A 62,989-nucleotide genomic window follows, 5' to 3' on the forward strand; every position below is an offset into this window, starting at 1 on the left:
GCACACAGCCTCTCTGTCCCTCACCACTGCTGCTACTGAATCAGATGCCTCCAGAGGAAAAATACATCAAAATCTGGCCTGACTGCTGTGGCTCAGTGGATTGAGCACCAGCCTTCAAACCAAAAGGTCGCTGGTTTGATTCCCAGTCAGGTCACAAGCCTGGCTTGCGTGTCAGGTCCCCAGTTGGGGGCATATGAGAGGCAACCGATAGATTTATCTGTCACACATACATGTTCCTCTTCTTCTTTCTCCCTCCCTTCCCCTCTCTCTAAAAAATAAATATAAAATCTTAGAGGTAGGTGGGGATGGCTGGGGTGGGGGATAAATGGGACAACAGTACTTGAACAACAATAAAATAATTAAAAAAAAAAAAAGCTGGCTTCACTGGTCCTGCTCTGTGACCTCAGTTCCTTGCCCTTTTGCTAGCTTTGTGGTTCCTTTTTTATATAGGTTTTTTGGTCCAGATTTTCTTTGTCTCAGCAGAAGAATGGACCTGAAACCAGTCGGGTTGCCATTTCCAGGACCTCATTTCTCCACAGACCTTTCCTCAAGACCTCCTTTGCTCCCATGCACGTGCTCTTGCATTGCCTGGCTGGAGCACATCAGTCATGCCAGAAATTTAAAATATATGTTCTTTTTATACCTCATCTAGTGTTGTCCCAAGGGGCATTGGCCCCGTGTCATGTGTCTAGGAAACCCCGTTATACCCAGAAGCCCCCTGCCTCATGGCCTCTGCGCACACAAGAACCCACAGGGATGACAACATGGGCATGTGCCCCCTCCCAGGCTGGCAGAACCCCCCTCAGTCAAGTCTCTTCAGGATTCCCCACATGCACTCCCATTTAAGCTCCCAGCCAGTGTAGCAGTCATAGTCACCACTCAGTGCTGCCTGGACTGCCCCTGCATCTCCAAGGATTTACTGGTCAATAAATCCACAGTCCTGAAGGCACTGAAGGACTCTCACCCATCACTGGTTACAGCACTTAGCACAAGGATACCATTCTTTATGCTACTTTTAAAATTTTTTATTGTGTTCTATTACAGATGTCCCCCTTCATCACCCAAATCTCTCCCCTGCCCTGCCAACTGCCTCTCCTTTCAATCCTACCCCACCCCTGTTGTCCCTGTCCATGGGTCCTTTATACATGTTCCTTGACTTGACCTTTCCCTTTCTTTCCCCATTTATTCCCCTCCCTCCTTCCTTCTGGTCACTGTCAGTTTGTTCTTGATTTCCATGTCTCTGGTTCTATTTTTTTTTAATTTAAATATATTTATTGATTATGCTATTACAGTTGTCCCATTTCCCCCCCAACTCCACTCCATCCTGCCCACCCACTCCCTCCCACATTCCCCCCCTATAGTTCATGTCAATCGGTCATACTTATAAGTTCTTTGACATCCAAGATTACTGTATCCAGCAAAGCTATCATTTAGAATGGAAGGAAAGATAAAGTGCTTCTCAGATAAGGTCAAGTTAAAGAAGCTCATCATCACCAAGCCATTATTATATGAAATATTAAAGGGAGTTACCTAAGAAAAAGAAGATCAAAAATAGGAACAGTAAAAATGACAGCAAACTCACAGTTATTAACGGCCACACATAAAACAAAAACGAGAGCAAACTAGGCAAACAACTAGAACATGAGGGTTGTCAATAAGGGAGTGGGAGGAGGAGAGGGGGGTAAAGGTACAGAGAATAAGTATCATAAATGATAGATGGAAAATAGACAGGGGGAGGGTAAAAATAGTGTAGGAAATGTAGAAGTCTGGTTCTATTTTTTTTTATTTTATTGTTGTTCAATTACAGTTTTCTTCATTTTCTCTCCACCTCTCTACCCCACCCCAGCCAAACCCACATCCCTCCTCTGCTTCCACCCTCCCATTTGGTTTTGTCCATGTGTCCCTTATAGTAGTTTCTGAAATTCCTTCTCCCCACTATCCCTTCCCCCCTCCCCTCTGGCTATTGTTAGATTGTTCTTAACTTCAGTGTCTCTGGTTATATTTTGTTTACTTTTTTCTTTTGTTGATTATTTTCCAGCTAAAGGTAGATCATCTGGTTCTATTTTGCTCACTTGTTTGTTTTGTTGATTGGGTTCCAATTATAAGTGAGATTATATGGCATTTGTCTTTCACTGCTTGGCTTATTCCACTTAGCGTAATACTCCCCAGATTCATCCATGCTTTTGCAAAGGGTAGGAATTCTGTCTTTCTTTCTGCTGTGTAGTACTCCATTGTGTAAATGTACCACATTTTTTTGATCCACTCATTTACTGATAGGCACTTAGGTTGCTTCCAGCACTTGGCTGTTGTAAAATGTACTGCTATGAACATAGGAGTGCATAGGTTCTTTTGAATTGATGTTTCAGGGTTCTTAGGGTATAATCCAAGCAGGGAGATTACTGGATCAAAAGGCAGTTCCATTTTTAGTTTTCTGAGGAAATTCCATACTGTTTTCCACAGTGGCTGCACCAGTCTGCATTCCTACCAACAGTGTACTAGGCTTCTCTTTTCTCCACAACCTCACCAGCGCTTTTTTCTTGATTTGTATGTGATGCCCATTCTGACTGGTGTGAAGTGGTATCTCATTGTGATTTTAATTTGAATCTCTCTGATGGTTAATGATGCTGAGCATCCTTTCTATATCTCTGGGTCCTCTGCATGTCCTCCTTGGAGAAATGTCTGTTCAAGTCCTTAACCCTTTTTTTAATTGGATTCCTTGTCTTCTTGGTGTGGAGTCATGTGAGCTCTTTATATATTTTGGAGATTAAACCCTTGTCTGAGGTATCATTGGCCAATGCAATTTCCTATATGGTTGGTTCCCTTTTCATCTCGCTGTTTTCTTTAGTCATGAACAAGCTTTTTAATTTGATGTAGAACCACTTGTTTACTAATTCTTTTATGTCTCTTGTTCTCGAGGACATACTGATGAAAAATTGCTGTGTGGAATACCTGAGATTTTCCTGCCTATGTTCTCCTTTAGGACTTTTATGCTGTCATGACTTATATTTAAGCCTTTTATCCATCTTGAATTTATTTTTGTGTATGGTGTAAGTTGGTGATCTAGTTGCATTTTTTTTTGCATGTAACTGTCCAGGTCTCCCAATATCACTTGTTGAAGAGGCTATTTTTATTCCATTTTATGCTCCTGCTCCATTTATCAAATATTAATTAACCATAGAGACATGGGTTTATATCTGAGCCCTCTATTCTGTTCCATTGATCTATGTTTCTTATGCAAGTACCCGACTGTTTTGATTACACTGGCCAAGTACCATAGTTTCATATTAGTATTATGATCCTTCTTACTTTATTCTTCTTTCTCAAAATTGCTTAGGCTATTCAGGGTCATTTACGGTTCTGTATAAATTTTTGAAATATTTGTTCTATGTCTGTGAAATACATCATTGGCATTTTAATAGGAAGTGCAATGTATCTATAAATTGCTTTGTGTACTACGGACATCAGGATGAGGTTTATTCTTCTAATACATGAGCATGGTACATGCTTCCATTTATTTGTCTCTTCCTTAATTTCTTTCTTCAGTGTTCTGTATTTTTCTGAGTATAGGTCTTTACCTCATTGGATAGGCTTATTCCACGGTACTTTATTTTTCTTGTTGCTGTAGTAAATGGGATATTTTTCCTGATTTCTTCTTCTGATATTTCATTGTTGGTGTACAAAAATGCCTTTAATTTCTGAATATTTACTTTGTATCATGCTGTTTTGCCAAATTCTCTTCTTATGTTGAGTAGCTTTTTGTTGGAGTCTATGTGGTTTTCTTTTTTAATTATTATTTATTTTTAATATATTTTATGATTATGCTATTAACAGTTGACACACTTTTTGTTGACTTTATTACCCTCCACCCGGTACCCCCCCTCCCACCATCATTCCCCCACCTAACTTCATATACATGAGTCATACATATAAGTTCTTTGGCTTCTCCATTTCCCATTCTATTCTAACCTCCCTCTATTTTGTACCCACCATTTATGCTTTTTATTCCCTGTACCTTTTCCCTCATTCTCCTCCCTCACCCTCCCTGCTGATAACCTTCTATGTGACCTCTATTTCTGTGAATCTGTTCCTCTTTCACTTATTGGCTGAATTTGTTTTTGTTTTTGTTTTGTTTTTGTTTTTTTAGCTTTGGTTGTTGATAGTTGTGAGTTTGTTGCATTTTACCTTTCCTATTTCTGATCTTCTTTTTCTTAGAGAAGTCCCTTTAACATTTCATATAGAAAGGGCTTAGTGATGATGAACTGCTATAATTTGACCTTATTTGGGAAGCACTTTATCTGCCCTTTCATTCTAAATGATAACTTTGCTGGATAGAGCCATCTTGGATGTAGGTCCCTGCTTGTCATGACTTGGAATACTTCTTTCCAGCCCCTTCTTGCCTGCAAGTTTTCTTTTGAGAAATCAGCTGATAGTCTTAAAGGAACTCATTTCTAGGTAACTATCTCCTTTTCTCTTGCTGCTTTTGTTGTATCCCGAACGCGAGCAGAAAATCAAATGGAGACGTGTGGAGTGCACTTAGATGGTACTTTATTTTTACCTGCACAGGGGTGAACTCCCAGGGTGCCCGTTAAGGCTGCAAAGGGGAGTCGCCCCGAACGCTCACAGGCTAGCTCTTTTATATGTGCACGAAGCAAGCAAGCAAGCTACAAAAGCGGGAGTTGCGGTTATCTCTGCATAGCTCTGGGGTCGGGAAGAACTTTTGCCTGTCTCCTGTTGATAAGAACCATCTGTCTGTCTCCTGTTGATAAGCTTATTTCGGCTGACTTGTTTCTCTTCCTTATCCATTCTAGTGACCTTCAAGAGGTTTTCTGCTTAGCAATGCTCATAATTGTCTAACCCTCTTTCCTAGCTCTCAACACTTTTAAGATTCTTTCTTTATCTTTAATCTTGGGTAACTTAATTATGATGCATGTTGGTATGTTTCTTCTTGAGTCCAACTACTTTGGGACTCTCTGAGCTTCCTGGACTTCCTGGAAGTCTATTACCTTTATCAGATTATGGAAGTTCTTCATTATGTTTTCAAATAAGTTTTCCATTTCTTCATCTTCCTCATCTACTTCTGGCACCCCTATGATTCTGATGTTGGAACATTTAAATTTGTCCTGGAGGTTCCTAAGCCTCTCCTCATTTTTTCCAAATTCTTGTTTCTTCTGTTTCAGCTCTGTTGTGATTGAATGTTTATTTCTTCCTTCTGCTCCAAACCACTGATTTGAGTCCTAGTTTCCTTCCTTTCACTATTGCTCCCCTTCATTTCACTTTTCACTGCCATCACTTTTCCCTCTATTTTGTGACCATACTCAACCATTTCTGTGAGCATCCTGATTACCGGTGTTTTGAACTCTGCATCTGATAGGTTGGCTATCTCTTCACTGCTTAGTTGTATTTTTCCTGGAGCTTTGACCTGTTCTTTCATTTGGGCCACATTTTTTTGTTGTTGTTATGTAGTAAGAGGCAGAGCCTTAGGTATTCGCCAGGGTGGGGCAACCCACTTTGCTGCATTGTGGTGCTGTATGTGGGGGAACAGTCTGAGAGGGAACAATGCTGCTTGCTCAGCTCTTGGCTGGCTTCCAGTCACTTCTTCTGCTATTCACAAGCAAATTGGGCCCTTCTGGTGCTGATTCCTGGGTGAATGGTTTGTGTACATTCTAGGGCCCTATGGGTCTCTCCAAGAATCTCTCCTGTGAGGCTGGGAGTTTCTCTCACTGCCTCAACCCCCACAGGTCTTTTCAGTCAGAGGTTTTGGACTTTATTTCCCTGCACTGGAATCCTGGGTTGCTCTGTCTTGTTCCCCAGTTTTCCCTCCCAGTTTATCCACATGCAAATGTGGGACTGCCTGCTCCATCAGCCACCTGCCCGCCTGGTCCTCTAGCTGCTGCCTTGCCCCAAGTCCTCTATGCCATAGCTGCCTGTCTCCATCCCTCCTACCAGTCTTGATAAATGTTTATTCTTTTGCTCCTTGGTTGTCAGACTACTGTAAAGTTCAATTTTCTGTCAGTTCTGGTTGTTTTTAGATTTGTTGTTGTCCTTCTTCTGGTTGTGCAAGGAGGAAAAGTGTAGCTACCTACACCTCCATCTTGGCCAGAAGTCAGAGTCTATAGCATTTTCAATGTACACTATCATGTTATCCTCAAACAATGACAGTTTTACTTCCTCCCTTCCAATTTGGGTGCCTTTTATTTCTTTTTCTTGTCTGATTGATGTGGCAAGAATTCCAATAGCATATTGAATAGAAGTGGTGAAAGCAGACACCTTTGTCTTCTTCCTGATCTTAGTGGGAAAGGTTTTGTTTTTTGCCTGTTGCATATGATATTGGCTGTACATTTCTCCTATATGGCCTTTATTAGGTTGAGGAATGCTCCCTCTATTCCCACTTTGCTGAGTGTTTTTATCATAAATGGGTGCTGTACCTGATCAAATGCTTTTTCCACATCTATTGATATAATCATCTGAGTTTTGTCTTTCCTTTTGTTTATGTGATATATTACATTTATTGATTTGCAAATATCGTACCATCTTTGCATCCCTGGGATGAATCCCACTTGGTCATGGTGGATGACCTTTTTAATGTATTGCTGGATGTGGTTTACTAATATTTTGTTGAGGACTTTAGCATCTATGTTCATCAGAGATATTGGTCTATAGTTTTTCTTACTTTATTGTGTCTTTATCTGGTTTTGGAATTAGGATGATGCTGGCTTCATAAAAAGAGTTTAGGACTCTTCCATCTTCTTGGATTTTTTGGAATAGTTTGAGAAGAATCGGGGTTAACTCTGCCTTAAATGTTTTTTAAAATTCTCCTGTGAAACCATATGGTCCAGGACTTTTGTGGGCTGTGAGGGTTTTTTTTTTTTTTTTATGACTTCTTTGATTTCACCAACTGTTATTGGTCTATTCAGGCTTTCTGCTTCTTCATTCAGGTTTGGAAGATTATATTTTTTTAGAAATTTGTCCATTTCAGCAAGGTTTTCAAATTTCTTGGCAAATAGTTGTTCATAGTAATTTCTTACAATCTTTTGTATTTCTGTGATATCAGTTGTAACCTCTCCTCTTTTGATTGGAGCATTTCATCCATTCACATTTAAGGTTATTATTCATAGGTACATATTCATTGCCATTTTCCCCCTTTGTACCTGTGTTCCTTTCTCCGTCTTTTCCTTCATTCCTTAAAGCAGTACCTTTAGCATGTATTGAAATGCTGGTTTGGTGGAGGTGTATTCTTTGAGCCTTCTTTTGTCTGAAAATATTCTTATTTTGCCTTCCTTTTTTAATTGAGTTCCTTGCTGGGTAGAGTAGTCGTGGTTGCAGGGTTTTGTTTTTCAGTACTTGAACTATTTCTTCTCGCTCTGTTCTGGCTTGTAGTGTTTCTGTTGAGAAACCAGATGGTAGCCTTATTGGAGCTCCCTTGTATTTTACTATCAGTTTCTCCCTTGATGGCTTTAAAATTCCCGCTTTGCCTTTGAATTTTGCATTTTAATTATGATGTGTCTTTGAGTGGACCTCTTTGGGTTGATCTTTTGGGACCCTCTGTGCTTCCTGGATTTGTGTGACTGTTTTTCCTCATCAAATTCATGGAGGTTTTCTGTCATTACTTTTTCAAGCAGGTTTTCTTTTCTTTCTTTTTTTTATTTCTATAACTATTTTTTAAGATTTTATTTTTTTTAATTTTTATTGTTATTCAATTACAGTTGTATGCCTTTTCTCCCCATCCCTCCACCCCACCCCAGTTGAACCAACCTCCCTCCCCCAACTCCACCCTCCCCCCTTGATTTTGTCCATGTGTCCTTTATAGTAGTTCCTGTGATCCCCTCTCCTCACTGTCCCCTCCCCACTCCCCCCTGACTATTGTTAGATTGTTCTTAACCTCAATGTCTCTGGTTATATTTTGTTTCCTTTTTTCTTCTGTTGATTATGTTCCAGTTAAAGGTGAGATCATATGGTATTTGTCCCTCACCGTCTGGCTTATTTCACTTAGCATAATGCTCTCCAGTTCCATCCATGATGTTGCAAAGGGTATAAGCTCCTTCTTTCTCGATCTGGACAGCTACGTGCAAAAAAAATGAAACTCGATCACGAACTTACGCCATACACAAAAATAAATTCAAGATGGATAAAAGACTTAAATATTATTTGTAACACCATAAAAGTCCTAGAGGAAAACATTGGCAGGAAAATCTCAGACACTCCACGCAGCAACATCCTCAAAGACACATCCCCTAAAGCAAGGGACATAAAGGAAAGAATAAATAAATGGTACCTCATCAAATTAAAAAACTTCTGCATGTCTAAAGAAAACAGCATTAAAATACAAACAGAACCAACAGTATGGGAAAACATATTTGCCAATGATACCTCAGACAAGGGCCTGATCTTCAAAATATATAAAGAACCCACACGACTGCACTCCAGGAAGACAAAGAACCCAATTAAAAAATGGGCAAAGGACTTGAACAGACACTTCTCCAAGGAAGACATACAGAGGGCCCAGAGACATATGAAAAAAATGCTCAGCATCACTAGCTATCAGAGAGATGCAAATTAAAACCACAATGAGGTATCAAGTAGGTTTTATATCCCTTGCTCCTATTCTCTTCCTGGTATCCCTGTTATACAGATATGACATTTCATGTTGTCTTGCAGTTCCCTTAACCACTCTTCATTCTTTGTGAGTCTTTTTTCCTTTTCTTTCTCTTTCTGGAATTTTTTTCTACCTTGTCATCCAGCTCACTTATTCAATCCTCTGCTTCATCTAGCCTGCTTTTGATTCCTTCTACTGTTTTCTTCAATCCAGGAATTGTATTCATTTCCTCCTGGCTCTCATTGATAGTTTCTATGTCCTTTTCATGCTCATGTAGTTCACAGTAAATCTCTTGCAGCTTCCCCGTAGTTGTTTGTAGTTCTCAGTGAGCTCATTGAATTGCCTTGTAACCATTGTTATGGGCTTTTGGGGTTTTTTTATTAAACTTTTTAAAATTGTTGTTCAATTATAGTTGTCTGCATTTTCTTCCCTCCCCCCCCACCCCGGATGAACCCACCTCCCTCCTGCACCTCCACCCTCCCCCTTGGTTTTGTCCATGTGTCCTTTATACTAGTTCCTGAAAACCCATTGTTTTGAACTCAATATGTCATGGTTGACTAACTTGTATTTCATTTAGCACTCTTTCTTGGGATTCTTCCTTTCCTCTAAATTAGGGGTTGTTTCTTTGCCTCCCCATTTTAGGGAAGCCTCTTCTCAATTGTTTCTGCTCCTCTAAATTGATTTGCTTTACTTCCTGTCTTTGTGGTGTTAAATTCTATGGTAGGAGACCTGTGGGATTCAGTGATGCAGTCTCCTTGACCTCCTGAACCTGATGCTCTTGGAATGCTCTTTATGCTGTTTATGTTGGCTCTCTGGATGTAAATGGGTTTTGATTATTGTTGGGTCTTTCTTGGTGGATCCTTCCTTCCAGCTGGCTGAATGAGAGTCACTCCATCCATTGTGCCTTGTATGCTGTTGTGCATGTCCTGCCAGAATGAACCACAAAGCCCAGGTGACAAACCCACACCCACAAAAATAATTCCCCCCTCGCAATCCCACTACCAACAACAAATGGACTAGTATTAATAAGGGTTTAAAGAGATTAAAACTATTATAAGGAAAGAGAAGTGAATATGAGATGACAAATGGAAAGAAAAGTGATTTGAGAGGGTAGAGGGAGAAACATTAATAAGGGTAGAGAATTGGAGCAACACAAAGAAGGAAAGTAAAATTTACCTCATAAATTGAAAAAGGAATTAAAAAAGAAGAATGGAGTAAGAGAAAGGAGGCATATAGTATTAGGATTAAACAGATATTTAAAAAATAAAATAAAAAAGATCACAAGGGTGCCAATGGGAAAGCCGTGAAGGAGGCTCTAGTGAGCTGAGGCTGCTACCAAGTGGGGTGGTGTTGGGGGCCATCCTGCTGGTTGTTGGAGTATGAACGAAGTGCAGAGGAAGGTCCTGAGCCCATGTCCAAGGCACCAAGGAGAGTGCGCACCTTGGAGGGCCCTGCACTTGCACCTGGAGCCCCAAGGAGACTGCCCACCCAAACCTGTGGAACCAGAGGCTGCTGGGGAACTGGGCTGGAGGTTGGCCAAGTACCAATCAGGAGTGGAGAAGAGCGAAACTAAGCCCCTGTCAGCCTGCTGCAGGCAAAAAGACCAGCAAAACTGGCTTACCCAGTTTGAAGCCAGGAGGCAGTTTTTGTTTTTAAGTAATTTTTTATTCTTTATTATTATTATTATTTGTCTTTTAACAGCTTCTTCATCTTTCCTTCTTTCTGGTTTTATTCCTTCTTTTCTTCTTTCTTTCCCTTTGTATCTCTTCTTCCTTCCTACTTCCTTTTTTTCTTTCTTTAAATCCCATAAGTGACACAATAAAACCTGGAACGGTGAAAATACCAGAATTGGACCCAAAGAAGAGGCATCCCAACAGCTGAGACTGTGAAACAAATTTCACTTTGCTACTCCAGAGAACTTGCAAGTTATTTTATATTTGTATTATTATTTTTTCATTAATCTTATATCTCTCATTTTATTAGTATTTTTGTATTTCTCTTCTTTCTATTTAGTCTTCTTTGCTTGGCTGGTTAATTTGCATTGTTTGACTGGTTAACCCTTCTTCTCTCTTTCATTTAACTGTCTTTCCCTTCACTTGTGTTCCATTAGCACACTAATCTAGGACCTATACTCCCTATTCTAGTTATTCAGATCACATAGATTGTGTCATATGATTACTGATCCATTATTACTGTAAATAATAGCAGTTCCATACATTCATAAATACTATAGAACACCCCTCCCACATCTTAGCCCACTTCACTGTTTCCTCAACTTTATTACTGTTCTGGTTAACTCTATTCTCTCACACAATACACCTATTTTCTACTCTTTACTCTCCCTTTACCTCATAATATGACCTCCCACAAGCTCACAGCTTTCTAGATCCAATTCAAAATCCTTATCCTCCTGCAAAGAAGAGTCTTATCTTCTTTCCACCCTTTCTAAAAAGTGGCTAGGTGGGTGAATTACCACAGTTAGCACTATATATATCCATAGGATCTCCTATCTCTTCTCTATAGGCTGGTACTTTAAATATCATAGATACACTCCTGCTGTCCTAAACCATTTCACCTTTCCCCATGGACCAATCACATTTAGAGTAGGTAGAAGCGGTGAACACAAGGATACCTCCTGGAAGAGGAAACCCACCAACAAAGAAACCACCAACACATAATAACAAAAAAAAAAAGGTGCAGGAGGTAGTGGAAGCCACACTAACTCAACCCAGGACCTATCTGTGTATACAATTAAATAGTGGAGAAGTTACTCAGAACAAACAACTGAACAAGGCCAAGGGAAAAGCCTCAAAACCTTGTAAACACAGAAGAACCAGCTCCAACACAACCTGCCCACACCTGCAAAACAGAATACAAGATCTGTAAGACAGAATGACCCTCAGTTAACCAGCTGGAGGGAAGACCCAAAGAAAGAATGACCCAACAACAACCCAAACCCAAAGACATACACAGAGCCAACATAAACCGTGCACAAGATCAGTGAGATCGGGAGATCAAGGAGACTGTACCACTGAATCTCACAGGTATTCCACCACAGAAGCTTACACCATATATCCAGGGGGCCAGACTGGATCAACTTAAGAAATAAAGGCTAACAAGAAGAGTCTTACAAACAATGTGAAGAAAAACAGAAAATCCCCAAATGAAAGTAAAGGAGGAAGTCTCAGAAAGAATACTAAAGGAAGAAGAGGCAAGCCAACTCTCAGATACTGAGTTCAAAGCATTGGTTATAAGGAAGCTTAATGAGCTGACACAGAATTACCAAAAACTTCAGGGAAACTACAATGAACTCACTGCAAACTACATGAACATAAAAAAACAAAATAGAAACTATCAACAAGGGCCAAGAGGAAATCAAGACTACAATTTCTGAACTGAAGAACACAGTAGGATTAACCAAAAGCAGGCTAGATAAAGCAGAGGATCAGATCACCAAGCTGGAGGACAAAGTAGAAAAGAACACCTAGAATGAGCATGAAAAGGAAAAGAGGCTCAGAAAGAATGAAGAGGGGTTTAGGGAAATGCAGGACAACATGAAAGTAATAATATCCATATAATAGGCATAACAAAAGGAGAAGAAGAACTAGAGATAGAAAATGTGTTTGAAAAAGTAATGATGGAAAACTTCCCCAATTTTATGGGAGAAAAAGTCACACAAATCCAGGAAACACAGAGTTCCAATCAAGAGGAACCTTAGAGGCCCACTTCAAGACACATCATAATTAAAATGGGAAAATTCCAAAATAAAGAGAGAATCTTAAAGGCAGCAAGGGAAAAACAGGAAGTAACATAGAAGGGAGCCAAGACTAGCAGCTGACTTCTCAAAGGAAACACTCCAAACCAGAAGGGAATGGCAAGAAATATTCCAATTAATAAAAACCAGAGGCCTGCAACCAAGACTGCTTATCCAGCAAGGCTCTCAATTAAAATGGAAGGCCAAATAAGGAGTTTCCCAGACAAAAGAAGCCTCAAAGAATATACCTCCTCCAAAGCAGCTCTGCAGGAGATGTTAAAGGGCTTGCTTTGAGAACAGGAAGAGAAACAGTGAAAGGGAGAAGAACAAAGGTACAAAAAATGGCAATGAATAAATACCTATCAATAATAACCTTAAACATAAATGGGTTAAATGCCCCAATCAAAAGACACAGAATAGTGGAATGGACAACAAAACATGACACACACATATGCTGCCTACAGGAGACAAACCTCAGAACAAAAGACCTACACAGACAGAAAGTGAAGGGCTGGAAACAAATATTCCAACCAAATGGACAGGAAAAAAAGCCAGGGTAGCAATACTCATATCAGACAAAAAAGAATTCAAACAAAGAGCCATAAAAAGACTCAGAAGGTCACTTCATAATTCTCAAGGGAAGAATCCATCAAAAAACATAAACATAGTAAATATATATGCACCCATCATAGGATCACCCAAATAAATAAATAACATCTTGGAAGACTTCAAGAAAGATATTGACAACAAAGCAATTATAGTAGGAGATTTTAACACCCCACTGTCAAAAATGGATAGATCTCCCAAGCAAAATATCAACAAAGATATTGTGGCATTGAACAATGTTCTACATGAGATGGACTTAACTGATGTATATAGAGAATTTCATCCCAAAGAAGCAAAATGCACATTGTGTTCAAATGCACATGGAACATTTTCAAAGATAGACCACATGATAGGACACAAAACAAGCATCATCAAATTCAAGACAATTGAAATCATATCACGCATTTTCTCTTATCATAAGGGACTGAAGCTAGAAACAAACCTCAAGGAAATAAAAAACCAAAACACTCAAAATCATGGAGACTGAATAGCATGCTATTAAACAATGAATGGGTCAAGAGTAACATTAAGGAAGAAATCAAAAAGTTTCTGGAAACAAATGAAAATGAACTCACAACAATCCAAAACATATGAGGCAAAGGCAGTCCTGAGAGGCAGTGCATAGCAATACAGGCCTACATAAAAAGAACGGAAACATTTCAAATAAACAACCTAACCCTACGCCTACAAGAACTCGAGGAACGCTCTGTATTATTCTCCAAGATGGGGAAATCCTTCGCCAATTTCATGTGCAAGAAGGACTTTCATCCTGCCTCCAAATCCAATATCAAAAAAGTATGGATGGCAGAACAGAAAATATCATATGATAAGAAGAAGCAGGAAGAATTAATGTAGCAATATCTTAAAGAACAAGAATCATATGATAATAGATTGCTTATGGGAGATGAACGTGTAAAGAATGGCCTTAACTTCATGTATGAGGCCCCTCCAGGAGCTAAAAAAGAAAACAAAGAGAAGGAAGAAACAGAAGGAGAAACTGAATACAAATTTGAGACTGAGAGAGAAAAATATGCCAAAGATGACATGAACATCTGAGATCAGCCCTTTGGCATTCAGGTTCGAAATGCGAGGTGCATTAAGTGTCACAAATGGGGTCATGTCAACACAGATCGAGAATGTCCTTTGGTCTTTCTGGAATCAATGCAAGTTCAGTTCCTACTGATGGCTCAGGGCCATCGATGTACCCCTCGGAGCTAATAGCGGAGATGAGAAACAGTGGGTTTGCACTGAAATGAAATGTACTGGGGAGAAACTTGACTGCAAATGATCCATCACAGGAATATGTTGCAAGTGAGGGTGAAGAAGATCCAGAAGTCAAATTTTTAAAGTCACTAACAACCAAACAAAAACAGAAACTTCTCAGGAAATTGGATCTACTTGAGAAGAAAAAAAAGAAAAAGAAAAAAGATAGAAAAAAGAAAAAGCTTCAGAAGAGCAAAAATAAACACAAAAAACATGAAAAATCCTCCTTCTCCTCCTCTTCCTCCTCCTCTTCCTCCTCTTCCTGCAATGAGACTTCAGAAAGCAGCAGTGAGAGTGATAACAAAGAAAAAAAATACAAAAGAAAAGAAAGAAAAACAAATGTTCAAGGAATAACAACAGTGATATAGAAGAAAAGGACAAGCCGAGGAAGAGAAAACTTTATGAAGAAGTTTCTAGCAATCACTGTAACAAGGAAAAAGCCAAGGAAGAGCCTAGATTTTTAAAACAAGAGAGTTCTAGGGAGACTAGCAAATGGAGTCATTCTTTTGACAGAAAGTCCAGAAGCCATAACCACAGCCCAGAGAAGAGAGGGTCTGAAAGAAGTAAGAGGAGCAGCAGGAGCCAGAACAGAGATGAGAGGAGCAGGAGAAGCCAGAGCAGAGATGAGAGGAGCAGGAGAAGCCGGAGCAGAAGTCACAGTAGTTACAAGCAGAGGGAAATAAGAAAATGGCCACAGCAAAGTCCCGGTGAAGAGCGGAATAGAAGAGATGACACCAGAAGCCACGGCACAGATACACACAGAAAAGGGAAAATGCAGAGAGAATGAAGCAGGAGTAGAGAGTAAAGAGAGACTGCATGTGACAATTACCTGGGAATAAAAATATCTCCACTTCCTTATTCAATACCTTTAGCAAGGGCTAATATGTACTATTGTCTTCCTAATAAAACAAAGCTCTATTTTAATTCTCAAAAAAAAAAAAAAAAAAAAAAGAACTCGAGGAACACCAAAGACAAGCCAGAGCAAGTAGAAGTAAGGAAATAACCAAGATCAGAGCAGAATTAAATGACATAGAGACTAAAAGCACAATTGTAAGGATCAATGAATCCAGGAGCTGGTTCTTTGAAAAGATAAACAAAATCAACAAGCCTTTAAGCAGGCTCATCAAAAAAAAAAAGTGAGAGGACCCAAATTAACACAATCAGAAATGAAAGAGGAGAGACTACAACCCATACCACAGAAATACAAAGGATTGTAAGAAATTACTACAAAGAACTATATGCCAAGAAATGTGAAAACCTAGGTAAAATGGACAAATTTCTAGAAAAATACAATCTTCCAAAATTGAATGAAGAGGAAGGAGAAAGCCTTAACAGACCAATAACAGCTGATGGAATTGAAACAACAATCAAAACCCTTCCGACATACAAAAGCCCTGCACCAGATGGTTTCATAGGAGAATTCTACAGAGCATTTAAGGGAAAGCTAACCCGCAGCTTCCACAGATTATTTCAAAAAATTCAAGCAGATGGAAGGCTCCCCAACTTTTTATGAAGCCAATATCATGCTAATCCCAAAACCAAATAAAGACACAACAAGGGAAGAAAACTTCAGGCCAATATCGCTGATGAATGTAGATGCTAAAATCCTGAAAAAAAATATTGGCAAACCGCATCCAGCAATACGTTAAAAAGATCATACACCATGACCAAGTGGGATTCATCCCAGGGATGCAAGGATGGTACAATATTCACAAATCAATAAACATAATACATCACATAAACAAAAGCAAAGATAAAAATCACATGATCATATCAGCAGATGCAGAAAAAGCATTTGATAAGGTACAGCACCTATTTAAGATGAAACACTCACCAAAGTGGGAATAGAGGGAGCTTTCCTCAACATAATAAAGGCCATATATGAGAGACCTACAGCCAACATCATACTCAATGGACAAAAACTTACAACTTTCTCACTAAGATCAGGAACAAGACAAGGATGCCCTCTCTCACCACTCCTTTTCAATATAGTATTGGAAGTTCTAGCCACAGCAGTGAGACAAGAAAAGGAAATAAGAGACATCCAAATTGGAAAGGAGGAAATAAAACTGTCACTGCAGATGACATGATAGTGTACATGGAAAATCCTATAGACTCCACCAAAAAACAACTCGACCTAATAAATGAAATTGGGAAAACACCTGGATACAAAGTCAATACTCAGAAATCAAAGGCATTGTTGTACATCAACAATGAAACATCAGACACAGAAATCAGAAAAAAAAATCCCATTTGATATAGCAACAAGAAAAATAAAATACCTCAGAATAAACCTAACCAAGGAGGTAAAAGACTTGTACTCAGAAAACTATACAACACTGAAGACAGAAATTAAGGAAGACACAAACAAATGGAAGCATGTACCATGTTCATGGACTGGAAGAATTAACATCATCAAAATGGCCATACTACCCAAGGTGATTTTTAGATTCAATGCAATCCCTATTGAAGTACCCATGACATATTTCACAGATATAGAACAAACACTTCAGAAATTTATATGGAACCATAAATGACCCCAAATAGCTGCAGCAATTTTGAGAAAGAAGAACAAAGCAGGAGGAATCACAATACCTGATATCAAGCTGTGTTACAAGGCCACTGTAATCAAAACAGCCTGGTACTGGCATAAAAGCAGGCACATAGACCAATGGAACAGAACAGACAGCCCAGAAATAAACTCAAGTCTTTACAGTCAATTAATATTTGACAAAGGAGGCAGGAGCATAAAATGGAGCAAAAATGGCCTCTTCAACAGATGGTGTTGGGAGATCTGGACAGCTACGTGCAAAAAAATGAAACTCGATCAACAACTTGCAGCAAACACAACAATAAATTCGAGGTGGATGAAAGACTTAAATATAAGTTATAACACCATAAAAGTCCTTGAGGAAAACATTGGCAGGAAAATCTCAGGCATTCCACATAGCAACATTTTCACAGACCCATCCCCTAAAGCAAGTGACATAAAGTAAAGAATAAACAAATGGGACCTCATCAAATTAAAAAGCTTCTGCTACAGAAAACAGCATGAAAATGAAAAGAGAACCAACAGTATGGGAAAACATATTTGCCAATGATACCTCAGACAAGGGTCTGATCTCCAAAATATATAAAGAACTCACACGACTGCACTCCAGGAAGACAAAGAACCCAATTAAAAAATGGGCAAAGGACTTGGACAGACACTTCTCCAAGGAAGACATACAGAGGGCCCAGAGACATATGAAAAGATGCTCAGCATCACTAGCCATCAGAGAGATGCAAATTAAAACCACAATGAGGTACCACCTCACATCGGTCAGAGTAGCCAACATAAACAAATCAACAAACAAATTTTGGAGAGGATGTGGAGAAAAGGGAATCTTGGTACATTGTTGATGGGAATGCAGACTGGTACAACCACTGTGGAAAACAGTATGGAATTTCCTCAGGAAACTAAAAAATGGAACTGCCTTTTGACCCAGCAATTCCGCTGCTGGGATTATTCCCTAAGAGCCTTAGAACACCAATCCACAAGAACCTATGCACCCCAATGTTCATAGCAGCACAATTTTCAATAGCCAAGTACTGGAAGCAACCTAAGTGCCCATGAGCAAATGAGTGGATCCAAAAACTATGGTACACTTACACAATGGAATTCTACACAGCAGAGAGAAGAAGGAGCTCATACCCTTTGCAACAGCAAGGATGGAACTGGAGAGCATTATGCCAAGTGAAATAAGCCAAGTGGTGAGGGACAAATACCATATGATCTCACCTTTAACTGGAACATAATGAACAGAAGAAAAAAGCAAACAAATTATAGCCAGAGACATTTAAATTAAGAACAATCTAACAATAGCCATTGGGAGGGGAGAGGGGACAGTGGGGATAAGAGTTTCCAGGAACTACTATAAAGGACACATTTACAAAACCAAGGGGGAGGGTGGAAGCAAGGGAGGGAGTTGGGTTTGGCTGTGCTGGGGGATGGGGTGGGGAGAAAATTCAGACAACTGTAATTGAACAATAATAAAATAATTTAATAAAAAAGAAAATCTTTTAAAAAGTAGATAAAATAAAGTGAAAGAGAGAAACAAAAGGGAAGAAAGGAAAATAAATAATAAAAAACAGGAACCAAATTGGAGAAAGAGATCTACCAGAGGTCCATCAATAACAAATGAGCTAAAATTAACATAGGTGGGATGGGAATAACAGGGGGTAAAAAGAAAGAAGAGTTTATGAAATGTCTAGGGGGAAGGGAGTGATCTTGACATGATAGAGGGAGAGTGAATACTAACAGTGAGGAACAAAAACCAGGCTAAAACAGGGAAAAATTTAAATTTGGGACAAAAAAGAGTAAGTTGGATGAAGGCAGAATGGGATAGGAGAAGGAAATGGTCAAATTTGAGATTTGAAATACAAAAATAGTGAAGATCTAGAAATAAAATTTAAAAAACGCAACAACTATCCTATCAACAACCCATGAGCAAAAATTGCTAAAGCAGAGAGAATGCAGGTATTTTAAGAACAAGAAAAATAATGTGTGATGACTATTGACAATTGCTTTTGGGAGTCTGGATGGGGGAGAAATATTAAGAGTGCAGAATGGAAATAGGTTGTAGCAAGAGAGGAAGCACAATTTAAAATGAAAATAATAAGAGGGAAAAAGAAGGCATAATGTGGTAAGAAAAGGGAGGAGCAAAATTTGTGAAATGAAATAAGCTATAATGTAAAATCTAGTGACTTAATGTGCATTAATTGAAAGACAAGAAATGAAACTATGCAGGAAAGAAAATATCACAAATCATGGAAAAGTCCGTGGTGGATTTTGTCTCAGTAGCATCTAGTATTTACTGTTTTTAATTTCTGGATCTGCCTCTGGTAATGTCAGATGGTGACCCTGCCCAGCCTTAGGCAGCCTATTGGAAACTACCAGGGACCTACCATCTGTGGCTGATCTTTACCTTGTTAATCTAGTCACTCCTCACTCAGCAGTCAGGCTTATGCACTGTCGGGGGTGGGGGGGGGGGAGGTTCCCTCGTGGGAGTGGGGCTATTGCTTCCCCTCAGTGTGATGCCACTCGAGGGGCATGGTCTTCTGAGCAAGATGGCTGCTGCAGTATAAGGGATGACTCAGCACCAGGATCCTGGCAGCTGTTCTCTTAGTTCTCTCCCCAAAGCCACTGTCCCAAGTCTTTCCTCAAGCATCTCTAGCCCACTCTGCACCTCCCCAGCTACCAGAGTCCAGGATAAGGGACTGCAAATGAAAATTTGTGTGTTGGCCCTTTAAAAACTTATGTGCTTCTCCAGCTGTCTGTCTCTGGCAGAGAGCAACCCTGCCGCTTTTTGCAGCTGGATGTTATCTGTGTACTTTATGGGTGCTGGTGCTCTAGGCTGGGGAGCCCAGCTTGGGTATTAGATCCCACACCTCTCAGGGGAATCCACCCGGCTGCTTAAATATCCCTCCGGCACGTCAGCAGCTATCTGTGTGTGACCAGCCAGCCCTCTCATGTCTCCACCACACTCCCTACCAGTCACGTTGTGTTGAAGCTGTTTCTTCTTTCTGTCTATGGTTATTAGGCATCTCCATTGCTATTGTTCAGTTTATTCTGGATGATATCTCCACAATTTAGTTGTACTTGCAGACTGGCCCTGGGAGGCAGTTAGTGTAACTTCCAGTCACTCCTCAGCCATCTTGGATCTCCTCTCCATTCTTTATGCTTCTTAGAACTGCCTGGGTTCAGAATTTCAGAAACCAGAGCAAGTTTATTTGATGCAACCTGGGAGAATGACCCATTCCCTCAATCTTTGCTCTAACTTGCCACTGGGCTCTTGAGCACCAGATCACATTCCCAGAGTCTCCCAGCAAAATGGCTGCTCCAGCACTGGCCCTGCCTTCTCCTCCCTGAAGTTCCCACTGGCCCAAGAGCAGAGCAGGAAGCAGACCCACTCATTCCCTTCACCACTTGATCTCCTTTTTCTTCCCTAATGGTAACTGCCTCAATTTAAAAAAAAAAGAACACTCAAAACTTTCATAGATACAAAAGAAAATCTTTCACCCATATCGGTGGATGGGAATAGACTACTGTCTTGTGAAGAGAAGGGGAAAAGTGTTTTCTATATGATCAGTAGCTGAACCTTGCATTCAGATTATCCAGTCACCCTTTCACCCTTAGAAGGCCTTTAAATACTTTACTCAGATATGGGTACAAATATGAATCTGTCTTTTAGTTAGCTTCAAGTTAGTTTTAGTTTACCTTTATTCTGCCACCATCTAGTGGATTCAATTCAATTCTGGCTCTGACCACCTGGAATCAGCACAGACCTCACAAGTTAAGGCCATCATCTTCCACAAGATGGCCCCTACTCCAGACACCAGCCACAAATTTATGGGGCCCCCAGCCACCCACACTTCTGACCAACAAATTATATATTCAGGGATTCCCATAACTGTATAGTTTTGATAATTTGCTAGAACAATTCACAAAACTTAGGAAAGTGCTATATTTCAATTACAGTTTTATTATAAAGGATACAACTCAGGAACAGCCAAATGAAGAGATACATAGGTGAGGTCTGGGAGGGTCCCAAATTCAGAGCTTCCATGGCCTCTCCCTGCAGAGTGCTGTACCCTCTTGGCACATCATTGTTTTTATCAACCAAGAAGCTCCCCTGAGGTTCAGTGTCCAAAGTTTTTATGAGGGTTTTATTAAGTAGTCATGGTTTATTAAATCATTGGCCATATGACAGAACTCAGCCTCCAGCCTCCCATCCCTCTCTGGAGGTTGGACTGGCCCAAAGCCCCACTCTTCTAGTGACATGGTTGTTCTTTCTGAAGAGTAGCTCTCCATCTTAAAGTCAACTAGGGACAGAACTCGATTCACCACATGAGCAGAAAGTCAAGAGTGATCCAAGAAGCAACCCCTGAGTAACAAAGACTTTTCCGTCACTAAGGAAATTTCAAGAATTTGAGAAGCTCCATGCCAGGACCATGGAAGAATGACCAAAATTTTTATTATATGTCATCTTGTTAGCTTATTTGCAGTTACATGACGAGAGTCTTATCTACCAACAGAGGAATTCGAGAATCTTGATTTACTACCCAAAGATAAAACTAAATCCTTCTCCTCTTTGTGTGGCTTCTCCAGATCCATGCAAAAGAAAAACTTAAATTGGTAAGTGACAATGGACATATTTTTCACTTGAAAACTATAATGCTGCTACTGCTCCCTCTTCTATGATCATGACTAATAGCAATTGTTGACCTTGCTTTTGGGGTGTATGCTGCACACTACACTAAAGGCAAGAAATATAAGAAAATCAAACTTCATAGACTTGTTTTAAAAGTTCCTATCTTGGAATTGATCTCCACCAAAGGCAAACATTTTATACATGTTATGCATGCACATCAGCATGAATCGTGTGCATATATATATGAGAATGGTTGGGGGCGGAATGTAGTTTTGCAAACCCCTAATTGTCAGGCTTGAGTGAAAATGCAAACCCCAAAGTCAAAATCAATTTACAATATAAAACACAATGGGTTGTCCTAAAGTATGCAGTAAGACTTGAGAAATCAAAAAACCTTTTGAGAAAAGTTGTGAAGGGAAGGACACGTTGTCTGGAATCTGATTCTCATCAAAGGAGTGCTAGGATACCCATGGCAAGTTGCAGCCCTGAGCAGTTGAAGGATGCGGCAGAATCCCCCTCCAGTAAGGCAAATACTGGGGAGGTTCAAATGAAGTTATCAATGGACCTTTTTGGCCATGCACAAAAGACACCACATCTGCCAGGACCACTGGTGTTGGGGACTGCTCTGTGTGATTTCAGCGATTGTAGCCCCACAAGAGCAAGCTCTGAAAGGGGCTAGTATGTCTCCCTGGAAAACCAGGTAACACAGGTGGCAGGCATGACCCGACTCTAACACTGAGGGTTCCTGAGGGAATCAGGCCTGATAAATACATTGTATCCTTTGAAGCTTGATCTGCCTTGCTTTGCATGGCTTTGTTGATATAAACTGCATATTCAAGGCATAAGGAGTAAACTGCTCATTTCATGAAACACGTCTTAAGGACCCTCTGGCATCAGCATGACTAACAAACCCTGACCTATGACAAATCTCTGTGTTCCTTCAATTGTTATCTGTAGGTAATACCTATTTTTGTATGACTATAGCCTTTTGACATTGATTCATGAGCTATGCGTGCATACTATATACATCTACACATACCATTTCCAGTAAAAGCCATTTGGAAGAAGGGCTCGGGGCATTCCCCTCTAGAGGGAATCTCCACTACTTTCCCACCAGAACAGCAAGATTATGTCTGGGACGACTTATTGCTCATCCACGGTGGACAGGAGGAATTCTGCGGGCTGGAGTTTCATCCCACAAATGATATTTCTAAATGTTTGAATTTTTGAGACATGTTTATATGTTTTCAGTTTCTAGTTTATGCATGACCAAGAGAAAAAGAAAGATCCAAAGACAAAATAAAATAATTTTTCATTAACCAGTGAAGCCTGAGGCTGCTATCTCTGCATCCTGTGCACAAAATGATTCAGAGTTTAAACCATCATGCAAAGGGTTGATATTGAACAAAAAATAAGAGTTGAAGTTATTTTTACTTTATACCAAAGAATGCCATGAATTTTTAATTTCCTGGGCATAGAAAATGCACGAGCATTTTTTGAATTAGATCCCAAGAGAGTGACTTTTACTATGCTGCCACAAGTAAAGCTGTCTGTGTAGATTCAACGAGAGAGTGTTTTTGAAGTATTTGTTAGCTTTTCTGAGTTTTTCTGGGTTTGTCCAAAGTCTTGCAAGATCCTTGAATTTTAAACAAACACACAAGATAGAATGGAAAACACCCTATTTTGCTCAGTGGTGAAAGGCTAAACTCTGGGCTGACAGACAAAGCCAAAATTTGACCTTCCATCATGGACTCTTTGCATGCTGGGCTGGTGAATTAATGAACAAGACATTTCTAACTCAGAACACTTGCAATAATTATATTGCTGAGATGAGACTCCAAAAAGGCTTCAGTCATACAAAGACTGGCTGAAGAGAGAATAGGTGCTTGTGGGAAACAGTGAGAGTTCCAGGCCAGGAACACACACTGCAAAGACTGAAATGGAAACAAGGTTGGTCTATGAAGGAACAGGGAAAATAATTTTACAGGCCAGGCATGTGGTGTAAGAGACTGAATCTGAGAAACAGGCCTGAACCAGACCAAACCATGCAGGCCTCAGAGACCAAGATAACTTGTTTGGAATTTTGTTCTTAATTTGGAAAATGATACTTCAAAGAAAAGGCTAAGTAGGCCTTGGGCCAAGTTCAGGGTTAGGGATCTGAACTCAAACTCCAGAAGGGGCCACGAAGATATAGCAGGAAGTACACAAACTCTCAGTAGAAGTAAACAAAAATGCTCTACATTGCAAAATAACCTATTTTAAGCCTGAGGATTTTCTCAGATTAAGTTCAATAAAATATGAGCTCACGATCTATAATCATCAGCATCCAGAGAAACATTCCATTATTAGAGAATGTCAGCAGAAATCACATCAGAATATTCTAGAAACTAGAATGATCAGATACAGAATATAAAGCACCATTGTGTGAAACATTTGAAGAAATGAAAGGCAGTATTTAAAAATCATTATAGAATAAGACTGTAAAAAATTACCAGACAGATTTCAAAGAGACCAAATGAAACATTTAGAAATAAAAATGTAGTTATTAAAATAAAAATTTAATGGCTAGGCTAAATAAAAGATTGAGCTGATGGAGAATCCCAGCCAAGGCAGAGGCATAGGTAGATATACTGTATCTCCTTCCACAACCAAAAGAAGGACAACAACAAATTTAAAAACAAAAAACAACCAGAACTGACAGAAAATCAAACTGTATGGAAGTCTAACAGCCAAGGAGTTAAATAAGAAACATTCATCCAGACCAGTAGGAGGGGTGGAGACAGGAAGCCAGGTGGAGAGGACTTGTGGCAAGGAAGCAGCTGGTGGACTGGGCAAAGCAGTGGCTTGTAGACTGGATGGCCCCAGACTGGCAGGTGGATAAACTGGGAGGAACAACTGGGAAGGGAGATAGACTGAGCAACCCAGGGTTCCAGTATGGGGAAATAAAGCCTCAAAGCCTCTGACTGAAAACATCTGTGAGGGATGAGGTGGCAGTGGGAGAAACATCCAGCCTCATAGGAGAGTTCATTAGAGAGACCCACAGGGTCCTAGAACATACACAAACCCACCCACCTGGGAATCAGCATCAGAAGGGCCCAATTTGCTTGTGGGTGGCGGGGGAAGTGACTGAAAGCCGGGGGAAAGCTGAGCAAGAGGATCATTCTCTCTCAGACTACTCCCCCACATACAGCACCACAACGCAGCAATGTGGGTTGCCCCGCCATAGAAAATACCTAAGACTCTGCCCCTTACTACATAACAGGCCACTGAGACCAAAAAACATGGCCGAAAAGACAGAACAGATCAAAGCTCCAGAAAAAAAATACAACTAAGTCATGAAGAGATAGCCAACTTATCAGATGCAGAGTTCAAAACACTGGTAATCAGGATGCTCACAGAAATGGTTGAATATGGTCACAAAATAGAGGAAAAAGTGAAGGCTATGAAAAGTGAAATAAAGGAAAATGTACAGGGAACCAACAGTGATGGGAAGGAAACCAGGACTTACATCAATGGTTTGGAGCAGAAGGGAGAAATAAAAATTCAACCAGAACAGAATGAAGAAACAAGAATTCAAAAAAATGAGGGCAGGCTTAGGAACCTCTGGGATGACCTTAAACTTTCCCACATCAGAATCATAGGGGTTCCAGAAGGAGAAGAGGAAGAGTAAGAAATGGAAAACTTATTTGAAAGCATAATGAAGGAGAACTTCCCCAGTCTGGTGAAGGAAATAGACTTCCAGGAGGTCCAGGAAACTCAGAGAGTCCCAAAGAAGTTGGACCCAAGGAAGCATACACCAAGGCACATCATAATTACATTACCCAAGATTAAAGATAAGGAGAGAATCTTAATAGTGACAAGAGAAAAAGAGACAATTACCTACAAAGAAGTACCCATAAGACTGTCAGCTGATTTCTCAAAAGAAACCTTGCAGGCTAGAAGGGGCTGGAAGGAAGTATTTGAAGTCATGAAAGACAAGGACCTACAGCCAAGATGACTCTATCCAGCAGAGCTCTCATTTAGAATGGAAGGGCAGATAAAGTGCTTCCCAGATAAGGTCAAGTTAAAGGAGTTCATCATCACCAAGCCCTTATTATATGAAATGTTAAAGGGACTTATTTAAGAAATAGAAGATCAAAAGTACGAATGGTAAAATGACAACAAACTCATAACTATCAACAACTGAACCTAAAAAACAAAAAGTAAAACTAAGCAAACAACTAGAACAGGAACAGAATCACAGAAATGGTGACCACATGGAAGGTTATCAGCGGGGAGAGGGAGGGGAAGAATGGGGGTGTGGAAAGGTACAGGGAATAGGAAGCATAATTGGTAGGCATAAAATAGACAGGGGGGTGTTAAGCATAGTAGGAAATAGAGAAGCCAAAGAACTTATATGCAGAACCCATGGACATGAAGTAAGGGGGGTAGGAGCTGGAGGGTGGAGGGATGCATGATGGAGGGGAATAAAGGGGAGAAAAACGTTGTGACAACTATAATAGTAAAATCAAAAATATATACTTTAAAAAAAATTTGGGAGGAACCAAGATGGTGGCGTAGATAGACACACTGCGCCTCCTCGCACAACCAGAACTGACAGAGAATCGAACAGCAAGGGAGACTGACACCAAAGAAATAGAAAATAAACATTCATCCAGACTGGTAGGAGGGGCGGAGATGGGCACCGGGGTGGAGAGGACTCCAGTGGCTGTGGCGGGACTGAGACTGGCGGAGTGTGGGACAAATGGCACAGGCAGTCCTAGCACTAGCAGACCCTGCGGCCCCACATTTACACAGATAAAACCCAGAGGGCCGGACTCAGAGTGGCGGAGAGTGGGGCAGACAGAGTGGTGGGTAGCACCCTGCGGCACCACATTTGCCCACAGATAAACCTTACGAAGCAGACCGCGCAACCCAGGGCTCCAGCTCAGGGAAATAAAGCCTCAAACCTCTGATTGAAAGCGCCCCTGGGGGTTGGGGTGGCAGCAGGAGAGACTCCCAGCCTCACAGGAGAGGTTGTTGGAGAGACCCACAGGGGCCTAGAGTGTGCACAGGCCCACTTACTCGGGAACCAGCACCAGAGTGGCCCAGTTTGATTGTGGGTATCGGAGTGAAAGATTGAAATCCGGAGGAGAGTGAGGCGGGAGCCATTGCTCCCACTCGGCCCCTCCCCCACGTACAGCGTCACGGGCAGCGACCAGCATTACCCCGCCCTGGTGAACACCTAAGGCTCCGCCCCTTAAAGTAACAGACGTGCCAAGACAAATAAACAAACAAACAAAAAAATGGCCCAAATGACAGAACACTTCAAAGCTCCAGAAAAAATACAACTAAGCGAGGAAGAGATAGCCAACCTATCAGATGCACAGTTCAAAGCACTGGTTATCAATATGCTCACAGACTTGGTTGAATCTGTTCGAAAAACAGATGAAAAAATGAAGCCTATGCTAAGAGAAACAAAGGAAAATGTACAGGGAACCAGTACTGATGCGAAGGAAACTGGGACTCAAATCAATGGTATGGACCAGAAGGAAGAAACAAACATCCAACCAGAAAAGAATGAAGAAACAAGAACTTGGAAAAATGAGGAGAGGCTTAGGAACCTCCAGGACACCTTGAAACGTTCCAACATCCGAATTCTAGGGGTGCCAGAAGGAGAAGAGGAAGAACCAAAAATTGAAAACTTATTTGAACAAATAATGAAGGAGAACTTCCCCAATCTGGCAAAGGAAATAGACTCCCGGTAAGTCCAGGAAGCTCAGAGAGTCCCAAAGAAGCTGGACCCAAGGAGGAACACAACAAGGCACATCATCATTACATTACCCAAGATTAAACGCAAGGACCTACATCCAAGATTACTGTATCCAGCAAAGCTATCATCTAGAATGGAAGGGAAGATAAAGTGCTTCTCAGATAAGGTCAAGTTAAAGAAGCTCATCATCACCAAGCCCTTATTATATGAAATGTTAAAGGGAGTTACCTAAGAAAAAGAAGATCAAAAATAAATAGGAACAGTAAAAATGACAGCAAACTCACAGTTATTAACGACCACACATAAAACAAAAATGAGAGCAAACTAGGCAAACAACTAGAACATGAGGGTTGTCAATAAGGAAGTGGGAGGGGGAGAGGGGGGTAAAGGTACAGAGAATAAGTAGCATAGATGATAGGTGGAAAATAGACGGGGGGGTAAAAATAGTGTAGGAAATGTAGAAGCCAAAGAACTTATAAGTATGACCCATGGACATGAACTATGGGGGGGGAATGTGGGAGGGAGGGGGGTGGGCAGGATGGAGTGGAGTGGGGGGGGGAATGGGACAACTGTAATAGCATAATCAATAAATATATTAAAAATAAATAAAAAAATGGAAAACGACTACCATAAGAAACTCTTTTACATATGGATTTAGAGAAATGTACAAGTACATTTACAGCAGCATTCTCCTTTAGAATTCATAAATGGAAACAACCAAATTGTGCTGCTTGTATATTCTTGGAATGGAGCACTGTACAGCAATAAGCATGAGCCACACATCCGTGCCCAACAACATCAATGAATCACAAAAACAATTTTGAATGAAAAAACACAGCAAGACTCAGTATGTATCAAGCTCAAAAACAAGCAAAGTTAAATAACACTTTTTTAGTGATATGTGGTATATAAATGTGTTAAAACTAAATATCAGGGAAATGGTCAACTATTTCCAAGTTGGTCGCTATTGGTGGGGAGAAAACATAATAATAGGATCAGAGGGAAACATGGATTAGATTAAACCACGTAAAACTGTATATATAAAAGCATTTTTTACTTACAAAAATTGCAATTACTTGTGTTTCAACCTAACATCTTCAAGGGTATTGGTAACATTGTATTGTTTAGATGGGTAGTGAATTTGCAACCATTCAGTGTATATTATGTTTCATAACTTAAATTTTGTTTCATATGTTATCTCATATGTATAAAATGTTATCATTTTTTAAAGATGGTACCAATTAATATTTCCATTAAGTATTTTTTATTTTATTTTTTAAGATTTTATTTATTTTTAGAGAGTAGGGAAGGGATGGAGAAAGAGAGGAAGAGAAACATCAATGTGTGGTTGCCTCTCGCAGCACCCTTAACTGGAGACCTGGCCAGCAACCCAGGTATGTGCTCCGACTGGGAATCGAACCAGAGACCCCTCAGTTCACAGGCCAGCATGCAATCCACTGAGCCACACCAGCCAGTGCTACATCATATTTTAATAAGCTTCTTTAAGAGAGTGCAACACGGTCACTGGGGTCCACAGGGGAGAAGATGGCAGCAGAGTAAAGGTGAAGATTCAAGAATTGAGGGGATCTGGTTGAGGACAGACTCAACCAGACTTACCAATGAACTCGTTTCCTGGAGTGAGTAAAAGGACAGAAAATTCACATCATTTCCACTGAATTCAATGAAACAAATATGATATTTTGATTTGGGGAAGAGTGCTTATTTTATGAATATGGATTTGCTTTATAATAGAAAGCATATCACAGTAGAAGTAACATAATCATGAGAGAAATTTTAGAAAATATGGAAAATATTAATAAAATTGAAATAACATAACTTTACTGGTCAGAATTTTAATTTTTTTAAATAAAAGACATCTATAACAATGAGCACTCCTAGCAACTCATCTTGGTTTCTAAATACCATTCTTCACTAAAAAGAATCAGGGTTTCTTGCAGAAATGGCTATTTCTGGGACTACAGAAGAACAAATATAAGATGAGTGTGAAATAAGTTGTTGCAGAGTGTAAGAAAATGCTTAAAGAATAATGAGGACATGTGAAAAGGACATAGAAGCAAACTTGAAGGGGATCCTTCTGGCTAAATAAAGAATAATTTGAATATCAAAATAAATAATGAAAAAGGCAGGACAACTGTAACTGAACAACAATAGAAATAAATAGATAATATAAATAATGATAATAAAGGATTATAACCCATTGAATAAAATAGAGAATCATGAGTTCCTACACATGTAAACACAAAAACACATAAATACAAATGGAGGAAAAGAAAGATTTCTTTACAATATAATGTTGATAATAAATGAAGTGCCAAACATTATCATAATAATTAATTCAGCTAAGAAACTTCAATAAGCAACAGAACTAGTGTCTGTTCATTTGATAAGGTATGGATAATATAGTCTCAAAGCACTTTTCCACCAAATGCCACTCACAAAGAGAGAAAGATCCGCATTAAAAGGGGAAGCCTGGAGCATCTTAAGTCAGAGACCAAATTTAGCATCTCTTGGCGTGGACACATGGAAATATGTCACCACCTGGGAGAAGGCAGTGAGACCTCAACACATTTCTGTAATATTCTTCCAAAAACTTATAACCTGTTATAATTATGAGGGAATATCAGACAAATGACAACTGAGGCACATGCTACAAATAGCCTGCTTCAAAGTCAAGGTCTTCACTGCTCCAGATGAAAACATGTGACAACAAAATTCAACACATGATCCTGGGTTGGATACTTTGACTGTAAGCAAGTTGCTGGTAAAATTTTGATGAGGTCTAAAAAATAGATGGTAGTAATGTATCAGCATATTGTCCTGATTCTTGATGGTTATAATTGTGATTACATACTGTACATACTGAAGTATTAGAGATGGGAGTGTCATCCTGGCCAAAACTTACCCTCTGTTGGCTCAGGAAAAATGTTATTTGTACATTATAATACTTGCAACTTTTCTCAATATTTGGGTTTCAAAACAAATTTAGCTCATTGAAAAAAAAGATTTATTCAGATAACTCTGAAAAGAACTGAAAACAGATGGAATCTCTATTAAACTGTTATACTACCTGGTGGTCTAAAGTTTTTAACCATAACTTCAGACACTGAAGGGTGTTTAAGTCTTCAGACTTCTGATTTGCATGCAGGGATTGGACAATAATAGCTTCAATCTTAGTTAGCTAAGGGTGGTAGAAAGACAGGTAATATTGAGTTGAGCAGTCTACACAAACCTATAATATGGGCTATATTGTCACCATTGTTGCCAAATTTCAGATGCAAAAACCAACTCTCAGAAAGGTTAGTAAATTGGCTAAGATCACAGTTAAAATGCAGACAACTGTAATTGAATAACAATAAAAAAAATTTTAATGGAAATTTAAAAAAACACAAAAAACCATTCCTGCCTTCCCCCAGTGCTGAAGTCACCCCAACTCAGCCTGCCTCTCAAAGCAGCATCAAATAAAGGCACTTGGATCAGAAAAAAAAAAAAGATTCCAACTGGAATTTGAACAAAGACCCCAAGGTCTATGCACCTGCCAGCTTTCTAGCAGCGTTTATGTTCCTTCTGGATAAGTAGGAGCCTAAAGGGGTTCACTAAGGGTGGTGATCTGATGAGAAAGTTAAGGGGACCATGCTGGTGTTGACACTGTCACCATCACCCTGTTGCTGCAGCTGCCCCTGCTACCCTCCACCACTTCCTGGAGAACCACTGTGAAGCCTCTGGTGACAGGCAGACCTCCCTTCATCTCCTTCCCAGAATCTTCCAAGGACTCCCTTTGCTGTAGTCAGCCAGGCAATACTGGGAGACAGAGCACCACAAAAATAACAGTTTGCTCAGAATGTACTCTCAACCCCTTTTGGGCATGTCATCTCAATTAGAAAATCTTTCATGACTTAATTCCTCTTGTTCATTTAAGAAGTCATTTGATTAGTTGAGGATCCATAGAGAAAATTCTGGAGATCTCTGGAGATCTGGGATTATGTTAATATATACCTCATTCTGGAGGTGTATATTAACATAATTTTAAAGGAAACAAAAACATATGATGATCTCAATATATACATAGAAAGCATTTGAAAGCATCTTACAGTCATTCCTAATAAAAACTCACAAAAAACTAGAAAAGGAAGGGAATTTCCGCAAACTGATGAAGGGTATCTATGGAAAATCCACAACATACACATATTTAATGGTAAATAATTGTATCCTTTCCCCCAAACATAAGGAACAAGATAAGGACATTTACTTCACCAATCTTATTCATTTAACTGGACATTCAGACAGTGTTACAAAACAAGCAAAATAAATAAAGGCATCTAGAATGTGAAGGAAAAAGTAAAATTGTCTTCAGTTCTCAGACAACATAATCACCTATGTTGAAAACCCAAAGGAATAGAAAGAAAATTACCTCGAACTAATAAGTGAGTTTAGAAAGTTTGGAGGGTAGAAGGTCAGTATGTAAAAAAACATATTTTTAATTTATTACCAATGAGTAATTAGATACATAAATTTTAAGAACTTAATTGAGATATAATTCATAAACAATACAATTCATCTATGTAGGTGTACAATTCAATGGTTTGTAGTATGTTCACAGATACATGCAACCTTTATGACAGATCATTTTTATCACCTAAAGAGAAACTCATTTTCCTCAGCAATCATTTCCACCTCTGCCCCCAACTCTCAATTCCTAAGCACGTGCTAATCTACTTTATGTTTCTGTAGATTTCCCTGTTCTGGACACTTCACATGAATGGAATCATGCTATACATGGTCTTTTGTAACTAACTTATTCCCTTAACATAATGTTTTCAAGATTTATCCATGTTGGTGCGCATTCGAAATCTAGGCAGCGGCTACAAGAGAATGGCAGCTCGCTCCAGGCAGCACCACCGCTCGCGTTGTGCAACACCGCGGGAGGGTGACTTTTGTGTTGGCACTAAGACAATTGACGAAGCGCCTTGTACGACTTCCATGGAGTGGGACACACAGGTGGTAAAGGGGTCCTCGCCGCTTGGCCCCTCAGGAATGGGGGCGGAAGAGCCGTCCTGAGGCCCGCGGCTGCCTTCCTGGCTGCAGCCTCGGAGGCGCATCGTGTTCCAGGGCGCGCAACGCCACGCAGGGCTCGCTGACTCGGTGCACCTCGCTCTCCTGGGACCTCTCTCAGTCCCTCCGTGCAGTTGTCTTCTCCAGGGTTACAAATAACGTGATTTTGGAAGAGCCCTTCCTAGTCGGCATTGAAGGTTCACTCAAAGGCAGCACTTACAACCTTTTATTCTGTAGTTCCTGTGGGATTCCCATTGGTTTCCATCAGTATTCTACCCACGCTGCCCTGGCTTCCTTGAGAGGAGGACACTTCTGTCTTTCCAGTGGTAAAATGGTGTGCTACCTCTTAGAAACAAAAGTCATCATAAGTGCATCTGAGGTGGATATTCACAACATGCCTCTACCAGAAAAGGTTGCAGAGCTGAAAGAGAAGCTAATGTTGATGCATAGTCACTTAAATTCACTGATGGAGATGTTGAAGGAAGTGGCTCCTTATCAGTCCAAGCCAGAAAACTGATCCAGAACCAGAGCTTGAGTACCAGGTTCAGGCCTTACTGCTGTCTTCAAAAATAGGTGCTGTTTGATAACTTCTTGAGAAAGATTGACTTCAAGAATGGACAGCAAATATGGTTTATCATGTTTACCTCTATGCTGATTTTCTAAATGATTTGTGAAGCTGTTTCTCGAAGATGAGAAACTAAGGAGACTTCTGTCCAGGTTTCATAGCTATTTGCCTTCAGAAATTATTTTAGCTTTCTTACCAGTTCCATAATAATTTCTGAAAACATCTTTAATTGCACATTTAGGGATTAAGCAGCAATGTGCCATGCTCTGATCTAAAGATGCTTGTGAAAATAAAGTTGTACTTAATATTGACTATTGTGATTCCTACATGGAGCAGTTATATGAGTACTGGCAGTCTTTTTTAAAATGTAAATACAGGTACATACATATTCTATAGGCAATATTCAGTAAGTTGGACAATATACAATTTTTCTCTTTTCAGTTGGAAACTGAGCTTAATAAGGTAATGAATAACAAAACATCATTCACTGAAAAAAAAGATTCATCTATGTTGTAACATGTGCTATTTCTTTTTCTAGCTGAATGATATTTCATTTTATGGATATACTACATTTGTTTATCCATTCATCAGTTATATACATTGGGATTGTTTCCACCTTTTGGATACTATGGACAATGCTGCTATGAACATTAGTGCACAAGTTTTTATGTAGACATATGTCTTCATTTCCCTTGGATTTACACCTAGAGGTGGAAATGCTGGGTCATACGATAATCCTATGCTTAATAGAGTTATCACATGAGGAAGTGCTAGGCTATTTTATAAAATGGCTGCATCCCTTTATATTTCTATCATCAGTGTACAAGTTCTGATTTCACATCATTGCCAACACTTATTGTTGTCTTACTTTTTAACTCTTGCCATTCTAATGGGTATAAAGTTGTATCTCACTGTCATATTGGTTTGCCTTGCCCTGATGACTAATGATGTCAAGAATCTTTTTCTGTTTATTGGTCATTTATATATCTTCCTTGAAAAAAACCTATTGTGGCATACAACTGTAATTGAATAACAACAAAAATTTAAAATAAAAAAGAAAAAACCTATTATATTTGCCAATTTTTAATGGGATTTTATTAAACTTTATTATTGAATTGTAAGAGCTCTTTATGTATTCTAGATACAAATTTCTTAAGATATATATAATTTGCAAACTTTTTTTTCTCTGTGGGTCATCTTTTCACTTTATTGGTGATATTCTTTGAAGCCCAAATGTTCTTAATTTTGATTAAGTCTAATTTATATATATTCATTTTACTGCTTATATTTGATATGATACCTAAAAATCCTCTGCCAAATCTAAGGTCATGAAAATTTTCTCATGTTTTTTTCTAGGACTTTTATAGTTTTAGCTTTACATTTGTCTTTGACCAATTTTCAGTTAATGTTTTATAATTTGTGTCAATACTGCAGTCTTATTATTATTGTTTTGTACTAAGTTTTGAAATGGAGAAGCACACATATTCCTATTTTTTCTTCTTATTATGACAAAGATTTCAGGTTTGTTTTTGTTTTTCTTTCCCTTACATATGCATATGAATTTAATTTTTTTAATATGTTTTCTAAACTATGCTATTACAGTTGTCCCATTTTTTTCTCCCCTTTATTCCGTCCACCCTGTACCCCTGCTCCCACTATCATTTGACCCACCTAAGTTCATGTCCATGGGTCACAAACATAAGTTCTTTGGCTTCTCCATTTCCCATACTTATCTTAACCTCTCCCTGTCTATTTTGTACCTGCCATTTATGCTTCTTATTCCCTGTACCATTGCCCCCTTTCTCCCCCCTTCCCCCCCCCTCACGCTCTATTGTGATAACCCTCCATGTGATCTCTATTTCTATGAATCTGTTCCTGTTCTAGTTGCTGGCTTAATTCATTTTTTGTTTTTCTTTTGTTTTTTTAGGTTTGATAGTTGTGAATTTGTTGTCATTTTGCTGTTCGTATTTTTGATCTTTTTCTTTTTCTTAGGTAAGGCCCTTTAACATTTCATATAATAAGGGCTTGGTGATGATGAACTCCTTTAACTTGACCTTATCTGAGAAGCACTTTATCTGCCCTTCCATTCTAAATGAGAGCTCTGCTGGATAGAGTCATCTTGGCTGTAGGTCCTTGTCTTTCATGACTTCAAATACTTCCTTCCAGCCCCTTCTAGCCTGCAAGGTTTCTTTTGAGAAATCAGCTGACAGTCTTATGGGCACTCCTTTGTAGGTAATTGTCTCTTTTTCTCTTGTCACTATTAAGATTCTCTCCTTATCTTTAATCTTGGGTAATGTAATTATGATGTGCCTTGGTGTATGCTTCCTTGGGTCCAACTTCTTTGGGACTCTCTGAGTTTCCTGGACCTCCTGGAAGTCTATTTCCTTCACCAGACTGGGGAAGTTCTCCTTCATTATGCTTTCAAATAAGTTTTCCATTTCTTACTCTTCCTCTTCTCCTTCTGGAACCCCTATGATTCTGATGTGGGAAAGTTTAAGGTCATCCCAGAGGTTCCTAAGCCTGCCCTCATTTTTTTGAATTCTTGTTTCTTCATTCTGTTCTGGTTGAATTTTTATTTCTCCCTTCTGCTCCAAACCATTGATGTAAGTCCTGGTTTCCTTCCCATCACTGTTGGTTCCCTGTACATTTTCCTTTATTTCACTTTTCATAGCCTTCACTTTTTCCTGTATTTTGTGACCATATTCAACCATTTCTGTGAGCATCCTGATTTCCAGTGTTTTGAAGTGATTCACTGGCTATCTCTTCATCACTTAGTTGTATTTTTTCTGGAGCTTTGACCTGTTCTTTCATTTGGACCATATTTGTTTCAGGTGTAGGCATACGTGTTAGGTAGTAAGGGATGAGCCTTAGGTAGTCAACAGAGAGGGACAACCTACATCGCTGTGTTGTGGTGCTGTATGTGGGGGAGGAGTCCAAGAGGGAACAATGCTGTGTGCTCAGCTCTTGGACAGCTTCAGTAACTTCCTCTACTACCCACAAGCAAATTGGGCCCTTCTGGTATAGATTCCTGGGTGGGTAGGTTTGTGTACGTTCTGGGACCCTATGGGTCTCTCCAATGAACTCTCCTGTGAAGCTGCGAGTTTCTCATGCTGCCTCAACCCCCACAGGTTTTTTTCAGTCAGAAGTGTTGAGGTTTTATTTCCTGGCACTGGAACCCTGGATTTTGGGGTCTATCTTGCTTCCCAGTTGTTCCTCCCATTTATCTGCACACAAATTGGGACTTCCCATTCTGCTAGCCACCACCTTGCCTGCCCTCAAGCTGCTCAAGCTGCTGCCTGTCCTCAAGCTGCTGCCTCTCCGCAAGTCCTCTCCATTGTGGCTGCCCGTCTCCACCTCTTTTACTGGTCTTGATAAATGTTTCCTCTTTGACTCCTTGGTTGTCGAAATTCCATACATTTTGATTTTCTGGCAGTTCTGCTTATTTTTTGTTTTGAATTTGTTGTTGTGCTTCTTTTGGTTATGTGAAGAGGCAAAGTGTATCTACCTGGGCCTCCATCTTGGCTGGAAGTTCCATATGAATTTTAGAATCAGTTTGTTAATTTCTACAAACGAGTCACCTGGGATTCTGATAAGGACTGTGTTGAATCTATATATCAGTTTGGAAACTATTGCAATCTAACAATATTAAGTCTTCCAATCTATGAACATAGATTTTTTTCTAATTATTTAAATTTTTGAAATTTTAAAAAAAATATTTTATAGTTTTCAGAGTGTAAGTTTTTGTTCATTGTCCATATAGAAGTGCAAATTATTTTTTTATTTTTTAAATATATTTATTGATTATGCTATTACAGTTGTCCCACTTCCCGCCCCCCTCACTCCACTCCATCCTGCCCACCCCCTCCCTCCCGTATTCCCCCCCTATAGTTCATGTCCATGGGTCATACTTATAAGTTCTTTGGCTTCTACATTTCCTACACTATTGTTACTCCCCCACGGTCTATTTTCCACCTATCATTTATGCTGCTTATTCTCTGTACTTTTCCCCCCTCTCTCCCCCTCCCACTCCCCTATTGACAACCCTCCATCTGATCTCCATTTCTGTGGTTCCATTCCTGCTCTAGTTGTTGGCTTAGTTTGCTTTTGTTTTTGTTTTAGGTGTGGTTGTTAATAACTGTGAGTTTGCTCTCATTTTTACTGTTCATATTTTTTATCTTCTTTTTCTTAGTTAAGTCCCTTTAACATTTCATACAATAAGGGCTTGGTGATGATGAACTCCTTTAACTTGACCTTATCTGAGAAGCACTTTATCTTCCCTCCATTCTAAATGATAGCTTTGCTGGATACAGTAATCTTGGATGTAGGTCCTTGCCTTTCATGACTTGGAATACTTCTTGCCAGCCCCTTCTTGCCTGTAAGGTCTCTTTTGAGAAATCAGCTGACAGTCTTATGGGAACTCCTTTGCAGGTAACTGTGTCCTTTTCTCTTGCTGCTTCTAAGATTCTCTCCTTCTGCTTAATCCTGGGTAATGTAATTATGATGTGCCTTGGTGTGTTCCTCCTTGGGTCCAGCTTCTTTGGGACTCTCTGAGCTTCCTGGACTTCCTGGAAGTCTATTTCCTTTGCCAGACTGGGGAAGTTCTCCTTCATTATTTGTTCAAATAAGTTTTCAATTTTTGGTTCTTCCTCTTCTCCTTCTGGCACCCCTATAATTCGGATGTTGGAACGTTTGAAGATGTCCTGGAGATTCCTAAGCCTCTCCTCATTTTTCCAAATTCTTGTTTCTTCATTCTTTTCTGGTTGGATGTTTCTTTCTTCCTTCTGGTCCACATCATTGATTTGAGTCCCAGTTTCCTTCGCATCAGTACTGGTTCCCTGTACCTTTTCCTTTGTTTCTCTTAGCATAAGCTTCATTTTTTCATCTGGTTTTCGAACAGATTCAACCAATTCTGTGAGCGTCTTGATAAACAGTGTTTTGAACTGTGCATCTGATAGGTTGGCTATCTCTTCCTCGCTTAGTTGTATTTTTTCTGGAGCTTTGAAGTGTTCTGTCATTTGGGCATTTTTTTTTTTTTTTGTCTTGGTGAGTCTGTTACTTAAAGGGGCGGAGCCTTAAGTGTTCCCAGGGGCGGGGTAGCCCTGGTCCCTGTGCTGTGAGACTATACGTGGGGGAGGGGCTGAGAGGGAGCAATGGCGCCCGCTCCCCTCTCCACCAGGTTTCAGTCTTTCACTCTGCTACCCACAATCAAACTGGGCCCCTCTGATGCTGGTTCCCAAGTGGGTGGGCATGTGCACTCCCTAGAACCCTGTGGGTCTCTCCAACGACCTCTCCTGTGAGGCTGGGAGTTTCTCCTGCTGCCGCCCCCACACCCAGGGGCGTTTTCAATCAGAGGTTTGAGGCTTTATTTCCCCACGCTGGAGCCCTGGGTTGCACAGTCTGCTTTGCTCCCCGCCGTTTGTCCGGTTTATCTGTGCATGAATGTGGAGCCACAGGGTCTGCCAGTGGTTAGAATGCCTGCCCCATTCGTCCCTCACTCCACCAGTCTTGGTCCTGCCACAGCCACGCGAGTCCTCTCTGCCCCAGTCCCTGTCTCCGCCCCACCTACCAGTCTGGATGTATGTTTCTTTTTTATCTACTTGGTGTCGGACTTCCCTGCCGTTCGATTTTCTGTCAGTTCTGGTTGTGCGAGGAGACGCAGTGTGTCTACCTACACCGCCATCTTGGTTCTCCTGGTGATGATGGTTTAATGGCTGTATAGATTTGTCAAAATTTAGCAAATATATGTGTTCTCTCATAGGTCACTTATGTCTCCATAAAATGGTCAAAATGAAGAAAATAACTTGGGGGAGATATTGTCAATATAATAAACAGTTTATATAGGACAAGCTGATATATACCAAATAAAGGAAGAAACAAGACACTTTACTAGAAATAAATTCAGTCATAAACTTGGGCATTTTCCATCTGTAACTCTAGAGAGCACTCTTGGATGAAGAGGGGTAGAACAGGGCAGAAAGCCTGACAGAGACCTTGCCACACACCACATACTCCATAAATGTCTGTTGAGTAAATATTTGTTGAGTATGTTACCCTTGGAAGTTACTTTCATACTCATTATTCTTTAAGGTCAATTTCTCAGTAACATTAGCACTCTCCCCAAACCATCATAATAAATACCCTCTTGTCACAACAGGAAGTCATACTGTATTAGGGTCAAGAGTCATTCAACAAATTTTTCTTTCATTGCCTTAGTCATAATAATGAGGTATGCTGACCTATTAAATACATAGAAACACAGCAGTAGTGATTGCATTTAGCTCCTTATTATTTAAGTGAAAATCTCAAAATGCAAGTGGCATACATCCATTTATGTCATTTTTAAGAGGGTTTGATAGGTAGGAGCTGATTTTAAAAGAAATTATATCAGTTAATGATATTCCATGAATTGGTTCCTATGGATTCTTCAAATTCTGCATGCTTACACTTTCCTCAGCCAGACTGTTCTCTTTTCTCCTGACCATATCCCATTTTAATAATAGCCATCATGTCACATCACTTCATGAACACCATTCACATTATACAGACTTTACATAGGTCAGCTATACTCACATCCACCCTCCACATAGGTATCAATTATTTCCTTTTATAAAAATTTTTTAAATTATTTTTTATTGTTGTTCAGTTACAGTTGCCCCCATTTTCTCGCACCCCTCCACCCCACCCCAGCCAAACCTACCTCCCTCCCCTGCCTACAACCTCCCCCTTATTTTGTCCCTGTGTGTTTTATAGTAGTTCCTGAAAACGCCCTCCTCACTGTCACCTCCCCACACTCCTCTGGTTATTGTTAGATTGTTCTTAAATTCAACGTCTCTGGTTATATTTTGTTTGCCCTTTTTCTTTTGTTGATTATGTTCCAGTTAAAGGTGAGATCATACGGTATTTGTCCCTCACCGCCTGGCTTATTTCACTTAGCACAATGCTCTCCAGTTCCATCCATGCTGTTGCAAAGGGTATGAGCTCATTCTTTCTCTCTGCTGCGTAGAATTCCATTGTGTAAATATACCATAGTTTTTGGATTCACTCATTTGCTGATGGGCACTTAGGTTGCTTCCAGCACTTGGCTATCGTAGATTGTGCTGCTATGAACATTGGGTTGCATAGGTTCTTTTGGATTGGTGATTCAGAGTTCTTAGGGAATAATCCCAGCAGTGGAATTGCTGGGACAAAGGGCAGTTCCATTTTTAGTTTTCTGAGGAAATTCCATACTGTTTTCCACAGTGGTTGCACCAGTCTGCATTCCCATCAACAATGTACCAAGATTCCCTTTTCTCCACATCCTCTCCAACATTTGTTGATTTGTTTATGTTGGCTACTCTGACCGATGTGAGATGATACCTCATTGTGGTTTTAATTTGCATCTCTCTGATGGCTAGTGATGCTGAGCATCTTTTCATATGTCTCTGGGCCCTCTGTATGTCTTCCTTGGAGAAGTGTCTGTTCAAGTCCTTTGCCCATTTTTAAACTGGGTTCTTTGTCTTCCTGGAGTGCAGTCATGTGAGTTCTTTATATATTTTGGAGATCAAACCCTTGTCTGAGGTATCATTGGCAAATATGTTTTCCCATACTGTCGGTTCTCTTTTCATTTTCATGCTGTTTTCTTTAGCCATGCAGAAGCTTTTTATTTTGATGAGGTTCCATTTGTTTATTCTTTCCTTTATGTCCCTTGCTTTAGGGGAAATGTCTGTGAGGATGTTGCTGCATGGAATGTCTGAGATTTTCCTGTCATTGTCTTCCTCTAGGACTTTTATGGTGTTACGACTTATATTTAAGTCTTTTATCCACCTTGAATTTATTTTTGTGTATGGCCTAAGTTGGTGATTGAGTTTCATTTTTTTGCATGTAGCTGTCCAGATCTCTCAACATGATTTGTTGAAGAGGCTGTTTTTGCTCCGTTTTACGCTCCTGCCTCCTTTGTCAAATATTAATTGACCGTAAAGACTTGAGTTTATTTCTGGGCTGTCTGTTCTGTTCCATTGGTCTATGTGCTGTTTTTATGCCAGTACCAGGCTGTTTTGATTACAGTGGCCTTGTAATACAGTTTGATATCAGGTATTGTCATCCCTCCTGCTTTGTTCTTCTTTCTCAAAATTGCTGCAGGTATTTGGGACCGTTTATGGTTCCATATGAATTTCTGAAATGTTTGTTCTATATCTGTGCAATATGTCACTGGTACTTTAATAGAGATTGCATTGAATCTATACATTGCTTTGGGTAATATGGCCATTTTGATGATGTTAATTCTTCCAATCCATGAGCATGGTACATGCTTCCATTTGGTTGTGTCTTCCTTCATTTCTTTCTTCAGTGTTGTGTAGTTTTCTGAGTACAGGTCTTTTACCTCCTTGGTTAGGTTGATTCCTAGGTACTTTATTTTTCTTGTTGCTATATCAAATGGGATTTTTTTCCTGATTTCTGTTTCTGCAGTTTCGTTGTTGGTGTACAGGAATGCCTTTGATTTCTGAGTATTGACTTTGTATCCACCTGTTTTGCCAAATTCATTTATTAGGTCGAGTAGTTTTTTGGTGGAGTCTATAGGATTTTCCGTGTACACTATCATGTCATCTGCAAACAGTGACAGTTTCATTTCCTCCTTTCCAATTTGGATGCCTTTTATTGCTTTTTCTTGTCTGATTGCTTTGGCTAGGACTTCCAATACTATGTTGAATAGAAGTGGTGAGAGAGGGCATCCTTGTCTTGTTCCTTATCTTAATGGGAAAAATTTTAGTTTTTGTCGATTGAGTATGCTGTTGACTGTAGGTCTCTCATATATGGCCTTTATTATGTCGAGTAAATCTCCCTCTATTCCCACTTTGCTAAATGTTTTTTAACAATAAAGGTGCTGTAATTTATCAAATGCTTTTTCTTCCTCTATTGATATGATTATGTGGTTTTTGTCTTTGCTTTTGTTTATGTGGTGTATTATGTTTATTGATTTGCAAATATCGTACCATCATTGAATCCCTGGGGTGAATCCCACTTGGTCATGGTGTATGATCTTCTTAATATATTGCTGGATACGGTTTGCCAATATTTTGTTGAGAATTTTAGCGTCTATATTCATCAGCGATAATGGCCTGAAGTTTTCTGTTTTTCTTATGTATTTATTTGCTTTTGGGATTAGGATCATGCTTGCTTCATAAGACGAGTTTTGTAGTCTTCCATCTTCTTGAATTTTTTGAAACAATCTGTGGAGGATGGGGGTTTGCTCTCCCTTAATGCTCTGTAGAATTCTCCTGTGAAACCATCTGGTCCAGGGCTTTTATGTGTAGGAAGCTTTTTGATGACTGTTCAATTCCCTCAGGTGTTATTGGTCTGTTCGGTTTTTCTGCTTCTTCTTCATTCAGTTTTGGAAGATTATATTTTTCTAGAAATTTGTCCATTTCATCTAGATTTTCACATTTCTTGGCATATAGTTCTTCATTGTAATTTCTTACAATCCTTTGTATTTCTGTGGTATCAGTTGTAATCTCTCCTCTGTCATTTCTGATTGCGTTTATTTGGGTCCTCTCACTTTTTTTTCTTAATGAGCCTGCTTAAGGGCTTGTTGATTTTGTTTCTTTTCAAAGAACCAGCTCCTGGATTCATTGGTGCTTACAACCGTGTTTTTAATCTCTATGTCATTTAATTCTGCTCTGATCTTGGTTATTTCCTTCCTTGTACTTTCTCTGGGTTGTCTTTGTTGTTGTTCCTCAAGTTCTTGTAGGTGTAGGGTTAGGATGTTTATTTGAAATCTTTCTATTATTTTATGTAGGCCTGTATTGCTATGAACTTCCCTCTCAGGACTGCCTTTGCTGTGTCCCAAAGGTTTGGATTGTTGTGAGTTCATTTTCATTTGTTTCCAGAAAATTTTTGATTTCTTCCCTAATCTCATTCTTCACCCATTCATTGTTCAATATGAAGCTATTCAAGCTCCATGTTTTATATGTTTTGAGTCTTTTTCCTTGAGATTTATTTCTAGTTTCAGTCCCTTGTGGTTGGAGAAAATGCTTGATATGATTTCAATTTTCTTGAACTTGTTGAGGCTTGTTTTGTGTCCTATCATGTGATCTATCTTTGAAAATGTTCTATGTACATTTCAAAAGAATGTGTATTTTGCTTCTTTGGGATGAAAAGCTCTCTATATATCAGTTTAGTCCATTTCATCTAGGGCATTGTTCAATGCCACAGTATCTTTGTTTATAATTTGGTTGGAAGATCTATACATTTTTTGACAGTGGGGTGTTAAAATCTCTTACTATAATTGTATTGCTGTCAATATCTTTGTTGAAGTCCTCCAAGATTTTCTTTATGTATTTGGGTGCTCCTATGTTGGGAGCATATATATTTACGATGTTTATGTCTCCTTGGTGGATTCCTCCTTTGAGTATGATGAAGTGACCTTCTGAGTCTCTCTTTGTGGCCCTGTTTTTGAAGTCTATTTTGTCTGATATAAGTATTGCTACCCCTGCTTTTTTTTTTTCCTGACCATTTGCTTGGAAAATTTGTTTTCAGCTCTTCACTTTCAGTCTGTGTAGGTCTTTTTTCCTGAGATGGGTCTCTTGCAGGCAGTATATGTGTGGCTCATGCTTTCTTATCCATTCAGCTATCCTATGTCTTTTGATTGGAGCATTTAGTCAATTTACATTTAAGGTACTTATTCATTGCCGATTTTTTGTACCTATGTTTCTCTCTTTCTCTCTCTTTTCCTACCTTTCCTTAAAGCAGTCCCTTTAGCATCTCTTGCAGAGCTGGTTTCATGGAGGTGTATTCTTTTAGACTTGTTTTGTCTGGGAAACTCCTTATTTGGCCTTCTATGTTGATTGAGAGCCTTGCTGGGTAAAGCATTCTTGGTTGCAGGCCTCTGGTTCTCATGACTTGGAATATTTTTTGCCATTCTCTTCTGGCTTGGAGCATTTCCATTGAGAAGTCAGTTGCTAACCTTATTGGGGCTCCCTTGTGTGTTACTTCCTGTTTCTCCCTTGCTGCCTTTAAGATCCTCTCTTTGTTTTGGAATTGTGCTATTTTAGTTATTATGTGTCTTGCAGTGGGCCTCTTTGGGTTCCTCTTACTTGGGACTCTGTGTTTCCTGGATTTGTGTGACTTTTTCTCTCATCAGATTAGGGAAATTTTCCGTCATTACTTTTTCAAACAGGTTTTCTATCCCTTACTCTTCTTCTTCTCCTTCTGGTATCCTTATTATACGGATATTGTTACATTTCATGTTGTCCTGCCTTTCCCTTATTACCTCTTCATTCTTTCTGAGCCTCTTTTCCTTTCCATGCTCATTTCAGGTGTTTTTTTCTACCTTGTCCTCCAGATCGCTGATCCGATTCTTTGCCTCATTGAGCCTGCTTTTGATTCCTTCTACTGTGTTTTTCAGTTCAGAAATTGTATTCTTCATTTCCTCTTGGCCCTTGTTGATAGTTTCTATTTCCTTTTTTATTTTGATATAGTTTACAGTGAGTTCATTGTAATTTCCCTGTATTTTTTGGTAAGTCTGTGTCAGCTCATTAAGCTTCCTTGTAACCAATGCTTTGAACTCAATATCTGGTAGTTGACTTGCCTCTTTTTCATTTAGCATTGTTTCTGAGACTTCCTCCTTTCCTTGCATTTGGGGCTTGTTTCTTTGTCTTCCCATTGTTTGTGAGATTCTTCCTGTTAGCCTCTGCTTCTTAAGTTGCTCTGTTCTGTCCCCCTGGATTTATGGTGTGAACTTCTGTGTTAGAATACCTGTGAGAATAGTGGGACAGTCTCTTTGATCTCCCAATCTTACTGATCTTGGGCTGTGGTTTATGTTGGCTCTGTTATGTCTTTGGTTTTGGGTTCTTGTTGAGACTTTCTTTGGTGGGTCTTCCCACCAGCTGGTTATCTGAAGGTCAATCTGTCCCCCACCTCTTCTTTTCTGTTGTGCAGATGTGGGCAGGTTGTGTTGGAGCTCATTCTTCCATATGTACAAGGTTTTGAGGCTTTTCTCTTGCTCTTGTTCAGTTGTTTGTTTCTTAGTAATTTCTTCACTATTTAGTTTATTTCCAGATAGGTCCTGCATTGAGTTAGTGTGACTTTCACTCCCTCCTTCACCTTCTCCTGTTGTTAGCTGTTGGTATTACCTTTGTTGGTGGGTTTTCTCTTCCAGGAGGTATCCTGGTGTTCACAACTTGTACCCTCCTCCAGGCTATGGGTACACATGCACAGGTCCTTCCTTTCTCTCTGGTGTCTTTGATCTCACTTCTCTCTGAGTTGCACTCTCCCCGGTCGGTGCCTGTGGTCTCAGTATGGTGTGCACTCTCCCTCTGGTGCTTAGGATTTGGGCTTGATATCCCCCATAGCCCTGTGGGAGCACTGGATAGCCAGGTGGAGAGGAGACTGGAGGTGCTGCTGCAGGAGAGTTCCCCAAAGTGCCCCCAAGGGTCTTTTTCTTTTTGAGAAAGTCCTCCTGCTCAGTCCTGCCACTCCGTACAAAGAAGGGCCTGTCCTCTCGCACAGCCCACCTCTCCAGCTAGACCAGGGCCTTTCCGGGTCAGGGCCCCACATGGCCCAACTCTCAACTCTCCCCAGCTGGCGCCCATAGTCTACGGTCTCCGTGGGTTTACCACTTTGTCCTTATTCCCCCCCCCTGTGACCTCAAGCAACCAGGTCTCTCTCGGTGCTGCTCAAGCCCTGTTTGGCAGGGGAGGGAGCCATTAACCCAGCTCTCTCCTAGGAGTCCTGAGGCAGGTACAGCGAGCAGGGGCCTGGGGCTGCAGTCACCCTATTCCCTGTGCTGGTCCCAGGAACCTTTTTGTCCTGAAGCAGTTCCCTTACCTTCCGTTTTTTCAGTGTCCTCAATAATTTTTGGTCTCCTATCTTCATAAACGCTGGGGTGCTGTTGGCTGTTCACTTTGTTCCTCAATAGATCGGCTAGGTGTTTCACCCGTGTGCAGGGGGAGTGGACTCTGCTCCCACCTATCTCACCGCCATCTTTCCTTCAGGTATTAATTATTTTCCATTTTCCTGATATGAACATTGATGATCAAAGTGATTAAATAACTTGCCCACAGTCTTTCAACAAGCAATGTGCTCCTCTCACACTTTCCAAACCTGTACCATCAGGCTATTCTCTACTGTTCATATTTTGTATTTGCACTTTCCCAGTCTGGATCGTCTTTCTTTCCCTTCTTTCAATATTCTCTCAAACTCAGGCCTACGTTCTAAACAAATCCTTTTCTGTCAGTCATGGCCCCCGCTCTTCCTAGCATACCTTACCAATTCCTTGTCTGGGAAGAATAAAGGAGGGAACAACAGAGTAGGGTGAAGATGGATAGAGCTGGGGATCAGAAATAAAGCCATGAAAATTTAGAAGGTCTGGGGCAGGAAGATGATAAATAGGCAAACTTGAAAAAAGAAACCCTAATTCTTTTCCCTTCCCTTTCAAAATTATGCAATCCAGTCTCACTTTTGAGAGAAAATAAAGAAGGAGATCAAGCTAAGAAATGAAAGGGGTTGAGTAGAAGATTCTCCTTCACACAGAAATGGCATCAGCCTTCATTAGAACCAGGATCCAGGCTATGAAGGGCAGAAATGGAGGGCAGCAACCATTTCCTTAGTCTCATGCCGCCATGCAGTTCCTGATTGCTTTGTCCATTTTGTTAATTAAACTGAAAATAATTCACTATCAGCCCATTATGCCTCCAAGATGGTCTTTAACACTGAGCACTTGATTTGGAAGAATGATGAAACATACACCCCAGGTCTCAAAACCCAGAATCCAATCACAGGCTTCTGACCAGCAAGTGGGAGGAAAAGTCCACCTGCCCTATAACACCATTTAGATAGCAACCACTTGAGGAAAAGGACTTCCTTGAAAATCTTATTATCTCCTGGACCTACAAAATGGGCCAGGAGAACTTATTGGGAATCATGGTAGTATTCTATATCTTGATTGGGGTGGTATTTACACAGGCATATATACCTGTCAAATTATCAAGTTATGCACTTAGGATGTGGGCATTCCTGGCAGAGACATTGTTCCTCAATATGATTGATAGGACAGAAGTAATGAAAGAGGGAGGGAGGTAAAAAAAAAGTATAGAATAGAAGGGAAATGAAATTCAAAAAGAAAGGAAAAGAAAAATCCTTCCACTCCTATAAACATAGGCTCTGCTGTATTAGAAGTCCTGGCTCCCATTGGGCAGAGCTTCCACCAGAAAAACAAAGTAAGCATCCTGCTGCACTTGCAGCTGCAAATACCACCTGGACACTTTGCGTTGATAATTTCATTGCCCATGGTCAGCAGGTGATGAAAGAGTTGCTACATGAGAAGGTGGAGTCACTGCTACAAAAGGTGACAGGAATGCAGGTGATTCAGTGCTTCTGTACCCAGTGTTGATGACAAACAAGAAATTACATCCAGTCTCATCTCTAGAGAAAATGGGTGGAGGAGAGAGGCTGTGCTGGGTTGTGGGATGCTAACATGTCAAAAGACATCAAGGACCCTTTAAGTTTCCTGATGAGATTAGTTTGAAACTTACCTCCTTGTCAACGGATGCAGGGATGAAACAAGGAACCTACTGCAGACCTGGACTCAGGGTCTCCTTCACACTCACCATTACTCTTGCACACACATCCTCACCCCAAAACCCCACTTCAGAGCTGTGCTATCTTCACCTGCTTGATACATGCTAATTGTGATCTGTTCATGCACTATAGAGAACACTGTAACAACTACAGACTGCCATGGAGAATATCATTAAATTTGTCTCATTCATTTAAACTGGCCAGAAGGATTAGGCCATATCACTGAGTGCTCATGAGTTTCCAAGTAATAAAACTTAAATAATCTCTGCAAGTTAATTTACTCTCACAAAGAGTTTAGAGTAAAACAGAGGTAAGGTTAGGGGATACCATTTCCTTCCTGGTTCCACTTTCTATTCTGCACCTGCTCTGTTCAATTTTACATTCCTGCTAATTGTGGGCCCCTGCTGTCCTTTCAAATCAACAGTTCTAATTCTGTTTACACTTGATTAGAATGATATCTGAAGGCTGGGTTATTTAAGGTATGTCCTGGATCCCCTCAAAAACTTTTCCAACCTCTCCAACATGTCAATAACAGTGGCTTTACCATGAGAATTTATTACGCAGTCTTTTGAAGAATATTATCCAATACTGTTTTACAGTTTTATCTTTCAAAATGCCATTTTAAATGGTGATAAGCTATAGAACAAATTATAGCACTTACAATCTATGGCATTTGCTAATAAGCATTAGAATAGTGTCATGTGGTTCCAAACATTGCATTTTTCACAAAAAAGTCATAGATAAAAAAATCTATGAAGTATAGATAGCATTCCTGTTTATTTCCCAGTGCTTTTATAGGTATATTCTCTAAGTTATCTTTCTTGTTTTGTAATTCTGAACTATTCATATATATTTTATAGTATGAACCTATTAAAGACAAAATTTACAACAGGCTACTAAACTAGATAAAAAAGAATGAAGATCTCTAAAGCCAGGCAGGTTCATTGAATAAAATTTACCCAAACGGAAACTCCAGGCAACCAAAAATAAAGCCTGAGGTTGCAGTAAAGTGACTCTCTTTTGTGTCACTTTATTATTTGGTGAATAAGTCCAGACAGCATTTGACAAAATGTTCTGCAGTTAGTCTGTTGAATGAGATAAAAGCCTGTGTTTGAGTAGCAAAAGGTCCATTTGAGTGGAAAACGAAAGGAAATGATTGTACAAAAAAAGTAATGGAAGGAAGGAAGGGAGGGAGGGGAGGGGAGGGGGGAAGGAAAAGAAACTGTACTAGATGTAGAGAAGAAGCCAAAAAGGTAGACAATATGCTGTTTCTTGCTTTATAAACTGTTAAAATATAAGAAGAATCTGGTATGACAACAGTTAATAGTCACGGACTCTTCAAACTCAGAACACACTGTCAAAACAGGATATTGCCTGTAAGATATAACTCCAGAAAGAATAATGAGATATTTCCACACTATTTTTTGAATAATGTATTTTTTTTTCTAAAGAAACTGAAAAACTAGATGAGAAAAGTTTTATTTCCCTAAGGCTTTCTCTCAATCTTTGTTTATAACATCTAAGAAAAATTCATGTGTGGATTATTTATCCCTGCTTTCTTTATTATGCACATTGTAGTAGCCAAGTGAGCTTCATGAATACCAGGCTTCACTCTCAGATGCTGGGCAATCAGCGATCTACTAAGTGCAGTAGAGTGGAGTGGATTATTATTTTAAAATCTCACAGAAATAAAGAAACTGTGTCTGCCTTATACCTGTTTTAAGAAGAAAGAAGGAAAAGAAACTAGCTTTCTCCCATCTCATCGTTAAAGTTTTGCTCCTCTGGTATAGAGATCCCTCACATAGCTGCCCTTGAATCTCAGTTGCTTTGTGAAACCTAGTGGGCTTTTCTGCCAATGGATCACATTCTTGTTTGCCTCTCAATTGAGCCCAGCCTTCCTGGCAACAGCCCTCCAGATTTGGCTTATAGTCCACCTTGCAGATTTAAAGAAATTGTGCTTTTGTGTTATGAGAGTTTGAATACATAGGCTGTGGACAGACTTTACAGTGGTCCAGTTGGAAGTAGATCCTTCCCCAGTGGAGTGTCTGATGAGAATCCATTCCTGTCTGACACCCTGACTGCAGCTTTCTAAGACCCTGTGAAGCAGACCTATCTATGTAGTGCACAGATTCCTGCCCACATACACTTTGAGATAATAAATGTATGTTTTTTTAAACAGCTCTTTTGTGGCAATTTGTTACATAGCATAAATAACTAAAACATAGACATATGGAATATTCAGCATTAGAGGGTTCTCTTCAACCCTCTCCCCACCTTATTGATAAGAAACATGACACCCAAATGGTGCTGGTGTGAAATCACCCAGATGGGATGTTATCCTGGGGTATCTCTTTCTTGCTCTTCTCATTTGAATCTATACTCCTAGATATCTAATCTTCCTATTTCTTTTTTTAAAAGATTTTATTTATTTATTTTTAGAGAGAGGGGAAGGGAGGGAGAAAGAGAGAGAGAGAAAAGTCAATGTGTGGTTACCTTCACATGCCCCCTACTGGGGACCTGGCCTGCAACCCAGGCATGTGCCCTGACTGGGAATCGAACCAGTGACCCTTTGGTTCACAGGCTGGCGCTCAACCTGGCTAATCTTCCTATTTCTTAATAACTATCTCATTTTGCTAAATTGATTTCCAGTTAAAAAGGAAGAGTACAACATCTGAATCCTTGTTCTTGATTGAATTTTGATTAGAAATAGAATTCTAAATTAAAATGGTTTGATCTTAAAACATTGAAGATATTACTTCATTTTAAGAAGTCTGATGCCAATCTGAATTTTATTTCTTTAAAGAGGAACTTTTTTGTTTTTCTTCTCTCTGGGAATTGTAGAAACTTCTTTTTTTTCTTTGATATTCTGAAATTTCTTGAGGATGTGCCCCAGAAGGGTCTTTTCTCATTCATTGTACTTAGAAGTCAGCAGGCCCATTTGGTATGAAGTTTCACATCCTTCAGCCCTGGGACTCCCTTCAATTTCTTAAAAATATAATTTTGTTCTCTTAATTTTTTTCTGGTCACTCTTTCTTGAAATCCTATTGAATTGATCATCTATATTCATTTGTGGTTCTCTTATATGTTTTCTTTTTCTGCTTGGAAGATAATTTGATTTTCCAAGCCTTCTATTAAAATTTTTTCAGAAATTATATTATTACTTTGTTAAAGGTCTTTCAGTTTTTTGTCACATTTTCATAACATCTTATATTTTAGAGCTACATATACTATCTTCAGAATCTTTTTTAATTTATTAATTAAAGCGATTTTTAGATGTTTTCTTCTGATTCTCTATTTCTTTCCCAGTCAATTTTTCTGTTGTTTATTTTGGATTTATCTCTTTCATGTTTCTTGGAGTTCTTTGTTTGGCTTCTACTTACATTCAAATTGGTCTTCAGTTGCTCATTTCAAGTTAAGTCAGAAGGCCAGGTGAGTGGTATGGTTTCCTCGGTTTCCTGTGCATTCACCTGTTTCCCACCAGTCTCACCAATGAGAACTCTTGCTGGAGACTCTGGGCAGGGTGTGGCATGACAGGGCAAACAGTCCAAAAAGTTTTCCTTTGGGTAATCAGGAAAGGAGTTGGCATCTAGACAATAGGCTTCCTAAGTGCCAAAATAAGAGGCAAAAGACACACACTCTAGTAGAGAACCAAGATGGCGGCGTAGGTAGACACACTGCGCCTCCTCGCACAACCATAACTGACAGAAAATCGAATGGCAAGGAAGTCGAACACCAAGGAAATAAAAAATAAACATTCATCCAGACTGGTAAGAGGGGCGGAGACAGGCAGCCAAGGCGGAAAGGACTCCCGTTGCTGTGGCAGGACTGAGACTGGCGGAGTGTGGGACAAACGGGGCAGGCAGTCTGACCACTAGCAGACCCTGCGGCCCCACATTTGCACACAGATAAACCGAGAGGGCCGGACTCAGAGTGGCGGAGAATGGGGATGGCAGAGTGACGGGTAGCACCCCACGGCCCCACTTTCGCGCACAAATAAACCAGACAAACGGTGGGGAGCAAAGCAGACTGTGCAACCCAGGGCTCCAGCAAGGGGGAATAAAGCCTCAAACCTCTGATTGAAAATGCCCCTGGGGGTTGGGGCGGCAGCGGGAGAGACTCCCAGCCTCACAGGAGGGGTCTTTGGAGAGACCCACAGGGGCCAAGTGCGTGCACAAGCCCACCCACTCGGGAACCAGCACCAGAGGGGCCCAGTTTGATTGTGGGTGGCAGAGTGAAAGACTGAAACCTGGTGGAGAGGGGAGCGGGCGCCATTGCTCCCTCTCAGCCCCCCTCCCCCCACGTACAGCCTCACAGCACAGGGACCAGGGCTACCTCGCCCCTGGGAACACCTAAGGCTCCGCCCCTTTAAGTAACAGACACGCCAAGACAAAAAAAGAAAACAAAAAATAATGGCCCAAATGACAGAACACTTCAAAGCTCCAGAAAATATACAACTAAGCGACGAAGAGATAGCCAACCTATCAGATGCACAGTTCAAAGCACTGGTTATCAATATGCTCACAGACTTGGTTGAATCTGTTCGAAAAACAGATGAAAAAATGAAGCCTATGCTAAGAGAAACAAAGGAAAATGTACAGGGAACCAATAGTGATGAGAAGGAAACTGGGACTCAAATCAATGGTGTGGACCAGAAGGAAGAAACAAGCATCCAACCAGAAAAGAATGAAGAAACAAGAACTTGGAAAAATGAGGAGAGGCTTAGGAACCTCCCGGACGCCTTGAAACGTTCCAACATCCGAATTCTAGGGGTGCCAGAAGGAGAAGAGGAAGAACCAAAAATTGAAAACTTATTTGAACAAATAATGGAGAACTTCCCCGATACGGCAAAGGAAATAGACCTCCGGGAAGTCCAGGAAGCTCAGACAGTCCCAAAGAAGCTGGACCCAAGGAGGAACACACCAAGGAACATCATAATTACATTACCCAAGATTACACAGAAGAAGAGAATCTTAGAAGCAGCAAGAGAAAAGGACACAGTTAACCTACAAAGGAGTTCCCATAAGACTGTCAGCTGATTTCTCAAAAGAGACCTTACAGGCAAGAAGGGGCTGGCAAGAAGTATTCCAAGTCATGAAAGGCAAGGACCTACATCCAAGATTACTGTATCCAGCAAAGCTATCATTTAGAATGGAAGGGCAGATAAAGTGCTTCTCAGATAAGGTCAAGTTAAAGAAGTTCATCATCACCAAGCCCTTATTATATGAAATGTTAATGGGAGTTACCTAAGAAAAAGAATATAAAAAATAGGAACAGTAAAAATGAAAGCAAACTCACAGTTATTAACGACCACACCTAAAACAAAAACAAGAGCAAACTAGGCAAACAACTAGAATAGGAACAGAACCATAGAGATGGAGATCAGATGGAGGGTTGTCAATAGGGGAGTGGGAGGGGGAGAGGGGGGGGGAAGGTACAGAGAATAAGTAGCATAGATGATAGGTGGAAAATAGACAGGGGGAGGGTAAGAATAGTGTAGGAAATGTAGAAGCCAAAGAACTTATAAGTATGACCCATGGACATGAACTATAGGGGGGGAATGTGGGAGGGAGGTGGTGGGCAGGATGGCGTGGAGTGAGGGGGAGGGGAATGGGACAACTGTAATAGCATAATCAATAAATATATTTTTTAAAAAAGAAGAAAAAAAAGACACACACTCCCAGACCCAAAACATAGTCTTTCCAAAATGCTTTAGCATAGTTCTTTTTTAAAACAGAGCCCTCTGTTCTTTGCTGGGGATTGTCACTCTATCTGATTTTATTCTTACCATTGGAAAAAAAATATAGATTCAAATAATTAGTTATCTTTGCTATTTTAATATAAAGGTAACGCAGTATAATAAAAGTAAATTACCTAATTTACAACTCACTAAAAAAAAAACCCAATTTTTTAAATGCAATGTGATCAATTCAGCATATGAAAAAAAAGGAAGAAAATTTTGAAGTGAAGCAAAATAAATAGAAAACAAAATAATATTATAGAGCTATACTACATGTATGAGTTATCATAATAACTGTAAATGGGTTGAATTCATCTAATCAGATAAATCAATTTAAGGATGAAAATTGGGGTTCGGAACACACTTTATATAAGTTGGTCCTGTCTCCTTTACCTGAATGCATTATTGGGATGGAGAGCATGTCTCACTAGGATTGCTTCCCTACCTAAGACTGTCAAATAAAAGGTAAGTACATCCAGCTTCAGGCCAGTTTTAGCTGGGCATGCCAAACAGGAAGCACTGGCCCTGCCAGAGTCACAATCAGTGAACTTAAAGCAACATAGAATGCATAGCAGACAAAAAGAGCCGACCACTTTAATGAACGACATACTAGAAGCTGGAGTGCTGGCACCAATGCTGTGCAATAGCCCTGTGAGTCTGAAAAGGCAGATGGCTCACAGACATTGGCAATAGACTATCAAGGTTTAAACACAGTTGTACTCCCCACAGCCTCTGCAGTTCCATGCAGTCTCAGCCATACAGAATGTACAGCAGGCTGCAGGAGGCTGGTGCTCAGTGAGTGACTTTGCAAATGCTTTCTTCTCTATCTCGATCCCAGAAAAGAGCCAGACAGTTTGTCTTCATGAGGAAAGAATCCCAATTTACAAAAAAAAAAAAAAAAAAAAGAATCCCAATTTACCTTTACTATGCTGCCACAAGGTTCTCTAAACTCACTGGCTTATTGTCATAATTTGGTCAGAAGGTATTTGGACTTGATACAGGTCTTAAGTATAATAATACACTCTACTGGTAACACTGTGACAAATCCAGTAAAGGTCCAAGGAACCTGCCCAAACAGTAAAATTCATGGGAATAAACTGGACAGGAACCATCTGAGATATTTGAGAAGTGACTAAGAACGAACTGCTGTCACTACCTCAGGACCAAATGAGAAGCCCAGCATTTGGTTGGTTGGTTTGGGTTCTAGAAAATGAATAGTTCACATCTGAAAACGTTGCTGGCTCCCATCTATAAGACTAGTCAAGAGAAAAGCTATATCTGAGTGGGGTCCTGAACAAAACCAGGCCAGGTCTAAATTACAAAATGTTGCAACTCTCTTAATGCATTTGGGCCTTTATGACCCCCACTCAGATATGATTCTGGAAGGGTTTTCCACTTCTACTTATGCAGACTAGAACTTATAGTGAAAGCCCATGAGCACCTTCCAGCAGCAACCATTGGGATATTGGACCAGAAAAATTCCAGGTGCAGCCCATGTGGTATCCTATTTCAGAGACAATTATTAGCCTATTCTTGGGCATTATTAAGACTGCCTCAATAATTGAAGGGCCAAAAATAATCATGAAATTTGAGATACCCATAATGTCTTGGGTGATGTCAGAGAAAGTCCGTAATAAAGAAAGCAGTGCCAAGAAGTGTTCCATAGTGAAATGGAAATGGTTTACACAGGACCATGTTGCCTGGGGAATGCAATAGGTGGTCCTCACGAACAGGGAGCCTCTCTTCCACTAGGACTGACTTGGGCACTGCATGTGAAAGTGCCTGATTTTATTGCCACCTGGACCATGCCCTATAAAGAGCCCTCAGTGATCAAGAAAGAGCTGCTTGGCTTATGAGTGGCAGTTCCAAGGTGAAAGGACAGCATCCTGTGTGGAAGGTCACTGTCTGATCCAAGAAGGTAAAAACGGATCAGCTGGTGGCTGAACTGCATGCTGTCTTCCCAGGACTGATGGAGGAATTGAGCTATGGTAAAGGCCCCCACGTTTGTGGGTTTTTACTGACTCAGGAACAGTGGCCAATAGCCTGGACATATGGTCAGGTAGGATGCCTATTAAAGAGATGTCCATATGTGGCACAGCCCTATGGGAATTTTAGGGTGCATTAAAGTAGAGCATACCGATACCCACCAGAAGAACCCCCTTACAGGTCTGGCAGGTGCCTGAAATCACTAGGTAGATATCCACGAGTGTGTGAATGAGGTGAACACCTGAGTCCTTGAAAGGAATCGAGATGGGGGCACTGAAGCAATGCAGAGATGAGCTGGATTCAGACATAGTCCTCTTTCTCCCACTGAGGGACAGAATGCCCATGAAAACTGTACTGTCTGCCAACAGAGAGACAGAGACTGCAGATGACTATATGAGAGATTTCCTGGGGCCATGAAACAGCTAACAAGTCAGACTGATGCCAGTGGCCCTGGAGGCTGGGGAATGGGCTACAAATGGGTCCTGAGAGGAGCAGACACTAACTCCGGACTGGGCTTCCTCATCCCATGGTGGATGTGAATACTCAGAGTACCATGAAAGAACCTGAACAGAAGGTATTGCACCAATTTGGACTGTGACCATCATTTCTTTGGACCAAGGAACTAACTTTTCAGCCCATAATGTCCAACAATGGGCAGAGAGTTGTCCTCAGAGTAATACTTTGACAGAGAATTGGACAGACAATTAAAACATTGGTTGTGTAAAGTAGGGAGATGAAAGCATGAAAGGCTGGCTTAGACATATTCATGAGTGCGTGCTCACACTCCACACAAAGGGAAAAAAGTGTCCCCACCTGGGGAAGAAGCAGTGGGAACTGGGCTGGCATTCTTTCTTCCCCACATCACCCCAATTTTTACCCTCACTTGATGCAGTCATGTAATATAACCAGGGCTACAACTATAAGGGCTGGATGGGGAGATGATTTCTAAGCAGAAACTGTCACTGTGTTTTTAAGCTCTATGTCACAGTCCCTAAGCACCTGGGGGGGCAGCAGTGAGTGCAGCCATGTTGCCTGGTAATGAAGATAGCCCACATGTTCAAGACCTGTGTGTCTCTCTGCCCTGTGTGAATGGAGAGGACAGAGGGGAAGCACATACTGGAAGAGTATCATTGCCTAGAACATGGACCAGCACAGTGGGCAGACCTAGCATCCCTTCTGAAGGTAGAAGAATTTGGGAAGAAATGGAGAGAAGGAAAAATAGTGGCTAAGGGTAATATAATAAATAAATGAGTTATATAATAAGGGAAATCCAATATTACATTAACACCTGGAAAAAGGATCAGAGCAAGAGATGACATTGTCTTTTGGCTCCATTATACCAGAAGCCTGAAAGGGTGGGGCCATGTATTGCTGAGACCACTTCTGCTTTTGGGACCTGGCCAAGCCTGAGTGGCTCCCCCTGGGAGACACTTTCATAAGCTATGGTGATGGACTGGATAGTTATTAATGACTGAATTAGAGTCTTAGTAATGCACTGGTATCTTTTCACTTGAATGATTGTTTTGTTGTAAAGGACCCATGTTCAAAGACCAGGGGGTAGACTGCTACGATATTGTGATTTATCATTCAGATGACCAAATATATATTTCTCCTATATATTTGGTCTTTGTCCATGGTTCCTGGCTCACCATTCCCAAAGCCCTTAAAATTTTCTAAGTGCTGAAAGTGATAAAGGTATTTTTTGTGCTGTTGATAAACTTTTGGAAAGCACCAAAGAGTGGGAGCCTATTTGTCAATGGAACCAATCATTTGATTAGAGAGTTGGAATTTTCAGTCCCACTCTTCCACCCTCCAGCGAGGAAGAGAGGTTAGAGGTTGATTTAATCAATTATGCCTATGTAATAAAGCCTTCATAAAAACCAAAAAGAATAAGATTTGGAGAACTTCCAGGTCTGTGGATGCATGGAGATTTGGGGAGAGTGTCACTCTCTCCAAGAGAGAATGCTTCCCTGTCCCTTGCCCTGTGCATCTCTTCATCTGGCTGTTCTGGAGTTACATCCTTTTATAATAAATTGGTGACCCAGGAAGTAAAATGTTTCCCTGAGTTCTTTGAGTCTTTCAAGCAAATTAATAAAGCTTATGCTGGCATAAAAACAGGCACATAGACCAATGGAACAGAACAGACAGCCCAGAAATAAACTCAAGTCTATACGGTCAATTAATATTTGACAAAGGAGGCAGGAGCATAAAATGGAGCAAAAACAGCCTCTTCAACAGATGGTGTTGGGAGATCTGGACAGCTACGTGCAAAAAAATGAAACTCGATCACCAACTTATGCCATACAGGAAAATAAACTCAAGATGGATAAAAGACTTAAATATAAGTCGTAACACCATAAAAGTCCTTGAGGAAAACATTGGCAGGAAAATCTCAGACATTCAATGCAGCAACATCCTCACAGACACATCCCCTAAAGCAAGGGACATAAAGGAAAGAATAAACAAGTGGGACCTCATCAAAATAAAAAGCTTCTGCATGACTAAAGAAAACAGCACCAAATTACAAAGAGAACCAACAGTATGGGAAAACCTATTTGCTAATGATACCTCAGACAAGGGCCTGATCTCCAAAATATATAAAGAACTCACACGACTCCACTCCAGGAAGACAAACAATCCCTGGGGTTTCAATAAAAGCCTAAAATATTCACTAAACCTGAAAACTAGGTAGCACTCCAACCCCAAGCTCTGTCTCAGCTGCAGCAGAGAAAGTCCCTCTGGTCTTTCAGCCTTCCGGATGGTGCTTTCTTCTGAGTCAGTGGGGTTTTCCCCGTGCATGTGCAAGTCTGGGTTACATCAAGGATTGGAAGGGAGTTTATTTACAGATTTGGGGGTTTGTCCAATTTTTGTGACTGCCCACTTCCAGCTGTTCTGACACCCCCAAGCTTAGTCCTCCAACACTCCAAACCAATAAGACTGCAGATTTCTGCTTGAGCTCTGGCAACCCAAGGTTAGGGAGTGCCCTCATGGAAAAAACCATCTAAGCATTGATCCCACCCACTGCAGGTGGCTTGTTTCAAGATTGAAATTACTCCAGTTTTTTCCCCTGCCTTCAAACAGTCACTTTTTCTGTTGTTTCTAGGGTTTATGATTGCAGTCTTCATGATGGTTAATTACCATTACTGGAAATGAAATTCTTTGAGTTGAGTTTTACCTGCTGAAAAGAAGTGTTGTATTTTAAAATCTTTAGCAAGAAACTGCAGAAAATTTATAGAAACCATTTTTAAAAACCAAAGTGTTGTAGACCTGAAGATGTACCACCTGAATCACCATGGACAACTATGTGAGGACATAGGAGAAGAAGTCCATCTGCATGGCAAGGAGAGAGTCCTAACCTTGAGCAACTCTGCCCTTGATGTTGGACTTCCAGCCTCGAGATCTGTGAGTGAATAAATTTCTGTTGTTTAAGTCTCACAGTCTGTGGTGCTTTGTTATGGCAAGCCCAAGCTGTCTAATACACTTGTATAGCGGGAAACTTTTGTAGGGTGGAAAGGCTATTCACATGGGGCAGAAAGTGGAAGTGGTAATGAGAGAATGGTTATTTACAGTAGAATCGATCAAATAAGTGTATTAAGGATAATGACAGCCAAGGTTCTGACTGTCAGAAAAGGGAGTTAAGATATAGGAAAGAAGAAAATTAGAACACACTATAGAGTTTTCAAGGGAATGGAAGATATCAGGGCAAATCCAGGCACTTAATAGATAGATGATAGATGGATAGCTAACTGGATAGATAGATGATAGCCAGCTAGCTAGCTAGCTAGCTAGATAATAAATAGATAGACAGATAAATAGATAAATAGATAAATAGATAGACAGATAAAGAACTATACAGACATGTAAATATGTGCATATACGTATTCCTCAGCTCTCATTACTGAAAGTGAAACAGGGTGCAGCCAAGAGGAGGGCCCCTAATAGGGATTTGTAATGGGGTCCAGAACTCAAGGTGTCCATGAAATATTAGAAAAATAATATATAGGATGTCCTCACCCCCACAAGCCTGAGCTGGGGGAAGGGACACATGGAGCAGGGCCATTCAGAGCTGTTTTGCACAGCAACAGCTTTACATCTTGCCCCTGGCATGGTCATTTAACATGTCTATAACCTTTAACTGGTTTCATGGATATGTTAAATAGCTGTGGCCAAGCTTTGAGCCAGGGGGATGGGAGTGACTTCCACCCAGGATTTAACTGAGAGGCAACTCCCCCTGGTTACAGCACCTTCGTGACAGCTTGGAGAAGATTGGCTCCATGCCATGGGGCCACGCCTGCCCAGACTTACTATGGCAGCCCAGTAAAGCTGGAAGAATGCGGGAATGCTGGCAGGTTTAACTGATTGTGGGAGGAGTCGGAAATGGGGCTGCAGAGGAAGATTGGTGCTAGGATTTAAACCCAGGCGTGGCAGCCATAGGGACAGAGAACCACACGATTTTAGAGGAGAGGACGGAGGACCATGTGGCTTTGTGGTGCTCCTGTTTGCCACGCGGCTTAGGCATCAGGAGAGACTTTGCTATGAAGAAAAGGGGAGAAAGGACTTGCTGGTGGGCTGTGAGAAGGTGCCACATGGCTCTGGATTAACTGGAGGTTGTGGCAGCCATACAGCTGATGGTGCCGGGAGCCTGAATCATGGACTTCTACTTCTTTCCTGAGATATGGTACCCCAGACTGGGCAGAGGGAGAGGGAAGGACTGTCATCTGTGGGTGTTCTAGAGGGCTTTAGTATTTTAATGAAGACATTAAGTCACTACTTTAAGTCTGTATAACTTTTAAATAAATAATTTCTTTCTTTTTCACCAGTCTCTGGCATTGAGAGACATCTTTCCTCTGGCAGCAGCCATTGCGAACCTAGTAGGTGTGTGTATGTGTCAGGGGGGACCTCCAGGGAGAAAAAGGGGGGATCCTTTCCGTAATAGTATATTGTGAACCACCCCCCCCCTCTGTTATGTAACAAAAGTGCCTGAAAGCAGCAACACCTGAGTCAATGAGCACATCTAGAACCTAGATCACTGCATCTAAACAGCAGTCTCCACTGAGAAAGGCCTGAGATTCTCGGACAAATAGCTGATTCCAGTGCAAGGGCAGGGCAAGAACAAGATGAGCCTGGAATATCTTATGTCAGAAAAAAAGAAGTGATCAAAAAGATGGAAATTTAACAAAGGCCACAGAGGCCAACTTAAAGGGGTTCTCATTGACCAAATTAAGGACAATTTGGTCATTAAAATAAATAATGATAATAGCAGATTATAACCCATTGAATAAAAGAAATTTTGTGCCCATAGTGACAGACATAAGTAAATAAATAAGACATTGAGAAATAGGATATTCCATAGTTCCAAATTACCTCCCCACAAGATATTTATTAATTACAAAAGGAAAAAGAGTTATTTATAGTGACAAAATGTGGCAGACACCAGCTTAATCAAGAGATATGAGTAAATTATAAGTAAACGGTTAAGTCAAAATTATGTGCCACCTGCTAGCATGCAGCATTACTTCTGTAGTATTCTTGCCAAAAATGTAAGACCTGAAAAAAATGATTTAAAAAATGCCAGACAAATCCAAACTGAGGATCATTCTAGAAAATGATTTGCATGTAATCCTCAGAAGTTTAAAGATCATGAAAATCAAGGTAAGTCAAGGAAAAAGGAATTGTTCTGGACTAAAGTCTCAAGAGCCATCACAACTAAATGTGACGTATGTCCTTTTGCTAGACAACTGGTAAAACTTCAATTGGCCTGTGGATTAGAAGCTTGGAATGTATCAGTGTCAATTTCCTGGTTTTGATGGCCGTATTGCAGTTATGTAGATGATGTCCTTGTTTGTGGGACCTATGTGCTGAAGCATTTGGAAGTGATGGGGTATCAGATGAGCAATGTATTCCCAAATGTCTCAGGAAAATAAAAATAATTTCTTTGTATCATACTTACAACTCTATGTGTTTGAGGCTGTTTTAATGAATTTGTGTTTCATGATTCTTAGGAAATAATCCAAGTAGTGGAATTCCTGGAACAAATGTCAGTTCTGTTTTTAGTTTTTTGAGAAAATTCCATACTGTTTTACACAGTAGCTGTACCAGTTGGCATTCCCACTAACAGAGCATTAGTGTTCCCTTTTTTTTTTAACATTTCTTTTTTTAATTTTACTGATATTCAAGTACAGTTCTCTGCCTTTTCCCCCTACCCCAGCCCAACCCCCAGCCCTCCCCACTGCCCTCCCATTTCCATCCCCCTCCCCCTGTTGTTGTCCATGTGCCCTTTATAATTGTTCCTACAAACCCTTCACCCTTTTCTCCACCAGCACTTGTTTATTGATTTGTTTATAATGGCCATTCTGATGGGTGTGAGGTGGTATCTCATTGTGGTTTTAATCTGCATCTCTCTGATAGCTAGTGATGCTGAGCATCCTTTCATATGTCTATGAGCCCTCTGTATGTCCTCCTTGGAGAAGTGTCTGTTCAGGTCCTTTGCCCATTTTTTAATTGGATTGTTTGTCTTCCTGGTGTTGAGCCATATGAATTTTGAAGATCAAACCCTTGTCTGAGGTATCATTGGCAAATATGTTTTCTTTTACAATTGGTTCCCTTTCTATTTTCATGATATTTTCTTTGGCCAAGCAAAAGGTTTTTAATTGGATGTAGTCCTATTTATTTATTCTTTCCTTTATGTCTCTTGCTCTAGGAAATAGATCAGGAAAAATATTGCTATGTGGGATATCTGAAATTTTACTGTCTTTGTTTTCCTCTAGGACATTTATTGTGTCCCAGATTACATTTAAGTCTTTTACCCATTTTGAGTTTATTCTGGTGTATGGTGTAAACTGGTGATCTACTTTCTTTTCTTTCTTTCTTCTTTTTTTTTTTTTTTTGCATGTACGTGTCCAGATCTCCCAACAACATTTATCGAAGAAACTAATTTTACTCCATTTTATGCTCCTGCTCCATTTATCAAATATTAATTGACCATAGAGACAGGTGTTTATTTCTGGGATCTTCATTCTGTTCCATTGATCTATATGTCTGTTCTATGCCAACACCAGACCCTTTTGATAACAGTGGCCTTGTAATATAGTTTGATATCAGGTATTGTGATCCCTCCTACTTTGTTCTTCTTTCTGAAGATCATTGAAGCTATTCGAAATAGATTATGTTCCATATAAATTTTTGAAATATTTGTTCTAAATCTGTCCACCCCCAGGTTTATAGCAGCATTATTTACAATAGCCAAAAAGCCAAATAATGCTATTTGTAATAGCATTATTTACAAGTGCTTGAAATAGCTTAAATGCCCATCAGTAAATGAATGTATCAAAAAACTGTAGCATAGTTATACAATGGAATACTATGCAACAGAGAGAAAGAAGGAACTCCTACCCTTTGTGACAGCATGGACAGAAGTGGAGAATATTATGCTAAGTGAAATAAGCCAGGCAGTGAAACACAAATACCATGTGACCTCACCTATAATAGGAACCTAATGAACAAAACAAACAAGCCAGCAAAATAGAACCAGGGGCATGAAAACAAGGAACTGACGACAGCGGCCAGAGCAGGTGTGGGAAGAGGATAATGGCAGAAAGAAAGGGAAGGGTCTAGTCAAGGAACATATATTAATGACCCATGGGCAAGGACAACAGGGTAGGGAATGACTATGGGAGTGGCAGGTGGGCAGGACAGTAGAGAGCAATGGGAGGAAAATTGGAACAACTGTAATAGAACAACAGTACAAATTAAAAAACAAAAGCAAAAAAAATGTTTCAATGAAATTATTATACTCCTTTTACTCAGTATGACAAATAGCATCCACCTATTCTTATTATCAATCAGTGTCAAGTCAGGAAACAGAAACCAGAGCCACTTTTGAATAGAGAAAATTCATTATATAATATTCTTAAGTAA

General features: G+C 40.2%; 2 pseudogenes; both read left to right on the top strand.

Annotated features, from left to right (window-relative positions):
• Window positions 1–13,663: 13,663 nt before the first annotated feature.
• On the top strand, window positions 13,664–15,107 carry LOC112307274 (corepressor interacting with RBPJ 1 pseudogene; annotated as a pseudogene).
• A 16,944-nt stretch (window positions 15,108–32,051) lies between these two features.
• On the top strand, window positions 32,052–32,748 carry LOC112307252 (protein Mis18-beta pseudogene; annotated as a pseudogene).
• The last annotated feature ends 30,241 nt before the right edge of the window (window positions 32,749–62,989 follow it).

Source organism: Desmodus rotundus, chromosome 1 (genome assembly GCF_022682495.2).
Source record: "Desmodus rotundus isolate HL8 chromosome 1, HLdesRot8A.1, whole genome shotgun sequence".
NCBI lineage: Eukaryota > Metazoa > Chordata > Mammalia > Chiroptera > Phyllostomidae > Desmodus > Desmodus rotundus.